Raw genomic sequence first — 72,089 nt, forward strand, 5'->3', positions numbered from 1 at the left:
GTTAGTTGTACTCATACTACACCTTGCACCTCGTGTGCAGATCCAGGTACCTCCGGACACGGCGGTTGCTAGTTTTTAGGAGTTTTATCTGTTGGAGATTATCGAGGTAGCTGCTTGGCGTCCGCAGACCTTGACTTTCTTTCCTTTCAATTTTTTACTATTCTATATTTTCAGACAGTGTTTTTAGTAGTCAGACTTTATTATCATTTAGATGCTCATGTACTCAGTGACACCGGATTTTGGGAATGTATTTTTATGTCAGAAATTGTGAGATTTTCTATGAAATTCAATGTTATGTTTTCAAACATAATGGAAATTGCCGTTTATTTAGGTTGTCGGCTTGCCTAGTATTGAGATAGGTGTCATCACGACATGTCAGATTTTGGGTCGTGACACATACAATTATAATACTATCACGACCCAGAATCTCACCCGTCGTGATGTCGCATATCTCGGTACTAGGCAAGCCGACAACATCAATAACCCACAATTTCTTTTAAATACTGAAAACATAATAATTAAGTTTAAGGGTAAATCCCACAAACATAATGTAACGACCTGACTTGTTGTTTTAAGAATTTATGTTCTGTTCGGTGGCTTAAGGTCTCGAGAAACTTTGAAATGTGTATTATGACTTGCGAGGGTGGTCAAGTTTTGTTTTCGGATGATTTAGGATTTAATTGAAAGAACAATTCTTGTTTTGGAAGCTTAAGTTGAATAAATTGACCGGATAGTTAATTATGTGTAAACGACCCCGAAATGGAGTTTTGATGATTCCAATAGCTCCGTATGGTAATTTTGAACTTAGGAGAGTGTCCGAAAATATTTTTGGAAGGCCGTAGTGAACTTTTGCTTGAAATGGCGAAAGTTGAAATTTTGGGAAGTTTGACCGGGGAGTTGACTTTTTGATATCAGAGTCGGAATCCAGGGCATGGATTGGTTATCTCCATGTCATGTTGTTCTAGATTGTCACGCTAAGACTGTGACGTTGGCGATGCCGAGATTTTCGAGGGTTGAGTGGAGCGGTTTTATAGATTATGTACCTAGTAGGATAATTTCATATTTGAAGGCTCAGCGTATGGTTGAGAAGGGTTGCCTATCTTATTTGGCGTTTGTGAGGGATATTAGTGCAGAGAATCCTACCATTGATTTTGTTCTTGTGGTACGTGATTTTCCGGATGTGTTTCCTACAGACCTGTCAGGCATGCCGCCTGACAGGAATATTGACTTTGGTATTGATTTGGTGTCGGGCACTCAGCCCATAGAAGTTGAAAATTCTTAATTTCCGTAAGCTTGAATTGCGGTATGATTCGTGGTTTTGGCGTTATTTTATGTGATTTGAGGTTTCAACTAAGTTTTTATGATGTTTTAGGACTTGTTGGTGTATTGGGTGGAGGTCCCGAGGGCCTCGGGTGAGTTTCAGAGTGGTTCGGATCATTTTTTAACTGCTGGTTTTTTTTACAGCAATGTGCGAAATGTCTGATGTGCAGAGCTAATTTTGGAAGCTTATATCTTGAAATCTATAAGGAATCTGAAAATTCGCAAAACATGAAAGTTGTAGCCCTTTGATTATAGTTTCCAGAATAATAAACTATTCATCATGCGGACATTTGTACAAAAAGTTATTATCGATTGACTGAAGCTGGTACTGCAGATTTTGGCTATAGCAGTGTGCATCACCAGAAATTTCTGCTGCACAGGGCTAACTTTGGGAGCTTATATCTCGCAATCTATAAGGAGTTGAGCGATGAGCAAAACATGAAAGTTGTAGTCCTTTATATCTAGTTTGCATAAATTTAAACTGTTTAGCATTTGGAGTTGAGTACAAAAAGTTATGGTTGATACACTATAGGTTATCGGGGAAGAGTTTTGGAAGAGTTTGATGTTTTCAGCATAAGCATGTAATCATCATAATGTCCATTTTTAGTTCTAGAGATAGAAATTTGATTTCGAGACTTCCGGGATTTTGATAATGAATTATAGGAGTGATCTGGAAAGTTTGGTCTAATTTCATCAAGTCGAGATTGGGTTTTTAGCGCGAAACATGAGTTAATTGTTTAACGAGCAAAACTGATATCGCATTGAGCAAATGAGCTCTGAATATTGAGTTTCGATTGAACGACTAGGTTTGTATTATTATTTGTGACTCATAAGAACAAGAATTGTCGAATTCCGAGTTCGTATGACGGAGTTAGAGCCTTTTTAGTGAAAATAATAACTGTTGGTGTAAGCAAGTTCTGGTGTAGACTTTTAGTGACGAAAAATGGACTTTTAGTGACGGATGGGCAGAAACTTAAGGACCAAAAATGATCATTCCTTCATTTCGTTTTTGGATTTTTGGAGCACGGTTCTTGGGCGATTTTGAGGAGTTCTTCACGACTTCAACTTGGGTATATATCCAAAAGTGATTATATTTCATAAATTCATGGTTATATTCATCATTTATTTCGGATTTAAATAGAAGAAATCAAGATTTTTGCAAAACGTTTCAAGAACGAAAAGTTTAGATTTGGAGGTCGAGTTGTTATCGGAATTTGATAAAATTAGTATGGGTGGACTCATAATTGAATGGGTTGTCAAATTTTGTGAGTTTCGTCAGATTCCGAGACGTGGGCCCCACGGGCGATTTTTGAGTTAAATTTCGGATTTTGTTGGGAAATTAGTATTTTCATATGGAATTAATTTCTATAATTAGTATTGACTGAATTGAATTAATTTGGATAGATTTGAACTGTTCGGAGGTCAATTCAAGCAAGAAGGCAATTTTAGAATATCGGCCTAACTTCAAAAAGGTAAGTATCTTGCCTAACCTTGAGTGAGGGAATTACCCCTTAGGCATTGAGTCTTATGTGGAAACTGTGTGATTGAAAGTCGTGTACGCAAGGTGATGAGTAAGTACTTGGTTTATATGTGCAAATTATATCGGTTAAAATTCGTAGACACCCTTATGTATTAAATTGAAAAATTGTTGGAACTTAGTCAATCCTTGAATTGTCATGCCACGTTCCTTGTTTGTCGAAATTGTATTTTATATGATAATTTGGTGTTATTGTCACTTGGATTTTTATGTGAATTCTGTGTGCTTGTTGATTTGATATTTGTTTTGGAATTAAATTCATTATAGAATCCTTATCTGCAAAAAAATTTATTAAATAAGTTTAAAATGAGGCATTAATTTATATTTATTAAAATCTGGATTAAAGAAGTCGTTGTCCTATGCTGAGTTACTTTTCCATCTCTGTTGTTGTTTGGAGATTTTATATATGTTGTATGGAGCCTTGGGCTATTTTTGAGAACTTTATTGATTTTACTATATCATTTGAATTGGTTGTGGTCATTGGGCAAATTGTGATATGAATTGATTGTGTTGTGTTGTCGTGATAACATTTCGTGTAAATTATTGTGTGATTTGAGTTATTATTATGAGGATATAAGGGTGGCATTTCACTGTTGATATTATGCGGGTATAAGGGTGGCAGTTCATTATGGTTATGTATGTTGGGATATTGTTTGGGCGGAGTGATAAGAGTGGCTATTATACGGAGCGATAAGGGTGGTTATTGATATTGTCAGGGCAGAGGGATAAGGGAGGCTATTATAGGAGTGATAAGGGTGGCTATAGGAGAGATAAGGGTGGCTATTGTCAGGGATGATATGTGATGATATGGAGTTATTGCATTGGTAATTTATATGTGATGATATGGAGTTATTGCGTTGGTAATTTTTATGTGATGTTGTGATTTTTCTTATGTTTATTTCTATATCTTGTGCAATAGTCTGATCTATGTTAAAAATGGGAGCATGTGGCTATTGCCAGGCGGATTATGAAATGAAATGTGGGCTCGAGGTGCCGTGAGAATGATGATATTGGCACGTGAATTGTCCATGCAATTGTGATATGAAATGTGGGCACGAGGTGCCGTGGTTAAATAATGATGATATTGGCACGTGAGTTGTCCGTGCAATTGTGATATGCAATGTGGGCACAAGGTGTCGTAGTTAAATGATGATGATATTGGCACGTGAGTTGTCCATGCGGTTGTGATAGAGAAACTGGCACAAGGTGCCGTGGAAATATGAAAGTGGGTTGAGACCCGTATTTTATGATTTTGAAATGAAGTGTCACAGGGTGACTTTTATTCGAAAGATATTTATTTGAAGAATTATATTTAAAAGATATTTATTTGAGGGAATTATATTTGAGAGAGATTTATTTGAAAAAATTATATTTGAAAGATATTTATTTGAAGGAATTATATTTGAAAGAGATTTATTAGAAAGAATTATATTTGAAAGATATTTATTTGAAGGAAGTATATTCGAAATATATTTATTGGAAAGTATTATATCTTGAAGATTATTATTTGAGAAGCATATAGGCGAAAGATTTATATTTGAAGGACTAGATTAATTGGTTGTACTTGTATTTATTAATTGTTGAGCAATATTAATGGTGTTCATGTTGCCCTGCTATTATATCACTAGTTGATTAGTGTTTCCATTATTGTTATTTATTTCATATTGATCTTGTATACTATATTGCACAGGTTATTCAACTAGTGAGTGTCTTGACTGTACCTCGTCACTACTCCACTAAGTTTAGTCTTGATACATACTGGGTACCGACTGTGGTATACTCATACTACACTTTTGCATATTTTTGTGCAGAGACAGGTATTGGAGATATCAGACTCAGACAGAGTTAGAGTGTGATCGCAAGGATTCAAGGTAGAGCTTCTTGGTCGTCGCAGTCCCTTGGAGTCTTTCCATTTTATTGTACTGTTAATTATTAATCAAACATTATTGAGTATTCGATCCTTGAGATCACTTCATGTATTCAGTTAGAGTTCGGACTCAGTATTACCAGTCTTGGGAGGTTATTTGTAATTATTTCTGCTGTTAGTTTTGGCACCTGTATTGAATTCAAAAAAATATTGTCTTGAATTGTAATTATAATCGGCTTACTTAGTCTTAGAGACTAAGTGTCATCACGACGCCTGTGATGGGATTTTGGGTCTTGACATATTAGAAATAAACACACTCCCAAAATCCGGTGTCATTGAGTACATGAGCATCTATACATTACAAGTCTGGGAAACCCGGTCAATAATAATCCGAGACAAAATACAATAAACAAAAGAATATGAAAGGAGAAACAAGGTCTGCGAAACATAGCAGCTACCTCTAAATCTCCGGAAAAATCAATCGTGTGAAAGAAACAACACCCACTGTGTTCGGGATCACCTAGATCTGCACATGAAGTGCAGGGTGTAGAATGAGTACAATCAACTCAATAAGTAACAATAATAAATAAGGAACTAAAAGTAGTGACGAGCTTCTCAGCTAAGTCCAAATGCAGTACTTTCCAATATAAAAGGGTAGGCATGCTTTCAAGTTCAATATTTAAAATTTCACAAAAATTTCATATCAAATTTGACTGACACAGAAAATAATATTTTTCCGAAATTTCCAAAATAGCGAAATATGACAGAAGAAATGCAACAAATAATGCAATCAATGCATCATCTCAGAGTAACAGTCACTCAGTCCTCCTATTCACTCCAACCTCGCAGTCACTCTTTTCTCAAAATCACTCATTCCTCACAGTCACTCATAACTCGGCACTCACACTCAGCACTCAGTAGGTACTTGCGCTCATTGAGGGTGTGTACAGACTTCGGATGAGCTCCTTCATCCCAAGCGCTATATCAAGCCAATCATGGCATAAATCAATAATATATGTTACGGCGTGTAGCCCGATCCATAAATATCCTCACAATTAGGCCCTCGGCCTCACTCAATCATCAACCTCGCCAGTCTCTCGGGCTCTCAGAAATCATGATAATCAGCCCAAAATTGATAATATGATGTTTTAATAAATAGCAACAGAGACTGAGATATGATATGAAATGAATAAACATGACTGAGTAAGAAATTACAATTTGAACATATAATTCAACTACAAAAATGACCCAGTGGGTACCAATAATAACAATATATGTCTAAGCATGACTTTTAATACGAGTCTCAGCTCAATTTTCCCTAACACGTAGAGAATGTACAGATATCAACAGATAATTCAGCTATACCGTTCCATGAAATTTGACCAAGTCACAATTCCTACGGTGCATGCCCACACGCCCGTCACCTAGCATGTGCATCACCTCAAACCAATCACATAACACATAATACGGAGTTTCATACCCTCAGGACCAAATTTAAAACTGTTACTTACCTCAAGCCGTGTAATTCTTTATTCTACAATGTCTTTGCCTCATGGATTGGCCTCCAAACACCTCGAATCTAGCCACAAATAATTCAATTCAGTCAATAAAATTTATTGGAATTAATTCCATAAGAAAATACTAATTTTCCAACAAAATCCGAAATTTAGCTCAAAAATCGCCCGTGGGGGCCACATCTCGGAACCCAACAAAAGTTACAAAATACGAAAGCACATTCAACCCCGAGTCTAACCATACCAATTTTACCAAAATCTAACCTCAACTCGACCCTCAAATCTTCAAATTAAAACAAGAGGGTTTTCTAAGTTTTACAACTTAATTCACCCATTAAATGATGGATACAAAGGTATAATCATGGAAATTAATCAAAATTGGATAAGAATCACTTACCCTAAATACCCACGCAAGAATATCTCCAAAAATTGCCTTCTACCGAACTCTCAATTTGATTTTGTGTTATGAACTCAAAACCCCCGTTTTGGAACTTTTAATTCTGCCCAGAAATGTCTTCATCGCGTTCGCGAAGCACAAACAATGTGCTGCCAAGGTTCCTTCTTCGCGTTCGCGACCTCTTCATCGCGTTCGCGATGCCTTCCTACCTCTGCCCTTCGCATTCACGAGGCACGAGTTGCGTTCGCGAAGGCTTAACGCCAGGCAGGCCCCCAGCCCCCTTTCCTCTTCGCGTTCCCGTTCGCGTAGGCTTCCCCAGTCTCTTCTTCGCGTTTGCGTCTCCTTCACGTGTTCGCAATGGGTAAATACCATCAGCCCTAAATCCTTCTTCGCGAACGCAACTCACCCGAGCCCCCCGGGATCTCAACCAAACATACCATCAAGTCCCAAAACATCATACGAACTTAGTTGGACCTTCAAATCACCTCAAACAACGATAAAACCACGAATCATACCCAAATTCAAGCCTAATGAACTTTGAAATTTCAAATTTATACAAACAACGCCGAAACCTATCAAATCATGCCCGATTGACCATAAATTTTGCACACAAGTCATAAATGACTTAATAGAGGTATTCCAATTTTCCGAATTGGATTCCGACCCCGATATCAAAAAGTTAACTCCCGGTCAAACTTCCCAAAAATTCGACTTTCACCATTTCAAGCCTAATTCCACTACGGACCTCCAAATAATTTTTCGTGCACGCTCCCAATTCTAAAATTACCATACGGAGCTATTGGAATCATCAGAATTTAATTCCGAGGTCGTTTACACATAAGTCAATATTCGGTCAACTTTTCCAACTTAAGTTTTCAATTAAGAGACTAAGCGTCTTATTTCACTCCGAAATCCTTCCGGACCCGAACTAACTAACCCGGTAAGTCATAAAACAACTGTAAAGCATAACTTGAGCAGTAAATGGGGGAACAGGGTTATAATACTCAAAATGACAGGCCGGGTCGTTACATTTTTCCCCTCTTAAATAAATGTTCATCCTCGAACGAGTTTAGAATCATACTTGGAGTCTCAAATAGGTGTGGATATTTGCTCCGCATCTCCTGCTCAATCTCCCAAGTAGCTTCTCCGACCGGCTGGTCTCTCCATTGTACCTTCACTGATGCTATGTTCTTTGACCTCAGCTTTCGAACCTGCCGATCTAAAATAGCCACCGACTCCACATCATAAGTCAATTTACCGTCCAGCTGCACTGTACTGAAATTCAAAATATGAGACGGATCCCCGACATACTTTCGGAGCATGGATACATGGAAAACTGGATGAACACCTGATAGACTGGGAGGCAATGCAAGTTCATAAGACACATCTTCAATCTTCTTAAGTATTTCAAAAGGCCCAATATACCGAGGGCTCAACTTGCCCTTCTTCCCGAACCTCAACACACTCTTCATGGGTGAAATCTTGAGCAGATCCTTCTCCCCAACTATGTAAGCAACATCACAGACCTTTCGGTCGGCATAACTCTTCTGTCTAGACTGTGTCGTGCGAAGCTGATCCTAAATCAATTTAACCTTCTCCAAAGTATCCTGAACCAAATCAGTTTAGTCTCATACAATAACAGCTACCAATAGTTTAGTCTCACCCGACTCAAACCAACCCACCGGAGACCGACACCGTATCCCATATAAAGCCTCATACGGAGCCATTTGAATGCTCGATTGGTAGCTGTTATTGTAAGCAAACTCCACAAGTGGCAGAAACTGATCCCAAGAACCCCCAAAATCAATGACACAAGCGCGTAACATATCCTCTAATATCTGAATAGTGCGCTCGGCCTGTCCGTGCGCTCGGCATGTCTGTCCATATGAGGGTGAAATGTTGTAGTCAACTGAACCTGTGTGCCCAATTCTCGCTGCACTGCTCTCTAAAACTGTGATGTAAACTGTATGCCATGATATGAAATGATGGACACTGGCACACCATGTAGGCGAACAATCTCGCGGATATAAATCTCAGCCAACCGCTCCAAAGAATAATTAGTACCAACTGGAATAAAATGCGTAGATTTGGTCAACTGATCCACAATCACCCAAACAGCATCAAACTTCCTCAAAGTTCGTGGGAGCCCAACTACGAAGTCCATGGTAATACGCTCCCATTTCCACTCCGGAATTTCAAGTCTCTAAAGTAATCTGCACGGTCTCTGATGTTCATACTTCACCTGTTGACAATTTAAACACCAAGCTACAAAGCTAACTATATCTTTCTTCATTCGCCTTTACCAATAGTTTGCCTCAAATCCTGATACATCTTCGCGGCACCTGGATGAATGGAGTACCACGAATTGTGAGCTTCCTGGAGAATCAACTCACGCAAACCATCTACATTAGGCACACATAGCCTACACTGCATCCGTAATACATTGTCATCACCAATAGTGACTTTATTAGCATCACCGTGTTGAACCGTGTCCTTAAGGACAAACATATGGGGATCATCATACTGGCGCTCTCTGATGCGATCATATAAAGAAGATCGAGAAATCACACAAGCCAAAACTCGATTCGGCTCAAAAATATCCAATCTAACAAACTGGTTGGCCAAGGCCTGAACATACAAGGCTAAAGGCCTCTCTGCTATCGATAAGTATGCTAAGCTGCCCAAACTCTCCGCCTTACGACTCAAGGTATCGGCCACCACATTGGCCTTTCCGAGATGAAAAAGAATGGTGATAGCATAATCCTTAAGCAATAAGTATTGCGCCGAGACCAATATGCGACGCGTCACAATACACAGTATAAGACCCTGAACCTATAGGCAATACCAATACTGGAGCTGTAGTCAAAGCTATCTTGAGCTTCTGAAAGCTATCTTCACATTCATCCGACCACCTGAACGGAGCACCTTTCTTGGTCAATTTAGTCATAGGCAATGCAATAGACGAGAAAACCTCCACAAAGCAATGATAATAACCATCCAAGCTGAGAAAACTCCGAATCTCAGTAACTGAAGATGGCCTGGGCCAACTCTGAGTTGCCTCTATTTTCTTCGGATCCACCTTAATCCCTTCACTGGACACTATGTGTCCCAAGAATGCCACTGAACTAAGCCAGAACTCACACTTAGAGAATTTGGCATATAGTTTCTCCGATCTCAGTCTCTGTAATACAATACCCAAGTGTTGTGCATGCTCCTCATGGCTACGGGAGTACACCAGGATATCATCAATAAATACCACGACAAATGAGTCAAGATATGGCTGGAATACGATATTCATCAAGTGCATAAATATTGCTGGGGCATTGGTTAGCCCAAATGACATCACAAGAAATTCATAGTGACCATAACGAGTCCTGAATGCAGTCTTTAGAATATCCGAATCCTGAATTTTTAACTGGTGATACCTCGATCTCAAATCAATTTTGGAGAACACACTCGCTCCCTGAAGCTGGTCAAATAAGTCATCAATACGCGGTAATAGATATTTATTCTTAATTGTAACTTTGTTCAACTGCCTCTAATCGATGCACATCCGCAGAGTACCATCTTTCTTTTTCACAAACAGAACCGGTGCACCCCAAGATGACACACTATGCCTAATAAACCCCTTATCAAGGAGTTCCTAAAGTTGCTCTTTCAATTCTTTCAATTCAGCTGGTGTCATACGATATGGAGGAATGGAAATGGGTTGTGTGCCCGACACCAAGTCAATATCGAAATCAATATCCCTGTCGGGTGGCATACCCGGAAGGTCTGCAGGAAATACATCCGGAAAGTCTCGCATTACCAGTACTGAATCAATATTAGGGGTATCTGCATCAACATTTCTCACAAAGGCCAAATATGACAAACACCCCTTCCCCACCATACGTTAGACCTTCAAATAAGAAATTACCCTGCTGGGAACATAATCTAGAGAACCTCTCCATTCGACCTTTGGCAACCCCGGCATTGCCAACGTCATGGTTTTTGCATGACAGTCTAGAATAGCATGACATGGGGACAACCAATCCATACCTAGGATTATATCGAAATCAACCATACTAAGCAATAAGAGATCAACTCTAGTTTTCAGTCCCCAATAGTTACCACACATGATCGATACATACGGTTTACAGTAATAGTATCGCCCACTGCCGTAGATACACGAGCATGTGAAACTAAGGACTCACGGGGCATATCCAGATAATGAGTAAAGTATGACGATACATACGAATATGTAGAACCAGGGTCAAATAATATAGAAGCTTCCCTGTGGCACACTAGGACAATACCTGTGATCACTACATCAGAGGCAATGACATCTGGCCTAGCAGGAAAAGCATAGAATCGGGCATGACCGCCACTTGATCGGCCTCCCCCTCTTGGGCAACCCCTAGATGGCTGACCCCCACCCCGTGATGGCTGGGCGGGTGGTGAAGTAACTGGTGCCGAAATCGTAGTCTGACTCCTCTGCTGCACTGGACCTCCCGGGCGACGAGGACACTGTCTCCACATATGCCCAAATTCCCTGCACTCAAAGCAGCTCCCCGGTACTAGTGGTGGTGCTGACTGAATAAGGCCCCGAGAACCAAAATAATGGCTAAAAGCACCCGGTGCAAATGAACCCTGAACTGAAGAAGCATGGGACAAACTCTGGGCTAGAAGGGAACTGAGAGATGACTGACCCTGATGAAAACTATATGAACCATGGCTGGATGATGCACCACAGTGAAGTGGACGACCCGTCTGAGCGTGTCTGTAAGAACGACCCCTACCACGGTAAAACTGACCCCCTGAAGGAACACCGCTGAAATCACCTGGACCATGAGGCCTCTTGGCCTCCCTCACTCTACGTTCCTAACTACGGACCATCTCTATCTGCCGAGCAATGCCAACTCCCTTATCAAAAGTAGCCCCAGATACTCTCTCCCGAGTCATAAGTAACCGTAGCTGATATGTGAGGCTATCAATGAACCTCTTAATCCTCTCCCTATCAGTAGGGACCAACCAAACTACATGATGAGCCAACTCAGAAAATCTTATCTCGTACTGCATCACAGACATACCATCCTGACGTAACTGCTCAAACTATCTGCGCAGCTCCTCTCTGCGAGACTGCGACACGAACTTCTCCAAAAAGATAACGGAGAACTCCTGCCATGTAAGTGGTATTGCACCAACCGGCCTGCGCCTATCATAAGCCTCCCACCATCTGAAGGTAGCCCTAGAAAACTGAAATGTAGTGAACGAGACCCCACTGGTCTCCAAAATACCAGTTGTCCACATCATCTGCTGGCACTTATCCAGAAATCCCTAAGCATCCTCTGACTCAGCACCGCTAAATGATAGAGGTCGAAGCCTCCCAAATCTCTCAAGTCTCCTCTACTCATCATCTGCCATAACGAGGACTACCGGGGCTTGAGCAACTGCAACTGACTGGGCTGGTATTGCCCCGGTATCTGAAGTCCCTGCACTATTTGATCTGGAGTACGGGCAACAGGGATCCCCCGACTTGAGAAGTGGCAAGTGCAGCCTGAGCCGAAACCACCTGAGCAAGGCCAGTGCAAACTATCAATATCTGGGCCAAAGTCTCCTGAAGGCCTTGAATCTCAATGGGCACAGCTGGTGCCTGAGCTGGTCCTGTCGGCTGAGCTATATCTGGAATCTGCTCCTGAGCTGGAGCAACTGGTGGTACTACAAATGCTGCTTCAACTGTTGTGCGAACGACACCTCGACCTCTACCTCAGTCCCGGCCTCTACCATGCCTCGACCTCTACCACGGCCCCGGCCTCTCATGGCCCTAACTGGTGGCACTGGTGGCTGACCGTCTAATCCGGTAGTGCGTGTTCTCACCATCTGTGAGAGAATAGAATAATAGAAATTTAGTTTCCAAAATCAACAAATTCGCACGACAGAGTACAAGAAATTGAAATTTTCCTAAGGGTTCGGCAGCCTCTTGAAGATAAGTACAGACGTCTTCGTACCGATCCGCAACACTCTACTAAACCTGTTCATGACTCGTGAGACCTATGTAACCTAGGCTCTGATACCAACTTGTCACGGCCTAGAATCTTACCCGTCGTGATGGCGCCTATCTCGGCACTAGGCAAGCCGATAACATCAATAACCCACAATTTATTTTAAATACTGAAAACAAAATAATTAAGTTTAAGGATAAATCCCACAAACATTAGAAATAAACGCACTCCCAAAACTCGGTGTCACTGAGTACATGAGCATCTATACATTACAAGTCTGGAAAACCCGGTCTATAATAATCCGAGACCAAATACAATAAACAAAAGGATATGGAAGGAGAAACAAGGTCTTTGAAACATAGCAGCTACCTCTGAATCTTCGAAAAAATCAACTGTGTGAAAGAATCAACACCCACTGTGTCTGGGATCACCTGGATCTACACACGAAGTGCAGGGTGTAGTATGAGTACAGTCAACTCATTAAGTAACAATAATAAATAAGGAACTGAAAGTAGTGACGAGCTTCTCAGCTAAGTCCAAATACAGTACTTTTCAATATAAAAGGGTAGGCATGCTTTAAAGTTCAACATTTAAAATTTCACAGAAATTTCATATAAAATTTGATTGACACAGAAAATAGCGATATATGACAGCTGAAATACAGCAAATAACGCAATCAATACATCCTCTCAGAGTAACCGTCACTCAGTCCTCCCATTCACTCCAACCTCACAGTCACTCTTTCCTCACAGTTGCTTATTCTTCACAGTCACTCATAACTCGGCACTCGGCACTCGGTAGGTACATGCGCTCACTGGGGGTGTGTACAGACTCCGGAGGGGCTCCTTCAGCCCAAGCGCTATATCAAGCCAATCATGGCATAAATCAATAAAACATGCTGCGGCGTACAGCCCGATCCATAAATATCCTCACAATTAGGCCCTCGGCCTCACTTAGTTATCAACCTCTCCAGTCTTTCGGGCTCTCAGAAATCATGATAATCAGCCCAAAATTGATAATATGATGTTTTAATAAATAGCAACAAAGACTGAGATATGATATGAAATGTATAAACATGACTAAGTGTGAAATTACAATTGAACATATAATTCAACCACAGAAATGACCCCAGTGATTACCAATAATAACAACATATGTCTAAGCATGATTTTTAATGCGAGTCTCAGCTCAATTTTTCCTAACACATAGAGAATGTACGGATATCAACAGATAATTCAGCTACATCGTTCCATGGAATTTGACCAAGTCACAATTCCTACGGTGCACGCCCACACGCCCATCACCTAGCATGTGCGTCACCTCAAAACCAATCACATAATACATAATCCGGGATTTCATACCCTCAGGATCAAATTTAAAACTGTTACTTATCTCAAGCCGTGTAATTATTTATTCTACAATGTGTTTGCCTCGTGGATTGGCCTCCAAACGCCTCGAATCTAGCCACAAATAATTCGATTCAGTCAATAAAATTTATTAGAATTAATTTTATAAGAAAATACTAATTTTCCAACAAAATCCGAAATTTAGCTCAAATATCGCCAATGGGTCCCACATCTCGGAACCCGACAAAAGTTACAAAATCCGAAAGCTCATTCAACCACGAGTCTAATCATACCAATTTTACCAAAATCCAACCTCAACTCGACCCTCAAATCTTCAAATTAAACCAAACGGCTTTTCTAAATTTTTCAACTTAATTCACTCATTAAATGATGGATTCAAAGGTATAATCATAGAAATTAATCAAAACTGGATAAGAATCACTTACTCCAAATACCCATGCAAGAATCTCTCCAAAAATCGCCTTCTATCGAACTCTCAATTTGATTTTGTGTTATGAACTCAAAATCCCCGTTTTGAAACTTTTAATTCTGCCCAGAAATGCCTTCATCGCTTTCGCGACCATAGCTTCGCGTTCGCGAAGCACAAAAAATGTGCTGCAAAGGTTCCTTCTTCGCGTTCGCGACCTCTTCATCACGTTCACGACCTCTTCATCGAGTTCGCTACCTCTTTATCGTGTTCGCGATGCCTTCCTACCTCTGCCCTTCGCGTTCGCGAGGCACGAGCCGCGTTAGCGAAGGCTTAACGCCAGGCAGGCGCCAGCCCCCTTTCCTCTTTGCATTCGCGTCCGCCCACTCGCGTTCGCGTAGGCTTCCCCAGTCTCTTCTTCGCGTTCGCGTTTCCTTCACGCGTTCGTGATGGGTAAATCCCTGCAGCCCAAAATCCTTCTTCGCGAATGCGTGAGACCCTTCGCATTCACGAAGAACAATACCAGACACCAGTTCCAGCAGTTGCAAAACAAGGAAAAATGATCTGAAACTATCCCGGGACCTCAACCAAACATACCATCAAGTCCCAAAACATCATACGAACTTAGTCGAACCCTCAAATCACCTCAAACAATGCTAAAACCACGAATCATACCCCAATTCAAGCCTAATGAACTTTAAAATTTCAAATTTTTACAAACAACGCCGAAACCTATCAAATCACGTCCGATTGACCTAAAATTTTACACACAAGTTATTAATGACATAACAGAGATATTTTAATTTTTAGAATTGGATTCCGACCCCGATATTAAAAAGTCAATCCCCGGTCAAACTTCCCAAAAATTCGACTTTCGCCATTTCAAGCCTAATTTCACTACGGACCTCCAAATAATTTTTTCGGACACGCTCCTAATTCCAAAATCACCATACAAAGCCATTGGAATCATCATAATTCAATTCCGAGGTCGTTTACACATAAGTCAATATCCGGTCAACTTTTCCAACTTAAGTTTTCAATTAAGAGACTACGTGTCGCATTTCACTCCGAAATCTTTTCGGACCCGAACCAACTAACCCGGTACGTCATAAAATAACTGTAAAGCTTAACTTGAGCAGTATATAGGGGAACAAGGTTATAATACTCAAAATGACCGGTCGAGTCGTTACAAATACAAATCTACACAAATAAAATAAAAGTATATAATAGAATGATATACAAAAAGTATTTGGAAGTTTTGTCAAAAATTAAGAAGAAAAAAGATGAGAATGGGAATAGGCCAATGAAATCCTTTATACAGAAGCAAGAACGTCCAATGTTTCTTTTGATTTAGAATTTGTATGGTTTTGGAACTTCAAGAATAGGTCGGATATATTTAAATAATAATTAAAGGGTCAAATAACGAACAATTATGGAATGAATTACAATTATGCTGGACAGTACAAACAAGAAAATTTTATATGAGGTAACATCCTATTTTATTTTTAAAATCTAGATTTTAGGACTTCTAAAGTAGTTCAAATAAGAAAAAATTTAATACATAAAATTTTATTAATTATGAATTCCTAAATATTAGGAAAACAACTCAAATTACAATTTTGTCTAATGTGAAATCTATTTTTAAAGGATATAAAAGGCGAATGACATTTCGCTAAGGGTTTTCGTGCTTTTTATATAGTATATATGGATAGTACGAAACTTATTTCAGCTAGAAACATGAAAACCTATTCCTATATAATTCTGACTACAAATCTTATTTAAACATGAATTAAATAAACTAACAAATATCAAATACTAAACAATTAAGGTTTCGTACTACAACTTTGGATTAACTTTTCAACAATATATGCCAACTATTTCTCTTGTTTTTATCGTCCTCGAGAGTCATGTAAGAACATCTATAGAGAATTACTATTTTCTTATTTTAATAAAAATATTTAATTATCAAGTTCTAAATAACTAGAAACAATTAAGATTAAATAAACCAAACAAACTGAAATATTTTTGGCAAAATAAGAAAGAAAAAAATAAAGAAACATTTATTAGATTAAAAGATCTAGCCAAAGCTCAATCGGTTCTACCGGATTCCAAATTTGGAGCCCGGATCCGATTGATTACTCCCCAATTTCAAATCAGACATAACTATTCTCTTGCTCCGGCGAAATCGAGTTTCTAATTACACCGTAATCCATTTTCCGGCGAACTCCTCACGAAATGCTAGGAAAGAGAGTGTGCAGTGGGTGGCGCCCGTTCCTATTATGTTTGCCGTTGTTTTTTGTTTTAGCTCACATGCTCTCAGGTTAATACTGAGTTAGTTAATTCCCTTTTTCAATATTCTTAATCTAGTTCTTTAAAAAAAAGAATGAATGGTAAAATTGTCTTTTTTTTTCTTTCCAGTTTTAGAACTACGGCAGCACTCAGCTGCAGGAGTTCCACAAAGGAAACAATACAAGAAATCTGATCATCTGGTTTTAGGACCTGCTGCTGGCCAAGGGTTGCCTGATCGACTACAATGCCAAGGTTTACATCTTTTTTTCTTTAATGTTTGTTATTCGAATTAACTATCTTTGTTGTTTCCTCCTATGAGAGGCGGATCCAGAATTGAAGTTAGAAATTTATGGGTTCCTATAACGGCTCAAGTTATTGTACAATAATAAAACTACTGGGTTCACATGAACCATAGGTTACAAGCTAGATCCACACGTGCTCCTAGGATATTTAATATTTTGTAGAACGTTGTGCTTGTGCACCTCTGGTTTCCTGTTGTGCCAGTTAAGTTGCTAAAATAATTTAGGAGAAGTGTACTCGAGGGTGTAGTCTAGTGGTTAATGAAGTGGGAGGAGAACCATGGGGTTTCAGGTTCAAATCACAGTAGAGGCAAAAACACTAAGGCAATTTCTTCTCATCTGCCTAAGTTTTGGTGGGCAGAGTTACTCGGTAGATACTTGTGCTGGTGGGAGGTAGAAGGTACCTGGTGGAATAGTCGAGGTGCACGTGCACGTAGCCAGACACAACCTTCATTAAAAAATAAACAATTAGCAAGAAGCTCTAGTTAGTGGTTTAATTTGCTATACGTGCATATTTTTTTTTAATCATTTCTAGCTCACAACTGCCTCCCTCAAATTGCAGTGTTTTACTATTGGCTTTCTTGAAGTGCATCTCTGGATTTTAGGTGCATAAATGCGCACAAAATCTAGCTTCTTACTAGTTTGTCTACCATCTAATTTATGTGTATATTCATGCATAAGCTTTATTAATCTAAATGATAGGCAACAAAGCTCTCAGCAAGACACATTTTGGAGCATCTTCTAAAGATTTGAAGGCTGGAGGCAATATTTCCATTGTCACTGTCTTTGCTACGTATAATACTGCTGTTGATCAGCAGGCTAGTGGTAAATCACCAGATTTGGTTACACTTGGGAACGCTTCCTACAACAAGGTGGAGAGGTCGATCGCCATCTTGAATGTCTTCATTAATTTCATTCAGGTAAATCCATGTGCAAGACAACATAGATCAATAATGTGTACTTGTTGAGATTCTCAAGTACACTTTGATGTCATAAGCTCCACATTGCTGATATGTAATGGATAATCGGACAAAAAATCAGCAGAAATAATTTTTAGAAAACTTCTCCTAGAAATGTTATTGTTTCCTTCCTACTTTATCCACAAAAAAGGTTGTTGTTTTCTCCCGATCGCACTTTGAAATAATCGGGAAGAATAATGGCAAAGGTTACTTGTAAGGCCTCTTACATCCTTCTTAGTGGTGTTTGGCTAGGTGTAGGGTAAAAACATCCATGATAAAACATTAAAAAAACACTAATGGGACATGAGAAGGTTGTTAAGAAACATGAAAAGTTATTAGAACTGCATTCTTCAATAGCCTTTAGTTCAAACTCATTGGAGTGAGCTTTTATCACTTACTTGGTGGAGGCAAACAAACATATGTGACAGTTTGCTTTGTCTCTTCTTTTTTTTTTAAAAATTTTATATTTTGATCTTCTCATGATAAGCTTGATATTCCTTCTGGAAATATTGCCATTTCACTTTCTTATTTTATTTCCGGAGTGCCTGTCATACTCCTAAATTAGAGTACCTGTGATAAAATCTCATTGCCAGCAAAAATTTACAAACTGTTACCAAAGGTATTATCTAGAAGTTGATTTCAGTTGCAATTTATTTGACTTGGATTTGATTCATGCAGGAGACCATGCCTCGGAGCAACATCGTCATCCTTACTAATCCATCATCTAAACTTCCAGTGGAGAGAGATAGACTGACCATTCTACCCATTCAAGGTGATTATTCACGAGAAATGTTGATGCTACAAAGAATCAGGTCTTACATTGTAAGAGCACAGTTCATTATTATGAAGGGTATTTTTCTTTTTATGTTGATTTTGGCTTCATAACTTCCCCAATTCCCACTATTTTTTCAGCATGCTAGGCGTGCTTCAGATTATTTCTTGTAACTTGGGAAAATCACCTTTCCACACTGAGATAAGCTAATTGGCAACATGTATATTTGCATTTTCCAATGCACGTAGGCCTTTTCTTCCTTGTACAGTTGAATCATCCATGAACATTTGTTGTTATCTGAGAAAATCATCATGTCCTTGTACTGTTGTATCATCCATGAATATTTTGTTGTATTTCTTTAGTGGAGCTCTCATTGCAGAGTTAATGCAGAATTGTAAATTTGATGCTTTCTTGTCGTGCCATAACATTTTTTTGTGTTTGTTTCCAGTTTTGGTCACTACAGTTTAGTGTCTGAGTGTTTCCAGAAAGTGTTGAGTGATTGCCTATGACAATGGGATGTAAAGATATCGTAAATGAATATAGTTAAAAATATTGTCTTTTGTATTTAAATGTTGATGTCCAGATATTATCTTACTTGGTAAATGTATTGCAAAATATACTATCATTTCTCTATTTCTGTCAATTTGTCGAGTCTAATTCCCTTAGGAAATTTTAGATGATTTGACTTTTGTATCATGCATGGTATTCTTTTTTGCTTATAGTTTCCCAATCCAGGTCTTTCTAGAAACACGAGCTATGGAGCATTCAAAATGGAAGGGGCAAGTGAATCATTACATCTTTACTGACTCGGATATAGCAGTGGTTGATGACTTGGGGCAGATATTTAATGATCACCCTGATTTTCATGTGGCTCTAACATTCCGTAACAACAAAGAGCAACCTCTGAATTCGGGATTTATAGCAGTGAGGGGCACTCCTGAGGGAATTCTAAGGTTTGTTGTTTTATATTCTATTCTCCCTGAATTTATGGGGAGGGTGCTAATAGGAGCCCTCTGTATCTTATAATGGTGCTTGGTTTGTGTGCTTGATAATTTTAGATCATGCATAGCAGCGAAGGGCGCTCCTTTGTGAATTCTAAGCTTGTAGGTGTTATAATCTGTAGTTCTGATATTTATTTAGGAGGACTGTCTAGTAGGAATCCGGTAGATTAACAGATGTTTCTTGGTTCATATGTTTGAAATTTTGAAAACCTGGGATTTTAGTATTGTCTGTTTTCTTAGTCAGGACGTACTTAGTTTCTTTTATTAATTTAACGGCAGAACTTGGAATTGCTTTTGTTTACTCCTCTTCCTAAAGCCATTATAACTCCTTAACTGTACAGAGCAAAGTTCTTCTTGGAAGAAGTACTAAAAGTCTACACGACAAAGTTCATGAAAGCTTCCAGAATGCTCGGGGATCAATTAGCTCTTGCCTGGGTTGTAAAATCTCACTCTTCCTTTGATGTTCGAAGGTTTACCAGAAAACAAGCATTTACGGACCAAATTAGTGGCGCTTCAGTGCTATTCTTGCCGTGTTCCATTTACAACTGGACACCACCAGAGGGCGCCGGTCAATTTCATGGGATGCCCTTGGATGTTAAGGTACAGTTTTGGTTTAAGCTTGTTTTGGGTTTAAGGAATATAAATTGGTAAATTTATAGTGAGAGTTTCCGAAATGACTCTTGAATTTCTATTTAAGTAGTTGTAATTTATTGACATATAAATGTGTAGATGGTTATCAACTAAACATACATATAACTGAAACAAAATGTCCAAGTGTATTCTCCATGTTAGAATTTCAGAAGTCTGATTCTCCATTACTTGATATATGTAGTAGATCTCTTGCAGTTTTATTGTTGCTAAAGTATAGTCAGACTCCTTAATCACTTCCACCTGGACCTCTTTAAGGGAAAAGATGCTGTTTACAGCTATTGAAAATCTGAAAAGAATCAAGAGTTGGTAACCTTCCAGTCATGTGATGAACAGCATACTTCATTAAATGAGATTATCAAAGGATGCCTGGTTTCATTCTGAACTTTCAATTTCATTTTTGGCCACAGGTAGTGCATTTTAAGGGATCAAGAAAGAGACTTATGCTGGAGTCTTGGAGTTTCTTAAAGTCATCGTCATTTTTAGATATTCCTGATATGTTATGTCTAATCCTACGAAGTGGCAGGACGAAGTATGATTTCTAGTTAGATTACCTTTGGTTACACCAGTCAGAGGGATCTATCTTGAGTAAGAATGTCCACACATGCATTCAGAAAAATGACCGGGCTGTTTGAGGTCGTTGGTAGTAATGTACAGTCAACATTCACCAATCATGCCGAATGGAAACTGAGCCTAAGTCAATGGTTCGATATTGCTGCTCAGTTTGTGACTTCAGAGATTCAGATGACTGATGGTTTCTAGCTATAATTATTCTTATGTTTTGTGTAACTATATGTAAGTTCTTGAATGTCAATAGTTCCATGTTTCTTTCTTTCTTCTCTAGAAATTACAACAGGATCAGTATTGATATTTAACTTTTGTGGTGTGTTCTATAGGAACTGCACCACTGAATTCTCCTTTTATGTTATGGAAAAGATACCACTACTCATACAAGTTTTTCACTTGCAACCTCACCTTAGCATTGTCTATTGCCAATTTGCCATACTGGCTTTTGGTTCTCGAGAATCTGTTTCCTAATCACAATTTTGCCTCGAGCATAATTTAGTTCTTCATAAAAGAAATGTACTTTATGTCTCAAGCACAGTTGTTTAGTTCTTGAGCATAAATCATTCCTAAACTTTTGAACTCGAAATATCTAATTAAGGGTTAAAAAAAATTCTTTCATTTAGAGGTAAGAATCTACCTTCAATTAAATGTCTTAAGCTATCTTAGGAATGAAGAACCTTTTGGTAGAAAACTTCTATCGTATGGGATTATAGTGCGAATATTAAATAATGATAATTTTTTTTAGTGGATACACTTTTTATTTATTTATAATTTTCACCTTGACTTTTTAAAAGACCTTGGGAGAAGAGTTTTGGAGAAGCTCAAATGTGTTGTTTCATTATTGGGTATTATCTCTCATAGAGTATGGTAAAAAAATTAATACTAAAATTGTGATATAAACAATTTCTAAATTACTGATTCGGAATAAAAGAAATTCAACCAAATACGAGGTAAAATAATAACACATTTTATTACGAGATTATTATCCCTTATCTTGTAACCTAAATGACCAATTAAGAGACTTTCCCGTGTGAATCAAATAAGTTGAATCCCTAGATTTTGAATATTTTGAATACTAGATGCTTAAAGCAAAATAAAAAGACAGAGAAAAGAAAACTACAATCATTTTTTTCCTGCAGCTCTGTTTATAGTACTCCATTTTTTTCAAATTAATATGACAATTGATGTTCCAAAACGTTTGACACAATTTTTTTTTTTTAATTTTTTATCCGATGTTCGGTACCCACATTGGGGACCGACTAAATTCGGATTCGCGCCGGAAAGTCCCACATTGGGGGGGGGGGGGGGGGGCGGTAAAACGCTCCCTAACAAAGACGACTCCATACCCAGGGGCTCAAACCCGAAACCTTTAGTTAAAGATAAAGGAGTACTTACCACTCCACCACAACACTCGTTGGTGACACAACTTCATTGGTATGTAAACTTTAACAACTTTCAATATCATCAATCACTAATACATTAATACTATTTAAATCAAATTAACATTTTAAACCTCATTCTTACAGAAACACATAATATTAAGGTCAAATACATGGACATCCCCTCTAATTTGGCATCAATTTTCATTTTGGCACCCTATCCCAGCCTTGTTCCATTTTGGCACTCCAACCCCATTTTGTGATGACCCAAAGGGACATCTTATGTTTTAGAATTCGAATCTACACTCTTAAACCTTAAAAATCTTATTTTTACCCTTCTCGATTTACGTGCGCAGTCCGGGCATGTTTCCGGAAAGTTTTTATGTTGAAAACTAATGAAAATAAGAATTTTTGCCTTAAAAGTTGATCTTAGTTGACTTCGATCAATATTTTTGATAAACGGGTCCGAATCCGTGCTTTAACGATTCCGGTAGGTCCGTATAGAATTATGGGACCTGGGCGTATGCCCGGAATTGAATTCGGAGGTCCCTAACTTGAGTTATGAATATTTGATGAAAATTAAAAGTCTGAAAATTATTTATTTTTAAGAATTGATTGATACTTGGCATTGTTAGTATCGGATCCGTATTTTAGTTCCGGAGCCCGGTACAGGTTCGTTATGATATTTAAGACCTGTTTGTGAAATTTGGTGAGAAACAGAGTTGATTTGACGTGATTCGGATGTCCAGTTGAGAAAATAGAAATTTTAAAGTGCTCTTGAGTATTTCATTTGATTTGATGCTAAATTCGTAGTTCTAGGTGTTATTTTGGCGATTTGATCGCGCGAGCAAGTCCGTATGATGTTTTTAGACTTGCGTGAATGTTTGGTTTGGAGCTCCGAGGGCTCGGGTGCCATTCGGGCGATGCGCGAGTTGAGTTCAAACCTCAACAAGGCTGCTGGTGCACCAAATCTGGTGTGCCCGCACCTGCGAGCCTTTGGTCGCAGGTGCGACCCAGGCCTGGACTTCATTTTTCCGCAGATGCGGGCTTCCCTCCACAGGAGCGGGACCGCAGAAGCAGAACCCTGTCCGCAGGTGCGGCCCCAGTTGGCCCAGTCCTTTTCCGCAGAAGCGCACGTCCTGTCTGCACGTGCGGATGCGCAGGTGCAACCAAAGCACCGCAGGTGCGAAAGTCGCTGGGCAGTGAGTTCATTTAATTCGGACTCTAGCCATTTTTCTTCTCGTTTCAAAAGGATAGGAGGTCTAGGGTGATTTTTCAAAGACATTTTCTTCCCCAAATCATAGGTAAGTGTTTCTTAACTCGTTTCTTTCAATCTTTTACTTCAATTTACAAGAATTCAACCAAAAATCTAGAGTTTTCATTGTAGAATTAGGGGTTAGAGTGGAAACTAGGGATTTTGGAAATTTGAGGATTTAGACCTCAATTTGAGGTCAGATTTCAAAACTAATTATATATTCGGGCTAGGGGGTGAGTGGGTAAGTGCATTTTAGTCCGAACCTCGGGTTTTGACCAAGCGGGCCAGGGGTCGATTTTTGACTTTTTGGAGGAACAATTTGGAAAATCTGTAATTATTCATTAAACTTGATTCCTTTAGCAATGTTTGATATTATTGAGTCATTTTTGAATAGATACGAGTGTTTTGGAGGTGAATTCCAAAGGAAAAGTTGTGATTGAGAATTAAGTGGCCTTCGGAGCGAGGTAAGTGTCGTGTCTAACTTTGGCTTGAGAGAATAGGTATTATGTGTTTATTTGCTACGTGTTTGGTTGTTAAATACGATGTATAGGTGAGGTGACGAGCATCTATGCGTCGTTGTCAAGTCATAGCATGCGAGTGAAATTCTATTCTTATCTATTTTGTGGCCTTAAATTCTAATATCCATGCTTATCGGGTTAATTGAAATGTTGGGTGACTCATATCTGGTTTCACTGAGATTTGGTAACTTTCGAATATTGATTCAAGGTTGAAATTACATTGTGCTATTGATTATGGGTAAAATACTGGTTTCTTTGTGATACTCTTATCTATCCGTTGTTATTAATTCTGTGATTGGTGAGGAGGAGTATAAAGCACGAAGGGTGATGCCGTGCATGCATTATTTATATTGTGAGGAATAGTATAAAGCACGAAGGGTGATGCCGTGTATATTATGAGAGGTTTAAAGCACGAAGGGTGATACCGTGTATATTATGAGAGGTTTAATGCACGAAGGGTAATGTCGTGCCGTTTTATTTATTTATTTGGTGAGGTTGAGAGTAAATGCATGAAGGGTGATGCCGTGCCATTCTATTTATTTATTTGGTGAGGTTGAGAGTAAAAGCACGAAGGGTGATGCAGTGCAGTTTTTCTTGCTGTTTTAATTGCTCAATTTGTTTAAGGATTTTCGGTTTAATTCTGTCTTTTCATTATTCTCACTCTTTGTGTTGTATTCCCCCACTGTATGTTCCCTTTCCCATTATTTCTGCATTATTTTTTTATTTACTGTTATTTCCACTAGCATGATTATACTGTTTAGGTTATATGTGGGTGTCTTGTCCTAGCCTCGCCACTACTTCGCCGAGGTTAGGCTCGACACTTACTAGTACATGGGGTCGGTTGTACTGATGCTGCACTTTGCATTTTCTATGCAGACTTTGATACCGGCTCAGGTTGATTGAGATTTCGCTATTGGTCCGCTGTCCGGAGACTCAAGGTAGATTCGTCGGCGTTCACAGAGTGGAGAGGGAATCTTGGCCATTCTGCCAGTAGGGTTATCTCTTATGTGAAGGCTCGGCATATAATCGAGAAGGGGTGTCTAGCTTATTTGGCTTATGTCCGCGATTCTAGTGCGGAAGTTCCTTCCATAGATTCGGTGCCGGTTGTTCGTGAGTTTTCAGAGGTATTTCCTACAGACCTGCCGGGGATACCACCCGATAGGGATATTGATTACTGCATTGATTTGGCTCCGGGCACTCAGTCTATTTCCATTCCGCCATATCGCATGGTCTTGCCAGAGTTGAAAGAATTGAAGGAGCAGTTGCAAGATTTGCTTGATAAGGGCTTCATTAGACCTAGTGTCTCGCCCTGGGGTGCACCCGTGTTGTTTGTGAAGAAGAAAGATGGATCGATGAGGATGTGTATAGATTATCGGCAATTGAACAAAGTCACTATCAAGAACAAATATCCATTGCCGAGGATTGATAATTTATTTGATCAGCTTCATGGTGCCAAGGTATTTTCAAAGATTGATTTGAGATCTGGCTACCACCAGTTGAGGATTAGGGCATCCGATGTTCCTAAGACAGCTTTTCGAACTCGGTATGGGCATTATGAGTTTCTAGTGATGTCATTTGGGCTGACAAATGCCCTAACAACATTCATGGATTTGATGAACCGGGTGTTCAAACCCTACTTGGATTCCTTTATGGTTGTGTTTATTGATGATATCTTGATCTACTCCCACAGTCGAGAGGAGCATGAGCATCACCTTCGGATCATTCTTCAGACTCTGAAAGACAGCCAGTTATATGCTAAGTTCTCAAAATGCGAGTTTTGGTTGAGTTCAGTTGCTTTCTTGGGTCACGTTGTATCAGCAGAGGGTATTCAGGTGGATTCTAAGAAGATTGAGGCAGTCCAGAACTGGCCTAGACCCACATGAGCTACAGAGATCCGTAGTTTCCTGGGTTTGGCGGGCTATTACCGTCGATTTGTGGGGGGGGAGGGTTCATCCATAGCAGCCCCGTTGACCAGATTGACCCAAAAGGATGCCCCGTTCAGGTGGTCAGACGAGTGTGAAGTGAGCTTTCAGAAGCTCAAGACATCTTTGACTACAACACCGGTATTGGTGTTACCCACAGGTTCAGGATCTTATACAGTATATTGTGATACATCTCGTATTAGTGTGGGTGCGGTATTAATGCAGGGTGGCAAGGTTATTGCATATGTTTCACGGTAGCTGAAGGTTCACGAGAAGAATTACTATGTTCATGATCTAGAGATGGCAGCCATTGTTCACGCGCTGATGATTTGGAGGCACTATCATTACGGCATGCCATGTGAGGTATTCACTAATCATCGAAGCTTGCAGTATTTGTTCAAGCAGAAAGAACTCAATTTAAGGCAGAGGAGGTGGCTGGAGCTACTGAAAGACTATGATATCACCATATTGTATCAACCCGGGAAGGCCAACGTGGTGGCCGACGCTTTGAGTAGAAAGTCAGTCAGTATGGGTAGCCTTGCATATATTCCAGTTGGTGAGAGACCGCTTGCATTGGATGTTCAGGCCTTGGCCAACCAGTTCGTGAAGTTAGATATTTCTGAGCCCAGCCGTGTTCTAGCTTGTACAATTGCTCGGTCTTCTTTGTTTGAGCGCATCAGAGATCGGCAGGATGACGATCCTCATTTACTTATCCTTAGAGACACAGTGCGGCACGGTGGTGCCACGAAGGTTACTGTTGGAGATGACAGAGTTTTAAGGATGCATGATTGTATTTGTGTGCCTAATGTGGATGGACTTCGTGAGTTGATCCTTGAGGAGGCTCACAGTTCTCGATATTCTATTCACTCGGGCGCTACCAAGATGTACCAGGACTTGAGGCAACATTATTGGTGGAGGCGAATGAAGAAGGACATAGTTGCCTATGTAGCTCGGTGCCTAAATTGCCAGCAGGTGAAGTGTGAGCATCAGAGAGCTGGTGGTTTACTTCAGAGGTCAGAGATTCCTGAGTGGAAGTGGGAGCATATCACTATGGATTTTGTTGTTGGACTCCCACGGACTCAGAGGAAGTTCGATGTAGTTTGGGTCATTGTGGACAGGCTGACTAACTCAGCGCATTTCATTCCTGTGGCAGTTACCTATTCCTCGGAACAGTTAGCAGAGATTTATATTTGTGAGATCGTCCGTCTTCACGGTGTGCCCGTGTCTATCATATCTGATCGAGGTACGCAGTTTACCTCACACTTTTGGAGGGCAGTTCAGCGTGAGTTGGGTACGCGGGTTGAGTTGAGCACAATATTTCATCCTCAGACGGACGGGCAGTCCGAGCATACTATTCAGATCTTGGAGGATATGCTCTACGCTTGTGTTATAGACTTCGGAGGATCGTGGGATCAGTTCTTGCCCCTTGCAGAGTTCGCTTACAATAACAGCTATCAGTCGAGCATTCACATGGCTCCCTATGAGGCATTATATGGTAGGCGGTGTCGGTCGCCAGTTGGGTGGTTCGAGCCGGGAGAGGCTCGGTTGTTGGGCACAGACTTAGTACAGGATGCCTTGGATAAGGTCAAGATTATTCAGGATCGACTTCGCATAGCTCAGTCTATGCAGAAGAGTTATGCCGACCGTAGAGTTCGTGATGTTGCATTCATGGTCGGAGAGAGAGTGTTACTTCGGGTATCACCCATGAAGGTTGTAATGAGGTTCGGAAAGAAGGGCAAGTTGAGCCCTAGGTATATCGGACCTTTTGAGATTCTGGAGAGAGTAGGAGAGATGGCTTACAGGCTTGCGTTGCCACCTAGTTTAACAACTGTTCATCCGGTATTCCATATGTCCATGCTTCGAAAGTATCACGACAATCCGTCCCATGTGTTAGATTTCAGCTCTGTCCAGTTGGACAAGGATTTGACTTACGAGGAGAAGCCGGTGGCAATTCTAGCCCGGCAAGTTCGCCAGTTGAGATCAAAGAGTTACCCTTCAGTTCGAGTGCAATGGAGAGGTCAGCCTATTGAGGCAGCTACTTGGGAGTCCGAGTCCGATATGCGGAGTAGATATCACCACCTTTTCACCAGCCCAGGTACTTTTCTATGTCCGTTCGAGGACGAACGGTTATTTTAGAGGTGGAGAATGTGATGACCCAAAGGGTCATCTTATGTTTTAGAACTCGAATATGCTCTCTTAAACCTTAAAAATCTTATTTTTACCCTCCTCGATTTACGTGCGCAGTCCGGGCATATTTCCGGAAGGCTTTTATGTTGAAAACTAATAAAAATAAGAATTGTTGCCTTAAAAGTTGATTTTAGATAACTTCGGTCAACATTTTTGGTAAATGGGTCCGGATCCGTGCTTTGACTATCTCGGTAGGTCCGTATCGAATTATGGGACCTGGGCATATGCCCGGAATTGAATTCGGAGGTCTCTAACTTGAGTTATGAATTTTTGATGAAAATTAAAAGTCTGAAAATTTTTTATTTTTAAGAATTGATTGATACTTGGCATTGTTAGTATCGGTCCGTATTTTGGTTCCGAAACCCGGTACAGGTTCGTTATGATATTTAAGACATGTCTGTGAAATTTGGTGAGAAACGGAGTTGATTTGACGTGATTTGGACGTCTAGTTGAGAAAATAAAAATTTTAAAGTGTTCTTGAGTATTTCATTTGATTTGGTGCTAAATTCATAGTTCTAGGTATTATTTTGGTGATTTGATCGCGCGAGCAAGTCCGTATGATGTTTTTAGACTTGCGTGAATGTTTGGTTTGGAGCCCCGAGGGCTCGGGTGCCATTCAGGCGATGCGCGAATTGAGTTCAAACCTCAACAAGGTTGCTGGTGCAACAAATTTGGTATGCCCGCACCTGCGAGCCTTTGGTCGCAGGTGCGAGCGATAGCCTTGCAGGTGCGACCCAGGCCTGGACTTATTTTTCCGCAGATGCGGGCTTCTATCCGCAGGAGCGGGACCGCAGAAGCAGAACCCTGTCCGCAGGTGCAGCCCCAGTTGGCCCAGTCCTTTTCCGCAGAAGCGCACGTCCTGTCCGCACGTGCGGATGCGCAGGTGCGACCAAAGTACCGCAGGTGCGAAGGTCGCTGGGCAGTGAGTTCATTTAATTCGGACTCCAGCCATTTTTTTTCTCGTTTCAACAGGATAGGAGGCCTAGGGCGATTTTTCAAAGACAATTTCTTCTCCAAATCATAGGTAAGTGTTCCTTAACTCGTTTCTTTCAATCTTTTACTTCAATTTACAAGAATTCAACCAAAAATCTAGAGTTTTCATTGTAGAATTAGGGCTTAGGGTAGAAACTAGAAATTTTGGGAATTTGAGGATTTAGACCTCAATTTGAGGTCGGATTCCAAAACTAATTATATATTCGGGCTAGGGGGCGAGTGGGTAAGTGCATTTTGGTCCGAACCTCGGGTTTTGACCAAGCGGCCCTGGGGTCGATTTTTGACTTTTTGGAGGAAAAAATTGGGAAATATGTAATTATACATTAAACTTGATTCCTTTAGCAATGTTTGATATTATTGAGTCATTTTTGAATAGATACGAGTGGTTTGGAGGTGAATTCCAAAGAAAAAGCTGTGATTGAGAATTAAGTGGCTTAAGAGCGAGGTAAGTGTCGTGTCTAACTTTGGCTTGAGAGAATAGGTATTATGTGTTCATTTGCTACGTGTTTGGTTGTTAAATACGATGTATAGGTGAGGTGACGAGCATCTATGCGTTGTATTCAAGTCATAACATGCGAGTGAAATTCTATTCTTGTCTATTTTGTAGCCTTAAATTCTACTATCCATGCTTAGTGGGTTATTTAAAATGTTGGATGACTCATATATGGTTTCACTGAGATTTGGTAACTTTCGAATATTGATTCAAGGTTGAGATTACATTGTGCTATTGATTATGGGTAAAATACTGGTTTCTTTATGATACTCTTATCTATCCGTTGTTATTGATTCTGTGATTGGTGAGGAGTGTAAAGCACGAAGGATGATGCCGTGCATGTATTATTTATATTGTTAGGAAGAGTGTAAAGCATGAAGGGTGATACCGTATATATTATGAGAGGTTTAAAGCACGAAGGGTGATGCCGTGTATATTATGAGAGGTTTAATGCACGAAGGGTGATGTCGTGCCGTTTTATTTATTTATTTATTTGGTGAGGTTGAGAGTAAATGCACGAAGGATGATGCCGTGCCGTTCTATTTATTTTTTTAGTGAGGTTAAGATTAAAAGCACGAAGGGTGATGCCGTGCAGTTTTTCTTGCTGTTTTAATTGCTCAATTCGTTTAAGGATTTTCGGTTTAATTCTGTCTTTTCATTATTCTCACTCTTTGTGTTGTATTCCCCCACTGTATGTTCCTTTCCCATTATTTTTTTATTTATTGTTGTTTTCACTAGCATGATTATACTGTTCAGGTTATATGTGGGTGTCTTGTCCTAGCCTCGTCACTTCTCCGCCGAGGTTAGGCTCGACACTTACCAGTACATGGAGTCGGTTGTACTGATGCTGCACTTTGCACTTTCTGTGCAGACTTTGATACCGGCTCAGGTTGATCGAGATTTCGCTATTGGTCCGCTATCCGGAGACTCAAGATAGATTTATCGGCGTTCACAGACCTTGAAGTCCCCGTCTACCTTTTATGTCACTGTTGTTTTCTTTCATTCAGACAATTATATTTCTTTCAGACTATTACTTGTAGTAAATTCTAGAATGCTCGTGAATTGTGACTCCAGATCCGGGTGATAGTAATTAATATATAGTTTTATAATATTCCGTACTTATTATATTTCATCTTAGTTAATTATTGTTATTTACTGAATGGAAATAAGGAATTAGTTTAACGATTTTCTAACGTTAGCTTGCCTAGCAAGTGAAATGTTAGGCACCATCACGGTCCCGTCGGTGGGAAATTTCGGGTCGTGACACATTTAATATGTTTCATTTTAACACAAAAAGCTGACTTGTCACATTGGGTGAATTTTCTCACTCGGTAAGCGCGTGAGGCTCTATTTTAAATGTCCAACCCCCGTTATTTCTTTCATCTATACTCCCAAAATAATTCCTTTGTTGCTTTCGATCTCCATCTCCAGAAAGCTTCAAAGCTTTGCCGTATTTTAGTTCCTTTATGTAGTTAGTTTTTTTTAATTTCTTAAAATCCATATCTTCATCTGGATCTTGAAGTATTCCAAACTTAAAGAATGTTGGTGATATATCTAGTGGGTTCAACATAGTGAGAGTTCAATTTGTACTGCAAAAGGCTAGCGTTAAGTCTTGTGTGCCTTTTTATTTATGTACCTTTTCCTGTACCTATTATGGAGGAAATGACATTGGTTTTAGGTACCAATTATATTCCGTTGTAATCAATGGTTTCATCACATACGACCAGGGATTTTGGGAACAAGATTAGAGTTTCATTACCTACGACTAAGGATTTTGGGAACGAGATTAGGGTAGACAAGTTTATGACTTAGAAAAAATAAGCATGGGGACTCTTAATTTACCCAGAGCCCATCTGGGTTATTAGTGTAGGGTTCCAGATATTTGGTTAGACCCGATAGATATGGATTAAAAAACAGTTGGCTACATTTAATTGGATGGTTATTAGACTTTAGAAGCGTTTATACACACGCTCTTTATATTTTACGCTGGGTCAACTTTTTGTATTAAAATGAAATATATTAAAAGGGATTGAAGTGCCAAAATAAAACAAGTATGAGATAAAGTGCCAAAATGAAAATTGATGCCAAGTTAGAGGGGTTGACTATGTATTTGGCCTAATATTAAAGGAAGAAGTGCAATTTTTATTTCTGAAAGAAAAGAAATTCTTAAAAAGATCTGAAATACCAAGAAAACAGAAAAAAAAAGAAGAAAAGATCTGAAATACGACAATGTGTTCGATCGGTCCAATCCATAGCCGGGTCAGACTAAACTATCTTTTCAATAATATCTGACGGAAACGCGCAAACTCATACCTTGTTTTGTATTAGAAGTTTAGAACACAGAATATAAAACGATACATTTTTGTAGAAGAAATTGAACAGGAAAAAAAAAGGAAAAAATGGCAAGTAGCAGTACTTGTACATGTTATTGTAGACCCATAATTTCTGCAAAATCATATGTTATTAATCGATTTGTAACGCCCAGAGGAATGCAACTGATCCTCCAAGGAAACCCTAGATTAAAGCAGATACCCAGAATTTTTGTTGTAAGAGCATCAGCAGTTGATAGTTCATCTAACTTTGTTGAACGCATGGAAAAAGCCTGGTTGATTTCCAAGGTATTTGTTTTTTTTTTTACCTAATTGTATTATGTGTTTTGTTTATCTGTTCATGTTGTCAATTCAATTAAGTGATAAGTCAACTATGTAAACAAGGGTGTCAATAAGCTGAACGGACCATGTTAGATTATGGTTTCAATCTTACATCACTTTCTTAATGCTGAAATTGATATACTACCTTTAACAACCATAAAAGATTAGGGTTATAATCTAAATAGAGGTAAAAAAAAATATGTTAGGTGATTTCTCAGCATATAGCATTAGTGGATAGAGTTATGCATTGCTTGTGATGTGAGAGGTAGTAGGTACTCGGTGCTTTAGTTAAGGTGTGGCAAGCTTGTATCAACACCATGTTATAAAAAAAATTAATCAATCAACCACTTAATCCTAAACTAGTTGAGATAGGCTATGTGAATCCCCTATTCTGTTACGTTTCTCCGACGTGAGCTTCCCATAGCCAGTTTCAAATGCAGATTAAGGAAGAGGGTTACCAGAAGTTGACGACCGGTAAAAGAATCATAATATCATGAATGCTCTGCTGTCTTTATAGTGCTTTATGCCCTTCTTTATATCATCTTAGTTCCAGTTATTCTTCTAAGTTTTTCTCGAAGTCTGGTTTCTTTTTAGTTATGCTTGGTGGGTTAAAGGTGGGAACCGGAAGGAAAAGGAAAATGGAGTATGAAGTAGATACATGACCCAAACCATTATTCTTTTTATTACCAAAGCAAATAACCATACCAAATGCAGATAGTGAAAGAGATGAATCCGTTGTTAGGAATCATTAAATCCTATAAGTGATTATTCGGGTATATCGTGGAAATTTTTTGAAAGACAAGAATCAAATAATTTTTTGTAGTGGAACAAAATATCTCTCATCTCCCCCTCGAATAGATTCTTTTGCATTGACACGATCAATACTACTATCGAAGTGAAACAAGGGATCTAAAGAAGACGAGAGGCTAGACTATATTAGTAACAAGCAAACCTTGTATGTGTATCTCCAATCCGGCATAGTTTTATACAGATACTGCCAGGAGATAGAGTCAAAATTGAAGTAAGTCCTTATGATTCAACCAAAGGGCGTATAGTTTATCGACTCCACAACAAAGATTTGAAGGATTAGTTTTTCAACTTCACCATTCCTTTCGTGGGAAAATTTATGCTTGTTATTTGCTGGATAATTTGTGCTATATAGACATGTTACCCTAGGGATGTGATCGTTAATGAGGTACTTCTTAAGTTAGTATTCTAGTATCATAAATCCTAGCATGATGCTTCTCATTTTTTAAGAACATACGCGTAGTTTCTCTTTTTACTTTGATGGTGATGATTGATATAGGTTATTTTTAGATTTATCTTGAACAATAAGACCTAACATTATGATATACTTTAAAAGAGAACTGAGGTGTCACGATTCTGAAGTGAGCAAAGGCCAAAGGGTCATGTAAATATATTCTTCAGATACCTTATCTTAAGTCTAGAACTACAGAGCTATATATCAAAGAGGATAAAAATGATGAAGAAGATGTGGAGTGCTAAAAACTATATGAGTTCGGGGGAAGGCACAATAACTTTATAGTTATTGTTACTATTCTTCTTATTTCAGAAGTAAGATTATTCATATTAACAGGAACCAAGGTGGTTCAGAAGTAACTGCACTTGTAAAAACAGTAAGATATAAGAGAAGCAGAAGAACAATACAACCACAATGTAGTGTACAGGGCCCAACCTGCAAAAAGAAAGGCAGGGTGAAGAGGGCCAAACTTTTTGCCGTGGAGTGCTTATTTAGAGATGAGGAAATAGAGATTTTTGGTGTTACCTCTGAAATATATATAGTGCAGTTTGGTTGTAGTTGAGGTCAGTGAGGTGAATAGAAAAAGGATACCCCCTGTATTCTTTTTCACCTCTTCATGGAACATTGTATTCTTGCAGGTTAGTAGTTAAAACGAAGTTCATATTGTATAAGTAGAAAGAGGCGTGATGATGCACTTTCTGGGATATCCTCAGAAGTAGAATCCTCTTTCATGGAACATTGTATTCTTGCAGGTTAGGAGTTAAAACGAAGTTCATATTGTATAAGTAGAAAGAGGCGTGATGATGCACTTTCTGGGATATCCTCAGAAGTAGAATCCTCTTTCGAACAATTGTGAAAAGTATGGCTTCTACTACAGTACTTCCAGAAGCACAACGTCTGCCATAAGGAGAGGAGTGTGATTTCTTCCAAAACGAAAAGAGTTCACCAAGAATATCATGTTCTCAATCTCATAAAGAAAAGGCAATCCTCTTCTAGTATCTATATTGTTAATAATGCAGGAGAAACTTTTATTTGATCGGTAATAATGAAGGGAAACTTAATCACATCAAGAGAACAGCTGGTGCAGTAAAGTGGTGCATGGACCTCATGGAGTTGGGGATTGGAAGCACATCAAAGAACATTGGGATGCTTTCTTTACTATGACCAAGTTAAAGGTGGGAAATGGACGAAGAATTTATTTTTGGCATGATTTGCATGGATAGGTCATACACCTTTAAAAGATCAATTTCCAGACCTTTATGAGTTTGCTGAAGATGCTAACACTACCATTGAGGAGTCTTGAAATGAATTTTGGTGGAACATTAGATTTAGAAGAGATTATAATGATTGCGAGATTTAGAGGGTGGCACAATAGTTTGGCACATTGGTATGCCCTGAGGAGTTAACTGAACCTAATACATTTGTTTGTCCTGCTAGGAGAAAAGCTATTTTCTCTGTTAATAGCTGCTACAGAAGCTTGGTAGCCTCTTCAATTAACAGAGAAGTGTGGCCAAATGGCCATGGAGAAAGATTTGGAAAGCAAAGACTCCATATAAGGTAGCCTATTTATGCTGGGAGGCTGCCCATGATGCTATTTTGACTCATCAAAATCTGAATTTATGTAGTAGGTGTCAGATGTGAGAGGGATGTGGAAACAACACGACACCTTTTTATGTATTGTCCAGTGGCTGTATAAGCCTGGAGCTTATTTCTCAACATTCTGGGATTGTTGGGTGATCCTTGCTTCCAGAAGGCATGCTTCAAAGGCATGAGATAGCATACCTCATTTTTTTTAACCTATGGACCATGTGAAGAAGCCCTTTTGGTGTCTCTCTCTTTGTCTTTCCGTTTTTAAGTACCTTTTCATTCTCAACTTTGTTGAACACACAAATCCAGCTAGGGCCTACCCCTGCTTGCTACAAGTGTCGGCAACCTTAACTTTGATATGTCAAGTTAGGTCCATGGTAGACAGATTTATGCATCATTGGAGGTTAGGTGGTGTAGGAAAAGTTTCTAGTTAAAAAACGCTCGCGTGTATAAGTTGAGTGCCTTTGGTCAAAGATAAATGTTCTAAAGGTTGAGTTACTTGTGTGAATAAGAGCATCGATCAATGTCATTGTGGTGATATTTTAGAAATGCTATGATATGGTATATCCTTGAAGGATATATGGAGTCGCTTTCTGGATATGAAAAAGGTAGCCATCGTGGGGCTTTGAACATCTTATTTTTTAGATGAAAAAAGATAGTTTATTGAAGTGGAGATAACCCTCACAGACAAGATGTATACAAAAATAAGAAAGTGCTGCAAAAACATAACTTCTACTTAGAGTATCCAACCATCAACGTTGAATGTAATATTGTATGTTCTCCAAAATGTAGGAAGAATAATACCTTTTCGAAAATCATGTGATCCAATGTGCTTAACCAAGTACTTAAGCCTGAGATTCACTGGTCTCTAGTCTACTCATTAACCCAAATCGTTCTCTTTTGCCTTATTTACATATCTGAGTGCTATGTTAAGGCTTCATGTATTTGTAACGGGACTTCTCTTCTATTGATATCTATTTTTTTTCTCTTCCTGGATGTATTCAGCAACCCAGGCCAATTGTATGCTCTACTTGTGACTCAAATGGCCATGTGGAATGCAAGTGGTGCAGTGGTACTGGTTTCTTTATACTTGGTGACAATATGCTCTGTCAAGTGCCATCTCGAAACACAAGCTGTGTCATCTGCACTGGAAAGGTAATTGCCCTGAGCCTATGTTATTCTAATAAGTTACAGGTATTCCAAGTTCCTATAGGATTGCTCGTGTTGCGATAGATAAAGTTTTCTATGTGTTAGATTAGATACAATCCAAGAGCTAATTCTCTACTTTTGTTAGGGTTTTGTATGCTGCACTGACTGTAAAGGAACAGGCCATCGTGCAAAGTGGTTGGGAGAGCCTCCTATTCCCAATCCTCCTATTACCAAGGAGTAATCTTTCAACTGATTGCTTGAATTGTTAATCAATGTTCAGAATGCTACTGAATGTAGCTTATTACTTGTATTCAATATTGAAATATTGTTTTACTCAGTAGAATGTTTTTTTCATCAGTTTCAGGATACCGAATGGTGTATGCAAAACTTTTTCCTTTTTTTTTTTTTTTGGGGGGGGGGGGGTTGCTTTGAGTGTAGAGTTGTAGAAATTGACTTTGGGCCTGGTGGAAGCTTTCTGAAAGCAATAAAGAAAGGAGAAAAGTATAGCATTATGCTGCGTGTTTGCCGTATGAATATGTTTAGGGATAATTAGTTAGAAGTTCCTTTTTTCTTAGTAGTGTCAAATTGTGTGTCACATAATTTTTGTATTTTCCTTTTTGTTTAAGAGAACTAAATTAAACTTTAAACAAGGTTATCTCAGGCAACTTTTTGACTTTCATGTATAGTCGGTTGTTTCTAAAGAGAAGATTTTATTCTTTAGATTGACTATTCAGAGTGTCTTGGCTAGTTGAATTGACCATAACTGAGACTTCGTTGGGAGTAGTTTGTAAACTAATTATCCTTTTTAGTGATTGAACGTCGTTTTTGAGGTGTTTGACGATATAATATTCATGTTAATTGTGTTCGTCCATATGCTCTCCTCTAGGCTGTATTCAAAGTACACAGGAATTAGTAGAACATCATTCATCAGTCCGTTCTTGAATTCTCATTTCAAAACGTGTAACAATATTAATTAGAGTTTTATTTATAATAATCTGCTTCAAAATTGGATGTCTAGTGTAACTTGGGTTATCTACTTTGCAGCTAAACATGCATTCAAGATAAATACCATTTTCTGATGAACAAATGCACTTGGCTTATTGTTATGGTTATAACCGAGAAAACTTCGGTCGATACTACAATAATCTATATATATAATATATATACTAGATGAGTATTGCCCGTGCATAGCACGGGCCCAACATTTTGAATTTTGATGTCAGTGTATAATCTTGCATCCACATAGTGACCCTAAAAAACTATAAATGATTTAGAATAGACATTAGTTCACAAAGACGGAAGCACAATTCTAACCTTGGAAAATAGTGACAAACATAGAATAATGTATATTGTCTTCCTAGACTTATTGAAACTGAGCAAATATTTCCTTTTCTTCTACTCCCTTTATATACAAAATCAAACTCAAGCTACTTAATCAACCAAATGTATTTGCTCTCCATTCCCTACCCACCATCCTATGCTACGTAATCAACCAAATGTATTTGCACTATGAACAAAAGAGATAACATAGTCCAACTTGCAAATATTTGTGCATTACTGGAAACATCTACTATTGGGTACTCTTCAAATAACTTCTTTTCCTGTTCCGAAAAGAGAAATAAGAAGTCAAACATTTTTTAGATAGAAAACATTAACTGATAAACGTCCCATAGCAAGAATTGAAATATATCATGAGATAAAGACATATGCGTGCGCATATGCATGCGCGCGTGTGTGTGTGTGTGTGTGAGAGAGAGCATATACACAAACCAATCTGCAAACAAACTACTCAGAGTAAGAATCGAGTTATGGCCCTTTAGAGTAGGCACAAAGTAAGTTGCCAAGACACTATTACTACAATCTAAATTCTAAAGATTGTATCGGAAATCTAATTTTTTATTAAAACAGTATAGGATCTTCCTATCCTTGAGATTAAACCACTTAAGAATTAACGAAAAATAAATGCGAAGCCTTATGTTTTCTTTGATAAGCTAATGCTGACAACTATATGAAATGCAAATAATGTCCAGAAAAGTTGGTCCATACATTTACTTGCCCTCAATTAAAGAAACAAAAAATATTAAAATCATATGACTACCAAATAACACAAAAAGTCCATTCGTTATAAAGAACATACACGAATATGAAGTAAATATATCGATATATTTTTTGTCATTACTGCATAAATAAATATGGAATGATATTAATATTTCTCCTATGTTATTCCAACATTATCTTAGTGAGAGCTTTGTCAATATAAAATTTTTTGATTGCTCATCAAGAACAGGGAAATATAAAAAAGTGATCCACTTTGCTTTTCTCAAAATTTTCAGACTTTAATTCGAAAGTTTCTTCTTTGCTTCACGACATTGATAAAATGATTTATTTATTGTATTTATCACATAAAGTATCAAATTGAAGTTCCATAAGCCAAATATTCAAAGGAAACTGAGTATATGGTCTAATTCAAGTACAAACTCTTTAGCACAATTACAATATAACACATTTTTTATATCTATATATATTCAGTGAGCTGATAGTGCTCAAGAACCAATACATACCTCGGTCATGGGGTTCTTTTAAATCTCCCTTTGATGAATAATCAGCTTCTACCAGAGTCAACAAACGAAAATAATTTAGAGTTCACGAAATATTGGAGAAGATATAAACAAACATAAAATTTTATTCAAGATATAGTTAGCTCAAGATGGTACTTACTCTATAACTTTCCTGTCATGACCCAAAATCTCACTCGTCGTGATGGCGCCTATCTCAATACTAGGCAAGCCGAAAATCTCAATAAACCACAATTTCTCTCAAGATTGAAAATATAATATTTAAATACAATACAACACTCCCCAAAACCTGGTGTCACTGAGTACACGAGCATCTAATATGAATACAAGTCTGAAAAATATAATCTATAATAGTCTAAGACCAAATACAGTGAACAAAGAGATAGAGAAGGAGAGACAAGGTTTGCGGAACACGGCGGCTACCTCAAAATCTCCTGAAAATCAACCGCGCGAAAGGATCAACACCCGCTATGTCCGGGAGCACCTACATCTGCACACGAAGTGCAGGGTGTAGTATGAGAGTACAACCAACTTAGTAAGTAACAATAATAAATAAGGAACTGAAAGATAGTGACGAGCTATGCAATTATAGTTCATTTTCACTAATCTCAACAAGAAAGTAGACAAGTTTTCAAATTCGGCAGTTTAAGTCAAATCAATTTATAAATGCCAAGTTCGAGTAAAATCCTGATATAATATCCCTCAGAAGTTTCAAACAATGGCATATAACAACTATGTGCAACAGCAATGGAAGCAAATACCGCCCCTCAGGGCAACAGCCACTCAATCTTTCTCAATAGCTCATCAAATAAGGAATTGAAGATAGTAAGGAGCTACACAATTATGGTTCATTTCCAGTAATTCCAGCAAAAGAATAGACATGCTATCAAATCTGGCAGTTTAATGTCAATTCAATTTTTTTTATACAGTTCCTGTTCATGTAATCCATATATCACCAATATTTCAGAGATTTCACAACAATGAAAGATAGCAACTAAGTGCAACAACAAATGGAAATCAAGTACAACCTCTTAGGACAACAATCACTCACTGGGCTCCCAGCCCTCATCACTCACTCTCAATGGGTACCCGCGCTCACTGGGGGTGTACCGACTCATGAGGGACTCCTACAGCCCAAGCGCTATAAGCACGGATAACTCACGTGCCATAATATAAATGTCTGGACCCGCACGACCAACTCATGTACTGCACGGCCAACTCACGTGCAATAATAATATAAGGATCCGCACGGCCAACTCACGTGTTGCACGACCAACTCACGTGCAATAATAAGCCAATAAGGCCTGCTGCAGGCGGGCAACCCCGATCCATAAAATATCCTCACAATCAGGCCCTCGGCCTCCCTCAGTCATAAATCTCTCCAGTCTCTCGGACTCTCAATAATCATGAAATCAGCTCAAATAACAATGATATAATGTATCAATAATAATAACAGAAACTGAGATAAAATGTGCAAGTAAAAACTGAGACTGAGTAAATATAGCATTTAGCAGGCAATTCAACATGTACACGACCTCTGTGGGTCCCAACAGTACCATCACATAGCCTAAGCATGATTTCTAACATGATTTACAGTCAAATTTTATCAACACATAGAGGGCATACAACTAACAACAAATTATTCAACTTTACAGTTTTTCGGGACGAACCAAGTCACAATCCCCTCGGTGCACGCCCACATGCTCGTCACCTAGTATGTGCGTCACCTCCAAAATAATCACATGATACCAAAATCCAGGGTTTAATACCCTCAGGACCAGATTTAAAACTGTTACTTACCTCAACCCGTGTATTTATTTATTCCGCTATGCCCTTACCACGAGAATTGGTCTCCAAAAGCCTCGTATCTAGCCACAATTAATTCTAATCAGTCAATATAAATTATTGTAATTAATTTCATAAGGAAAATACTAATTTTTCCAATAAAATCCGAAATTAACTCAAAAATCGCCCGTAGGGCCCACGTCTCGGAACCCGACAAAAATTACAGAATATGAACGCCCATCCAACCACGAGTCCAACCATATAAATTTCACCAAAATCTGACATCAACTCAACCCTCAAATCTTCAATTAAAGTCTATAAAGATTTCTACCATATTCAACCTAATCCTTACCCATTTGAACTTAACAATCCTTCCACAATCTTATTGGTATGTATACATAATACTTTTACACCCAAGAATCATACTATAAATCACACATTTTTATTCCAAACCCGAAATTGAAGGATTGAGGAAAGAAATTCTTACCCTTTTGAAGCCCTAGCAAGATCTTTGTGAAATCTTCAAACCTTGAACAAGAATTGATGGATAAATGACTAAGTCTTCACTTTCTCTCTCTAAAATGCTCTCACCTCTCTCTAAAATATCAGATTTTGGCTCAAAGTTGAGCTTCAAGGGCTATAAATCGAAGTTGGATAGGGTCAAAAATTAGAATGAAAGGAAGCTCCGACGCAGTTATGCGGTCGCATATGCGATCGCATAACAGGTATGCGGTCTGCATACCGCCCGCATAATTTGGCCTCCAAAGCTGGGCGTTACTGACCCGATCTGCGGTCATTATGCGGTCCGCATACTTGTTCTGCGGTCGCATAATGCACCGCAAAACAGGTCTGCGGTCGCATAGTGCACCGCAGATTTTTCTCAAATCTTGCTCCTCTACTGATCCACTTTGCGACCATTATGCGGTCTGCAGAGTGATTCTGCGACCGCATAGTGGTCGCAGAAATGACCCTTTTCCGACAAAATTTTTCTTTACACATCGGTGCATTTTTCAACCAAAACCTTAATTTCCTTAGCAAAATTTCTCCGAGGTCGTTACACATAAGTCAACATCCGGTCAACCTTTTCAACTTAAATTCTAAACCTTGGAACTAAGTGCTCCAAATCATTTCAAAACCTTACCGGACCCAAACCAATTACCCCGACAAGCCAAATAACAACTGTAATTTATAATTTGACTAGTAAATGGGAAAACGAGATTATAATACTCAAAACGACCGGCCGAGTCGTTACATTCCCAATCAAAATTTAATCAACGAACTTCTAATGCTTGATCAGCCAAGTACCATTGACGATTTTGTGTTATTCTGTCTGCAAGAGCACCTTATATTTGAAATGACACTCAGCCTAGGTAATATATATTTTTCTTTCTCAAAATTTTGGTTTGTTCCTGTCACCGCTTTTGCATAAACTGTACTTTTTTATAAGTGCATTTGTATATGTAATTTGCAAAGACTTATAATCAAGGAAACAAACAAAGTTATACCATGTCACAGTTACCAAATATACTCTACAATAATCATGCAAAACTATCCTTGATTCCTTGTTTTATTTGCCCTTAATCTTAGTAGGTGAACTCATAGAACAGAAAATATCTCATGGTAATAATACAGTGTGCTAAAGAGTTATTGTACTTCAACTCACAAATAAAACTCAATATCTAACAATAGTATAATTTTATGAAATATTTAATTCCGAAAGATAATACTACTACATGCTATTGTATAAAAAATCACCCTATCTATTAGCCAAATGAAAATTAAAGAAACTCTTGTAGTAAAAAATAATAAGCAACATCAAAGCTAGAACTTTCAGATATGAATATAAAACCTCCTCGATCACCAGTTATTTCATGCATTAGAATACTATCTTTTCTGAAAAGGAGAAAAGTTTTTGCATGCTAGATTTAGTCACCATATGTTCCATAATATTAAAAAGAATATAGCTGATCTTTAAACTTGTAAGTATAGTATGAAAGCGATGAAATATTTTAAAAGCACAAAAGTAAGTACACCAGTTGATTCAAGTAACTGAATAAAGAGAGAGCTAGGCCTTACCATCAATAATCATAATGATAATCATAAACATGGAAAAAATAACTTATACCCAAAAAGAAGTGGAGAACAATATGTTGAGGCCTTGAGGGATAGAAAGAAGTGTACCAAGAAACATAGTTCACAACCTTTGCCACTTGAAGCGATGGAGGAGGACCTTTGAGTACGCTTCCATGACCTTGAAAATAATCCTTTTTTGGGTTCTCTATAATAGTTTTAATTTACAAAAGTTAAAAGTAATCATCATGGAAGAATATTTTTTATACATACTATATGTATGTAAAAGCATAGTGCATGTAGGAACGCAATAATATTTTTCATTGATAAATACACAAACCTGATTACCCATGTGCATTCGTGTGCTGAACTAACAAGAGAACAAACCAACTATCAAAAAGTAACCAAATGAATCAGTAAGCAAAGTATCCAAGATGGCAAGATCAATCTATCACTTGTACTTTTGGTCAAAATATCTAAACAAAATATAAACTTAAAGAATATTCCAATGAAATTGCATAAGTGGAAAACAATAAAAAAGAATGGGTGAAGATAGCATATGCTGATTTAATACCTAGCTACTTGAACACATCAACAGATAATAAGACCATTTAAGCTTAAAGATGGGATAATCAGAATTCTCAATAAGACAAACAACTATAATTTATTGTTGAATACACATTATATTAGCAAATGCCAATAAACAGGAAATAAAAAGTAAAATAAATAAATTAAGCTACATCCTTGGCTCAGGTCTCCTCTTATATATGCCCTTACATCTCTACCCCTCTTGTATATTTCTCAAAGTTGTTGCATACTGTTGCAAGTTCATACAATCTCTATCAATCATTAGTACTCTACTACTTACTCCTCCATTCCTTTACTTTCAAATCCCACTAACAATAATGAGTCATCATATAAAGCAATCCCATTACATGCCCTTTAAAATACCTTCCATATTCCTTAAATTCCTACCCAGATAAACAAATTTAAATTCAAACAAACAGATGTTGCTCGAACACAACTTCTAAGAAGAGTTCCCAAATCATCTTAAGCCTTATTAACCCTTCCTAAGACATGAAATAATGAATAACATCTGTCAATAAAAATTCACATGCACAAATTATTTTCAATAGTTATTCGACTCAATTCATCCAATTTATGTCAATCTCAACCCATACACCAATTTTAGTGCTTTATTAAAATTGGGTTATCATGAGTTCCAATTTTTCTTTCCCTCGTCTATGGAGAGCGAGGGGTGTGCAAAGAGACAGTTATGAAGAACCTGGAAACATACTTGCGATTCACAATTCATGAAAATATAAAATATACAAAAAGAAAGAAAAAAATGTAAAGAAACGGAATAAGAAGAGATAGAGGCAAATCAACGAGAAGAAGGCAACACCAATGAAATTGGATGGAGAATAACCCTTAAAATGGTGATTGCTCATCATTTGGTTGGAAAACACGAAATTCAAGGAAATTTATCCATAAAATTGGAAATAGTTAAACAGATCAAAAAGAAACAAAGAAAGAAAGAGATGAGAGCAAAGATTGAAAGAATGATACCTGAAATTTAATAGATAAATAAGAAGATGAAAAGAGTTATTGTTGAAAGTTTGAAGAAGGAGAACTGAAGTACTCCTCCGATGTGTTGGAACAAAAGAGATGGAAATCGGAAGATGTTTCTAGACCCACGTCGTGTATGGAGGATGAGGAAAAAAAAGGTCGGAAGAGATGGAGTTAGATACAAGCACTTTTTCTTTTGAGCAAAATGACAATTTTGCCCCGTGGTCGACCATCTCTCCTTTTCTTTTCTATATAATAGAAAAAAGTTAAAAAAATAGGAGATGAGTTGGCACCTCTCTTTGGCCAAGGATCTTATTTATCTATTTTCTCCTTTTTTTGAGTTTATTCCCAATAACTCTAAATATTTTGGTTTACTTCTCCTTCCTTAATTCCTAAGATTAATGTCTATTAAGGTGTAATAGTGTGTAATTACACTAAATATTACTCCTATTCCATTACTAGGCATTCCAATAGTCACTTTCTCAATCCCCTCCTTAATTACTCTAATTACTCTAATTACTCTCTTCTCCCACTCCAATGTGTTATTTACTTTGTATATATATAAGCCAAACAAGACAAGGGGAGTTGGCCATTCGTTTGATATTCTATTTGATCTTTTGGCTTTCCAATTCTAACATTTTTTACTTCTTCTTAACATATTTTATTTTCTTGATTTAAAACTCTTTATCTTCCTCAATTTTTGTCACCTTATCGTTTGGCTTCTCATGTCACCTTATTAATAGTATTGTGAATTTTTTTTGTCTAGGTGAAGGTGTTTTTTGAAGAAAATATTATATTTTGAATGATAAGAGTACGTAGACGAGGCTTATCCACATTCTGGTAAAAAATCTTCATTTGAAAGGTAAACTATATAATATTGATATTTTTAACATAATTTTTACTCCTTTGTGCAATATATACATAGCTATTCCAATTTCTAATTTGACATATATTAGCTTGTAATTTTTCTATGGAAACAGAAGTAAATCAAGCCTAGAATAGTTGTCCAGTTGAAAAAAAAAATATTTTGTAGAGAATGATTTATTGGAACACCTTTATGACCTTTGAATTTTAGTTTGCTGGAAACTGGTTTTTATTATTAATTCATTATTATTTATTTTTTTAAGGTTAAGGATGGTCCAGAAAGATATTATACTATAAACTGAGTTGTGTTTTTGCTAAAAATCTTTGTTGCCATTGATATAAAAAATCGTGTTAATGAGCCCTTCGTGAGAATTCGGGGTTTACTCTGAAAATTATAGTAACTTTTTGCTTACTATGGAGTTCTTATCTTCATTTGCCTTCTGTTGGAGACTTGAGTCACTGTAGCACACATTTGTGTGTTGTGAATTTCTTTTTTTAGTAGTATGTGAATATGTACTTCACTTGACATTTTTTTTTGTTGTGAAATTGGAAGATGCAAGTGTATATAACCAATAATAAGTTGATATTTTTGCTTTCTTTATGTTTTTACTTTCTTTAGTTTTCATTGTTTGTTTCTTCAATTTGAATAAGAAAACAATACATACCTATATTTAAAAGTGAAAAGTTTCTTAAAAATTCTTTTTATTTTTATTTTATTTTAGAAAAGAGGTTTGATGATGAAATATGCAGTAAAATATTCTACTTTCAGTAAATATATTACCTTTTTTATTTAATCAATATAAAAGAATTAAAAATTATATGCATATACAAGAAAATTGTTATTTATTCTATCTCTGCTAAGTTTATAAAAATATTATTTCAAAATTTATTGCTATCTTTATAATTGCGCGAAGCGCGATCAAATTCACTAGTATCTTTATAACTCTCAAGAATACATGTTCATTTAATATTCAAACTTCTAAATTTTAACACGTTGTTTTTTCTGTCTAACTAACTTTTCAAATATGATTTTAATATTTTCTTACATTACTAATATTTTTAATTCCATGTAACTTTATAAAACGAAGATTGCCATTATACTCCATATTAAACGAACACCATCATCAAATAATAATAGACGAGAAAACATGAAAATAATTGGTGAGTTGTGCAAAAGAATGTTTTTCTTCCACTCATAAAATTTCAAGTTTTATTTTTCTTCTAAATAAACTGTATGTGCAAACACCACTTCAACTTCCAAAAATTAAACCTCAATGCTGACAAATGATGCAGATTCTCTAGTGTAGAATTGCGAAAACATTATATGTATGTTGTTTTGAAGGGCATTTACATAATTAATTAATAATATATCCGAAAGGGAAAATTAGTTGGATCATAATTTTTTAATTAATAAAAAAACATATTAAAAGAATTGTCACAAAAAAATCAAAATAAGGAAGGTAAGGATAATATCCAAAACCACGAGGAAGATAAGTGTGATGGAGCGAAACATGAGGAAATGTCTCTCAAATTTAATGGTCCATTAACTACATCACCATTTTTTTAAATATACTCTTTTGAGAATTGATTACATTTTTTATATTCCTTAGAAATGCTTCAAACTTTGTATTAAATGACCCATTTCCTACATCTCGCCATGGTATGCGAACAGTTGGAATGGCAAGTTCCAACAAAGCTTTATAAAGAAAAGTAAAAAGGCATTTAATAAGGATATTTCCTATGTGATTTCAAAACAATTTTGATGTGTGCTATACTAATATGAATATATATAGTGTGCTTGTCACTTTTGTGCACTTTTCGCTTTTAAAATATTAATTGTGTCTGTCTTTGGTTCAATATATTGAGTTTGTGGCCATAGAATTGAAAAACTGAAAGTTATGGAATATCTTTGGTTGGGCATTCTTGATCATCAACCAAGTCAGCAAACCATTGAATCAGTTACCTGTTTGGTTTCTAGTTAAAAAATGACTTACATAGGATTAATGACTTAGTCTTATTAACTGAAGACTTCCACTTTAGTTAAGTAATGGGCATACTTTTATCTTTAAGTATGATATCTATGTGTGATAAGATTTTTGAGAATAATCATCTTGTTTGACATAGAATTGAGATTAATCTTGATTCTTTTAAACACTGTTTAACCTAAAAATACTAGCTTTTATGGTCAAAGCAATTAAAGAAATATTGCGAGTCACTAACAACCGATTTACTTCACTTTTTCAGATATAAATGTTAAGAAAAAGGAATAAATGTTAAAAGGGAACAAATTGAGAGATAAAAGGAAATGAAAATCTTACTGATGATTGTACCCTTTCTTCCTTATGAGCACAATAATAATTTGCCAAAAATAGAAGGCAAAGATGGGACAATGTGATTGAGAGAATAATTAAATAGTTTTCTATAGGGATACAAGATGTGGAATGTGGGTTTAAATAGTAATCCCATTCATAGTTGTTCACCTTGTCTAGCTCATGCTCGTTACTGTTGTTTATTAATTGTCCGTTACATAATTAATTTATAACAGATGAAGTAATAATAGCAAATCGGGGATTGATTGATTCTTTCCTTATTCATATCTATTAATAACCCTTTCCATTAGACCCGAGACTATTCTCTTATATTTAGTTCTGAGACTAAAAGACATAGTATGAATTTGTTCAACCCGAGGGTGTTTCACATATCATCACTTTTTTTTGACACATGTCGTCATTTAATTAGCCTATGTGGCAACTCTATCTTCTACTAATCAAACACTATACTGTTTTGATAATTATAACACTTGATGCCAAGATTAATCGAATATGCACATAAAACATAAAGAAACCCTTACTCTGAAGTGGTAATTTTACTATAATGATCATAATCTCCAAAAGGAAAAAGAAAATAGGGTAGCGATGGTAGAGCTACATTATTAGCAACAAGTTCGGACGAACTAATAAGCTCTAACTTTTTATTCAACTTATCTATGATCATAATCACATGGAGTTCCTAATGAGTAATATTAATTAACAATGAAAGAATTAGGTGTTGTTGCTCCCAAACGCACACGCAAGTATATGTGGTCAACAAGTAATATTGTAAGTCTAGATATCGTACGCACTGAGACTTGTAATTAACTATTTACTAAATTAAACTAAGACAATTAATATATTCAAGCGATTATCTAAAGTATGAATATTTAACTACAACTAATCTAGAGTAGCAAACTAAGAGATTAAAGGAAACAAGTCTGCAATCTTAGAGATGAATTCAATAGGAGAAAATATTCTAGAGTTATGGGTTAGCTAACAATCCCGTTGAGTTTTCAACTTAAATCGTCTAATTAATTTATCTGGTTTATTGATTGACAGGGTTAATATTGCTCGTAGCCTTCTCCCGAAGTACTATTCGCCTATTCAAGCTAACTTAACACCTATATTCCTATGGAATTAGGATTAGCAAGAACGCATTAATAATTCATGTATAGTAACCAAGCAAGGCGATTAAGTATATCCCTGTCCTAACCGCAAATCCATTCCCGATGCTCGAGTTCAAGATCTTGCTCTACTCAATCTTATATGCAATCTAGAATTTCTTCTCACAAGTTCAATCCTAGATTCGTAGATAGTATTCAATTGGTAATCAAGCAATCAAATAATTAAGCGCAAGATTGAATAAATAAACCAATATGATAAAATAATAAAAACAACTCAAGCTTCAAACTACAACGTTCATGTAGTACCCAAAACTCTAGAACTAATAAACTATAAAGTTAAAGAAAGAGAAGAGAAAGAAAAATTGAGAATCCTTGCTCCTGAGTGTTCCGTGCTTGTCTTTTCCTCTCAAAGTGTCGTCTCCCCCTCCAAAATAGGTTTAGACTTACTTTTATACGAATTGGGTAGGTTTTGGGCTGAAATAACCTTATCACAAGCGAAATAAGAAAAATCCTGCAACGCAGGGTCCAGGCCAGCATGGGGCGTTGGCCGTGGCAGTGGAGGCAGTAAGTTTCCGCATTTTCTTTCAATTCTTCCTCCAAGGTACGTTTTTGCCTTCTTTATTATTTGTATTTTTCTTCTTTTTTGTCTTCAACTTGGGGGACAAACACCAAACGGTGTCCCCCTTTTCCCACCTTTTTATTCGTTTATTTTCCTTCTTTTTTTCTTCCGTATTTTATTTAATTTTGAATAAATTTCTTCATCTTCATATCGCTTTATTCCTACACAGTTAAAATATAATATTAAGCACAAAGTAATATAATTAAAATTCAAAAGACGATTAAAGTACGAGAATGTGAGACAACAATGGTTAAATATATGTATTTTTCGCCGAACATCACAACCCACACTTAGACTCTTGCTCGTCATCGAGTAAGCATTAAAATCACTCTCAAGAAATCAAGTCTATAAACACCACCACTTCGGTTGATACTAAATAATTAAGCTCACAAGAATAATTAGTCCATACACTCAAATCAAAGAATGAATATAATTTAAGGATTTAGCATAAAAAAAATAACTCTCGCACTCACAAACATATTCACATGTATGCACAAAGAACCATAGGATTTCCCATTATGTACACCTCTACTAATTAAGTATGCTCGATTAGAATCAAATAGGACTTTAACAGGTTGTAATGTTGGCTAGGGACGGGTAGGTAAACTATATAATAGTGACTTACACATCCCTAAGCATTTTGCACTTTTAGACTTCGTCACCTATTATTTTTATCTCTTAATTTTATTTTCCAGCCATCTTTTCATCACTTGTTTTCACAAGTATTTCCCTTATACCAAGAACGTTTCATTTTTTTTTAAAAGAAAATTTTTATTTCATTTTTTTCCATGTCACATTCTTTTCAAGAGGACTTTTTCATCACTTTTCAACTATCGTTGGTCACCATTTTTTACTTAATCATCCCTTTCTTCAAATTTATCAATTAATATCACAACCTAAGCAACAATGCTCAAGGAAGAAGGGTGCAAAAACTAGGGATTCAATAAAAGAACTAAGGCAAAATACGGCTTCCAAACAAAAGGCTGTAGGCTCAAAGGGCTAACTAGTGGTACAATATTTGAAAAGGCTAAAATTCACAAGACAAATCTAAGAAAGACTATTATCATCTTCTAATAGAGCAACACTTTTATTTCGCTTCAACAACATGCAGGGCAAGTTCTAGACTAAGATGGAAAACATGGAATATATATAAGAATTCCTCACCCCATATGGCACAAGTATCAATCAAGATGGATCAATTCTACTCTACGATATACAGGATCATAGCGAATGGCAAAATAAGAATAAGCTATATACGGAGTCACAACTCTGAGCCTAGGTGTCAGAGAGTATGCTATTTTATTCATTACTCAAGCACTCAGAGGAAAGTACTACTCAAGCTTAGGCCTAAATATTAGTATCTAACAAGTCACAAAAGGTTTTCATCTCTCTCTTTTTTCTACTCCGAAAAAAAAATCTAATCCTAAAAATAAAAAATAAAAAATTACCCGGTTCAAGTTATATGTCACGACCCAAAATTCTAACCTGTCGTGATGGCGCTTAATGTGGTACTAGGCAAGCCGATATTACGAAATATCTCCTACACGTTTAACAGAAAATGAATTAAATAGTTTAGATAATAAAATTTCTGATAAATAGGATAAAAACCAAAAACTCAACGTGGAAGTTCCCAACTATCTGGGTGTCACAGAGTACATGAGCATCTATACATCACAAGTTGGGAAAATACTATCTATGATAGTCTAAACTAAATACAATAAATAGAAAGATAGAGAAGGAGAGGCAAGGTCTGTGAAACGCCAGCAACTACCTTGGAATCTCCAGAAGATCAGCTGTGCACTGAAATCAACACCCACCCTGTCCGAAAATACCTGAATCTACACACGAAGTTCAGGGTGTAGCGTGAGTACAACCAACTTAGTAAGTAACAAGACTAAATAAAGAATTGAAAGTAGTGACAAGCTTCACAGTTAAAGTTCAATTTCAATGATTTCAACATAGGGAAGTAGGTATGCTTTCAAGTTCGACAATTAAGGCCAAAACAACTAATTCATGTCAAGTTCAAATGAAACAAAAGATAATATCTCTCAGAAATTTCAAGACAGTGATATATGATAGTTGAAGTATAACAGAAATGAAAGTCAAATTCATCCTCTCAGAGCAATAATCGCTCAGTCCTCCCATTCACTCCAACCTCACAATAACTTATTCCTCATACTCACTCATTCCTCTAAATCGCCCAGCACTCGGCACTCAACACTCGACACTCACACTCAGGTTGTATCAAACTACACTTATAGATAATAATTTTAAAGCAATTCTCCTAACTCATTACACCAAAAAATTTTAAAATAGTTTAAGCACACAAATGTGACATCCTCGCCTCAAGATTCGACTCACAAATACCATGCTTTATTCACAATTCACTTACTTACTCCGACATGGATGTCAACAATATTACCTTTCCTTTATGAATCATGTGCCCTCACCCAATCAAAGAGCTTAGTTCCACACACAATGAATTTTAAGAACATAGGAACTCAAGATAGACAAAATTCACTCGCTCTCAGAAATAACATTCATATGCCACAAATGATGCACCATAGGCTTGCCCGTAGTGTAATACTCTACTAATCGATTTCATTCTGTCTAAGATCAAGTAGGACTTTCATTGGTTGTAATGTAGGCTGCGGGTTGGGTATGATACATTTGGATATGAGTGACTACACCTCCCTTAAGCACTTTAATACATATACTTTAACACACATACCATACTTGTGCCAAACCAAACATTCCACCTTCACTTCAATTATATTACCCCATATTTCTTTACGCATAATTACATTAAGAGTCGCCACTTATCAAAGAATATTCTTTTTCCTAGCAATACAACTATTTTTTTTCTTTTTCTTTCTTTTTCATTTCAAGCGGCTCTTACTTTTTCAAAACAGTTTACCTTTCTCCTTATTTCATTAGTTCCACTAAAAAATCAAACCAACCACCTCACACTTTAACTTTTACAAAGTTCATAATAATTCAAGTGCTCATTAGGGGTGAAAAGGTTCAAATAGATGATTAATTCAAATAATTGGGTAAGGCTTGTAGTCTGGTTGCCAAAGAAACAAGATTACATGCTCAAAGGGGTTAACTACATTACATAACTTTTAGGTGGGTAAACTATATATATCTGGCTTAACAAAGAAATGCCTATATCACTTCTCAGACTGAACAAGACTACTATTTCGCTTTGCACACACACAAGGCAAGTTCTAGACATCAAATGCAATGCACAAAATACATACAAAACTCACACATGCATGACACATAACTCACTCAGGATTGGTTTCATCGCGACACTCCAGTTAAAGCAGTTAAGCAAAATTAGAAATCTACGAATTAAGGTACTTATGCGAGAGTCAAAAACTGAGCCTAAGCGTCACAACCATAGTACTAACTATTCTCAAGGCATAACAAAGCTAAGAGATATTGCTACAATTAAATGCATAGCTTCGTGGTTCCTACTCCTAAAAATTAGAACTAACTACGCCCGGTTCAACTAAAAGCCCCTGGAAAAGAACCACAACCCAAAGAAAAACCAAGGGGGAGTTACTACAATACCTGCACAAATTTTTTTTTTGGGTATTTTCTTTTGACTTACTTCCCTCAAGAAAACTGTCTGGGAGATCCATCGTCGGGATGAGTCCAATTGTTTTTTTAATGGTACTAAAACAATTAACGCTAAATAACTAAATGACTAAAATTAAACATGTACAAGTTCCCACCCCACACTTAGATCATGCATTGTCCTCAGTGCATGCACAAAATGACAAAACAAGAAAAATGAGTAGGGTGTAAAGAAACTCCCTGATCAAGAAACGTCTTCATCCTCTGACGCTCTCCATTCCTCATCCTGTTCGTCCTCCTCCTCCTTATCATAATCTCCCTCACCATCTAACTGCTCTGGCTCAACTTCAGACTACTCCGGTATGTTGATATTTTCATCATTGGGGAGTCTGTATCCATCATGAGCATTGAGCGGGTACCGGTGCTCCAATTCAGTCCTCTCCTCAGATATGGCCTGTCGACCTCCTATCCTTAGCTGTAAATCCATCATCCCATAGAGATAGGCCATAAAACTATCATCCCGAGCGTTGCGCTCGGTACTTGTCAAAGATGTCATGGCGGTCTCTTCTTTCAGTTGGAGGCTAATGATGTCCGTTTGTCGTAGGGGCTGATCAATGGTGTGGTCAAACTCTGGCTCCTCCTCAACCTCCTCGTGTCTTAAGTACTGAGTTAGAAAATTGACAAATGCCATCCGATCAATCTTTTTACTCGTTCTGACTACAGACATCTGGTAGCGGATCAGATGACCCACATTTACCCTTTGACCCGTCATGAGAGAGTAGAGTACACATGTCCTCTCTCGGCTAATGAGTGTGTCATGATTGCACGGTAGGAGTCGTGCATTTATCAGTTTAAGCCACACTTGAGCCTCCGCCCTCATCTTCTTCTTAGGAAACATCTTGTGCCGATTAGTTATCTTATCCTAGACCCATGCTGCCGTAGAATCGGAACCACAAAGCATGTGTCTCAAATCTCTGTATGAAGGCCGGTGAATGAAGTGGTCCAATGGCTCTACAGGAACATCAAGAGCACCTAAAAAGTTACATATGGCCATGGGTGAAAAATCTATTAATCGCCTACGAATCGACACCAACTATTCAGTACTCTAAAGATCAAACCCTGCATAGAATTCTTGGACTAAGTTGAGATTAATGTCCACTGTGTTCTTGAATATATAGATCAACCCCATATCCTGAATGCCCCTCCAAATTGCCTGATACTTTGCTTTCAAGCTGCGTTCATTGATAGCTGCTTCCGGTGTACATGTTTAGGCCTACAACGCCTGTACCAATCCTTAGTATGTGGTGGTATTCTGTTGATGACAAACTCTCGTTGGCCTTGAGGTTGTTGACGCATAGCTGCTATAGCTTCTACAGCTTGTACTCCACTTAGATTGGAGGTAGCTTCCCCCCCTTTTCTTTTCTTTGGGGGAGGTGCTGAGGTCGCCTTTACTTTAGCCGGCGCAGTGGAAGTAGCCTTGGCTTTGCCTGTGTCTTTTCTGGGAGGCATCGTTGTTCCAACACAAATAAGAAATAGTCAGATAAAACTGCATTACACACTACACACATAATTTTTCCCGACTTTCCGAGGTTACTCAGACTTCACCTCTTCTTTTCGGGCTACCCACGAGCTACCCCACAATTAAGATTTTATCGTGGTGTATGACTTCATAACACTAGTCTATTAATCCCGGAGACTCGGGCTCCAATTGGGACAAGGAATGCCATTGAGGCATTATATCAAACATTTAACATGCATTAGTGCCATGGAATTTCTTATGGACATGAGGGATTGCTTCATCCTCCCAAATCGGCTTGGGGGTTCCGTACTACCACATGTTGTCATAATCGCAACACCATTCCTATGGGGTTTCATGGGGTTGGGGCACACAAACTCAATACCACAATTAAAAATAACCACCAATTTTTATGTGTAATTGTATACTTGTACCTCTCTCGAAATTACAAGGGAAAGAGATTAAATCATACCTTTGAAGATTTTGAGAGGAGGAAGCTGCCTGAGAATTTCTGATTAGTGTGAAAGAATAGCAAGATTAAACTTGACTTCAATGGGGATGGGGGAGACCACTATGGCAATGTGCTGTTGAGTGTTTGTGGGTGAGGGCAATTCATGCAGTGTGTTTGGTTGAGAGTAACGATGATGAGAAGATGTGTGTGCTTGTGAATTTCTTTCTTAAAGCTTGATGTGTTTTTGGTTTAAGTGAGGTTAGGGTTGTTTGTATTGTGTTCAGTGTTTAGGGCGTGTAATGTGAAGATGTTCGACTAAAATAACTTAAACTGGGCCGAAATAACTTACCTAGCATCGCCTGGCCCAGTACCTAGCGTTAGCCTAGCGTCGCCAGCCTAAGACCAAGAAGACCCTAGCGTTAGCCAGGTGTCGCTAGCCTAAGGCCAAGCAGACTCTGGCGTTAGCCAGTCGTCGCCAGCCCCAACGCCTGGTGTGTCAGGTGATGCTGAAACCCTGTTCGACTTGCCCAACTCGCCTGCAAACTTGTTAGTACCTAAAAACAAAACAACAACAACAAAAAAATGGAAAATTTCTAACTACACTAAAAATCAACTACGAATTGGGTTGCCTCCCAACAAGCGCCTGATTTAACGTAGTGGCACGGCGCAGATAATTGCACTTAAGGCTCGCTTAATCTTGGTGGCTCGAGCAAATGAGTCACAAACACTACCTTCGCATTTTCCAAGCCCAAATAATGTTTTACCTGTGCACATTGACTCTAAACGTGCGAGAGTGATTTGATGCAACAATATCTATGGCTCCGGTGGGGTGAATCTCCACCACACTAAATGGTCCCGACCATCATGACTTTAACTTACCCGGGAATAACCTCAACCTCGAGTTGTATAACAATACCTTATATCCGGGTTTAAAACTCCGCTCAAGAATATTTTTATCGTGCATTATTTTCATTCTCTCCTTGTATAATCTTGTGCTCTCAAAAGCGTGGTAACGAAATTCATCAAGCTCGTGCAGCTCTGTGACTCTACTTGTGCTCGCAACTTCTATATGAAGATTCAATTGTCACAGTGCCCATAAAGCTCTATGTTCCAACTCCACTGGCAGGTGACAATCCTTCCCAAATACCAATTTATATGGCGTCATACCAATCGGAGTTTTGAAAGCGGTACGATAGGCATAGAGTGCATCATCTAACTTTCTTGCCCAATCCGTTCTTGTAGCATTCACAGTCTTTGTCAAAACACTTTTTATCTCTCTGTTCGATACTTCTACTTGCCCACTCATTTGTGGATGATATGGGGTGGCAACTTTGTCACATACACCATACTTTTCTAAAAGCTTTGCGAAGGTTCGATTGCAGAAGTGAGTGCCTCCGTCACTGATTATCGCCCTTGGAGTGCTAAATCAGGTGAATATGTTCTTTCTCAAAACACCAATTACCCCCTTAGCATCATTTTTTTGGAGCGCTGCAGCCTCCACCCATTTCGACACGTAGTCCACAGCTACGAGTATGTATTTGTTGCTATATGAGCTGACGAAAGGCCCCATGAAATCGATTCCCCACACGTCAAACACTTCTACCTCTTGAATTGGGTTCATAGGCATCTCATGTCGGCGGGAAATATTCCCAGTTCGTTGGCATTCGTCACAACCTTTCACCCATAAGTGTGCATCTTTGAACACTGTCGGCCAGTAGAAGCCCGATTCCAGCACTTTCGCGGCGGTCCTTACTCCCCCGAAGTGGCCACCATATGGTGATGCATAACAAGCCTGCAAAATAGAAGATTGGTCTATCTCGGGGATACATATCCGGATCATGTTATCAACACAAATCCTGAACAGGTAAGGCTCATCCTAATAATACATGTGACAGTCACGAAAGAACTTTTTCTTTTGAACAGAGGAAAGATCATAGGGGACAATACCGCTTGCCAGGTAGTTTGCAATGTCTGCATACCATGTCGCCTCCTCCAATGTCACTGCTAGCAATTCTTCATATGGGAATGTCTCAGTTATATCTTCTACCTCAAATTTCTTTTCAGCTCCCTCCAACCTTGAAAGGTGGTCTGCCACTTGGTTCTCTGCCCCTTTTCTATCGCGGATCTCCAAATCAAATTCTTGTAGCAAAAGAAACCCAATGGATCAAGCGTGGCTTTGACTCCTTCTTTGCTATCAGGTACCTAAGTGCTGCATGGTCAGTATAAACAATCAATTTTGAACCAATCCAATAAGACCTGAATTTGTCGAATGCAAACACCACAACCAACATCTCTTTCTCAGTCACAGTATAATTGAGTTGTGCACGGCTTAGCGTTCTGCTTGTATAGTAAATTGGGTGCACCAGTTTGTCCTTCCGCTGCCCCAGGACTGCTCCTATAAAATAATCACTCGCATCACACATGAGCTCAAATGGTTGCTCCCATTGGGTGCGACGATGATTGGTGCAGTCACCAGTCTCCTTTTCAGCTCCTTAAATGCTAACCTACAGTCATCAGAGAACACAAAAGAATGATCCTTTTCAAGGAGTTTACATAAGGAGTTAGCAATTTTAGAGAAATCCTTTATAAATCGCCTGTAGAACCCGGCGTGCCCGAGGAAACTTCTTACTGCCTTACTAAAGTGGGCGGTGGAAACTTCTCAATCACCTCAACCTTAGCACGGTCAACCTCAATATCCTTGCTGGATACTCGATGCCGCAGCACTATGCCTTCTTGTACCATAAAATGGCACTTATCACAGTTCAACACTAAATTTGTCTCCACACACCTTTTCAACACTCTTCTTAAATTGTGCAGATAGTCTTCGAATGAATCCCCTACCACAGAGAAATCATCCATAAAGGCTTCCATAATATCTTCAACCATGTCAGTGAAAATGGCTAACATACACCTCTGAAAGGTGTCAGTGCATTGCATAGGCCAAACGACATTCTCCGAAAGGTAAAGATGCCATACGGGCAAGTGAATGATGTCTTTTCTCTATCCTCAAGGGCTATGGAAATTTGATTTTACCCCGAATACCCATCCAAAAAGCAGAAGTGAGACCTCCCTGCGAGTCTATCCAACATTTGGTCAATGAATGGTAAAGGAAAATGGTCTTTCTGGGTGGTTGTGTTCAGTTTTCTATAATCCGTACAAATTCTCCAACCTGTAACTGTACGAGTTGAGATCAACTCATTATTCTCATTGGGCACTACATTTATTCCACCCTTCTTTGGCACACACTGAACTGGGCTAACCCAGTTACTGTCTGAGATTGGGAAGATGATTCCCGCATCTAACTACTTGATCACTTCTTTCTTCACCACTTCTTTCATGTTGGGGTTTAGCCTTCTTTGATGTTCTTTGGAAGGTTTGTGCCCATCTTCCAATAGAATCTTATGCATACAAAATGTCGGGATGGTCCCCCTAATATCTGCAATGGTCCAGCCAGTTGTAGTCTTGCATTCCATTAACACCTGCAAAAGTTGTTCTGCCTGCACCTCTAATAAACTAGATGATATAATAACAGGTAAAGTGGATTTAGGTCCCAAGAAAGCATACCTGAGGTGAGAAGGTAACAATTTTAGTTTCAACTGTGGTGGCTCTTCAATTGACGGCTTAACTGGAGGTGTTTTTCTTTCTTCTAAGTGTAAGGGCTCGAACTCGAGCTCTCTTTTCCAGTACCCTTACCCTTCAAGGGCCAAAACCCACTCTGCCAAGTTTTCACCATTCATTTCTTCTAAGTTCACGAGGCATGCTGCTAGAGGGTCTTTTGCATTCAGAGTCTCATCTTCCTCCTCCAAGATCACATCCACAACTTCTATCAGAGAGTAGTTAGCAAACTCACTGGGTCGCCGCATAGATTTTTGCACATTAAATGTTATCTCTTCATCGTTTAATCTCATCTTTAGCTCTCCAGTTTCACAGTCAATTAGGGCTCTCCTAGTGGCCAAGAATGGCCTTCCCAAAATTATGGAAATCTCCTCGTCAACCCGGCAGTCTAAAATGACAAAATCTGATGGAAAAACAAACTTCCCCACATGTACTAATACATCATCAAGGATACCAGAGGGCCTCTTCACTATCCGGTCGGCTAGCTGTAACAGCATAGACGTGGGTCTAGCTCTTCCAATGCCTAACCTTTTGTAGATAGTCAAGGGCATCAAGTTTATGCTTACCCCCAAATCACAGAGCACCTTAGGAAACACATAGTTGCCTATTGTGCATGGGATTGTGAAACTCCCTAGATCAAATAAATTCTCAGCTATGGGTCTTGTCACAACAGCTCTACATGTCTGAGTTAGTGTAACTATGGCCAAGTCTTGAAAGTCGAACTTACGAGACATTAAGTCCTTCAGCATTTTTGCATAACCAAGCATTTCCTTTAAGGAATCAATCAATGGGATGTTTACCTGAATTTGCTTTAACATCTCCAAGAATTTCTTATATTGCTTATCTTTTTGAAATTTGGCCAATCTTTGGGGGAAAGGTGCTGGAGGCCACTTCTTTAATGTGGTTTGATTTTGAACATGCTCTGTCATTATTTCTGTTGCCTTCTCTTGCTTTGACTCAGTTTCCTTCGCGACTTCTTTTTCTTTGCTTGTTTCGGCTGGCGCATGTTGTACCATAACCTCTGTCAACCCTGTTGAGTCATCTATCTCGATGGGGACAAGCACAAGTGTTTCAGTAGGTCGGCTTTCGCGAGCCATCTCTTGCTCCATATCTAGGTCTCTACCATTTTGTAGACTCATTTCCATAAGCTGTTTCAGGCCATGTTCTTTTGGATTGACTTGTGTATCTGCAGGTAACATCCCTTGGGGACGATTGTTTAGGGTCATAGAAATCTGTCCTAATTAAATCTCAATACCCTTTATCGCTGATTCATGCGAGTCTACCCTCTGTTGCATTTTTCCTGTAGACCCAATCAATTGTTATAGCATTCTATTGTTGCTGTCCAACATTCCCTCAAGTTTAGTAAACCCATGTTGTTGATAAGTCAGCTGCTGATTTTGCTGGATGTAGCCATGTTGCCTTGGGTAAGGCGCAACTTAACCCATTGGTCACATAGCTCCAGGATTGTTGTTGTTATTGTACTGCTGCTGTGTTGGTCTATATTATTGATTATGTTGACCCCAATTTAGACCACCTTGCCTCTGTCCCCCATAGTTGGCTACATAATTCATATCTTCATGATATTGCTGGTTGTCACTTTCCGCACTCCACGAGCAAACATATGGTTGGTTAATGCATGGTGTACATAAGCCCCCATTAGTTGTGTCAACTATGTGAACCTGCTGCTTCTGTCCTGATTCATCAATCTTTTTGGTGAGGATACTTATTTGTGTCATTAGAGTGGCCACATTCTCAGCTATAGAGTTGTTTGGGTCCAACGCCACTGAGGGAACTACCAGAGTGATCGTGGAGGCTATAGTCATCCATCCTGAGTTTTGTGCCATCTTATCAAGTAGGATCTTGCATTCTGTGAATGTTTTACTCAGAAATGCTCATCCTGCTGAAGCATCCACATTGGCCTTTAAGTTGTCAGCCAGTCCTATGTAGAATCTCTGCCACAACATCTGATCTAGAATACCATGATGTGGACACTTAACCAGCATGCCCTTGAACCTCTCCCACATTTCTTGTAGTGATTCTGTTGGTCTCTGCCTGTAGCTCAATATATCATCAATCTGTTTGGCAGTTTTATTTGGTGGGTAGAATTTGTTCAAAAATTGCTTGACTAATTCCTCCCAAGTAGTGATGGAATTTATGGGGAGTGAATTAAGCCAAGTTTGAGCTTCTCCTGTCAGCGAAAATAGGAACAACAAAAGCTTTATTGCATCCGGTGTTACGTTAGGTTGCCTTTGCGTTAAACATATTGACAGGAAATTCTTCAGGTGCTGCTGAGGATCTTCAATGTGTGACTCTGAGAACAATCCCTTATTCTGCAACAAATGTAGCATGTTATTTGTGATTTGTAATGATTCTGCTTGTATATGAGGGACTGCAATTGTGGTTTCCAGATTGTCGGTGGTGGGTTGTGCCCAATCATATAATGCTGTTTCTGGTACAAGAGGCACCATACCCCGAATGTTTGGTTCATTCTCATTGTTTCTGTTGTTTATTGGATTTTCTATTCCGTCAGCCATGTTTGGTTCAATTTGTTCTCTCGAGTTTCGTTGTTGTTTGCTTCTCTTGTTTGCACGATTTAGTGCCTTGAAAACTTTCTCAGGATCTGATTTCGCTTCAAGAAATTCACCAGTTCTTGAGTAATTCCTAGGCATGCACCTGTAACACCCAAGACTACAACCGTTAAAATTTCAATGTATTTGGTTTAGAATGGAGAAAATTGACTACACTAAGAATTCTAGCACTTCTTTTAGCTATAATTAATACCGTTAATTCCCCGGCAACGACACCAAAATTTGATCATGCCCAACTATGCCTTATAAAAAGGACTAAGCGGTCGTTGCAAATATATTCCGGCTAATAATTTTGGAGTCGAATCCCACAAGGAATTAACCTATCAAACACAGCTACTAGACTCGCACAAATTCACACAATCAATCCTCAGAAATATTTAAGTAGCAGATTGGGTTTTATTAACTAATTATTACGTAATGAAAATGTAATAATTAACAACTAACTATGAACAGGTTATAAACAAGAATTGAAATGATCTAAGGTTGTGATTTTCTCTATTGTTGGAATCTTTTCCGCTATGTTTTCTACAAATTTGCCTAAGTTTTCTCTATCGACGATGAGCACTCTAACTGTCGTAACTCTCTCCAGAATAATTACCATAATTTACTAGGCATATTCTCCCGAATTACGCTAGCTGGCATTAAGTATAGCTCACTCAGATCGCATCAAGGTTTCGTTATCCCTAATCCAACCTTTAAACCTCCGTATTGATCCCTCATACACGTTTAGGAGTGATTTTGTTCAACAACTACCTAAATATGCACTCTCTCCTGAGTAATACATACTAAATAGGCACAGCTAATTGAGGGGCCTTCAATCAACCTCATGAATAATATAGTTGAACAAATAGAGAAAATACTACGGCAAATTTATATTAACGTAACAAGAAAATCATCCTTCAATAGGTTCCATCAAAACCCTAGATTAGGAATTTAGCTACTCATACTCATAGTAACAATATCCCAAATATTTTGCATAATTAAAATACAGAGTAAAGATGAAAAGATGTAGAAATAGATGATTCTAACTCCCAAGAGGTGATTCCACCAGCTCTCCTTGCCTCTAGCTGCCCAATAACGTGACTGCTAAACAAAACGTCCTTCCAAGTCGTGTTTTAGGTCCATTTATATGTGTAGAAGAAACCCTAAACGTGTGGTCCGAGTCCTAATCAAACCCGGAATGAATTAAGTCTTCAAAACTCGGATTGGACCTGTCGTTAGGCCTGGCGTCGCCAGCGTAATGCCTGGAATTTGGCTGGCCTCGTTAGGCTAAAGCCTGGTTCAGCCTGGCCTTAGGCTGGCCTCGCCAGGCTAAAGCCTGGTCCAACCTGGCCTTTGGCTGGCCTCGCCAAGTCTCTCCTTTTCACTGTTCTCGAGCACACTTTCAACGTTTAAGTATCCCTTTTTCTCAACTTTCATCTCCAATTCACCTACACATAAAATAGACTCTATTATGCGTAAATAAAGTGTAATTTATTATTAAAGCATGTAAAATGCAAGGCACATAATGTAAGAAACTATGAAATTATAGCCACACATCAAAACCCTTACTCTGAAGTGGTAATTTTACATAATGATCATAATCTCCAAAAGGAAAAAGAAAAATAGGTTAAAGATGGTAGAGCTACATTATTAGCTACAAGTTCGGACGAACTAATAAGCTCTAACTTTTTATTCAACTTATCTACGATCATAATCACTTGGAGTTCCTAATGAGTAATATTAATTAACAATGAAAGAATTAGGTGTTGTTGCTCCCAAACGCACATGCAAGTATACGTGGTCGACAAGTAATATTGTAAGTCCATATATAGTATGCACAAAGACTTGTATTTAACTATTTACTAAATTAAACTAAGACAATTAATATATTCAAGCGATTTTCTAAAGTATGAATATTTAACTACAACTAATCTAGAGTAGCAAACTAAGAGATTAAAGGAAACAAATCTGCAATATTAGAGATGAATTCAATGGGAGAAAATATTCTAGAGTTATGGGTTAGCTAACAATCCCGTTGAGTTTTTCACTTAAATCGTCTAATTAATTTATCAGGTTTATTGATTGACAGGGTTAATATTGCTCGTAGCCTTCTCCCGAAGTACTACTCGCCTATTCAAGCTAACTTAACACCTATATTCCTATGGAATTAGGATTAGCAAGAACGCATTAATAATTCATGTATAGTAACCAAGCAAGGCGATTAAGTATATCCCTATCCTAACCGCAAATCCGTTCCCGATGCTCGAGTTCAAGATCTTGCTCTACTCAATCTTATATGCAATCTAGAATTTCCTCTCACAAGTTCAATCCTAAATTCGTAGATAGTATTCAATTGGTAATCAAACAATCAAATAATTAAGCGCAAGATTGAATAAATAAACCAAAATGATAAAATAATAAAAACAACTCAAGCTTCAAACTACAACGTTTATGTAGTACCCAAAACTCTAGAACTAATAAACTATAAAGTTAAAGAAAGAGAAGAGAAAGAAAAACTAAGAATCCTTGCTCTCGAGTGTTTCGTGCTTGTCTTTTCCTCTCAAAGTGTCGTCTCCCCCTCCAAAATAGGTTTAGACTTGCTTTTATACGAATTGGGTAGGTCTTGGGCTGAAATAACCTTATCACAGGCGAAATAAGAAAAATTCTGCAACGCAGGGTCCAGGCCAGCATAGGGCGTTGACCGTGGCGGTGGAGGCACTACGTTTCCGCATTTTCTTTCAATTCTTCTTCCCAGGTACGTTTTTGCCTTCTTTACTATTTGTATTTTTCTTCTTTTTTGTCTTCAACTTGGGGGACAAACACCAAACGGTGTCCCCCTTTTTTCACTTTTTTTATTCGTTTATTTTCCTTCTTTTTTTCTTCCGTATTTTATTTAATTTTGAATAAATTTCTTCATCTTCATATCGCTTTATTCCTATACAGTTAAAATATAATATTAAGCACAAAATAATATAATTAAAATTCAAAAGACGATTAAAGTACGAGAATGTGAGACAACAATGGTTAAATATATGCATTTTTCGCCGAACATCACAACCCACACTTAGACTCTTGCTCGTCATCAAGTAAGCATTAAAATCACTCTCAAGAAATCAAGTCTATAAACACCACCACTTCAGTTGATACTAAACAATTAAGCTCACAAGAATAATTAGTCCATACACTCAAATCAAAGAATGAATATAATTTAAGGACTTAATATAAAAAAATAACTCTCGCACTCACAAACGTATTCACATGTATGCACAAAGAACTATAGGATTGCCCATTATGTACATCTCTACTAATTAAGTATGCTCGATTAGAATTAAATAGGACTTTAACAGGTTGTAATGTTGGCTAGGGACGGGTAGGTAAACTATATAATAGTGACTTACACATCCCTAAGCATTTTGTACTTTTAGACTTCGTCACCCATTATTTTCATCTCTTAATTTTATTTTCCATCCATCTTTTCATCACTTGTTTTCACAAGTATTTCCCTTATACCAAGAACGTTTCATTTTTTTTAAAAGCAAATTTTTATTTCATTCTCGATGTACACCGAAAATATTTTGAAGTGCTTTTATATGGATAAAGCACATTCATTGAGTACCCCAATGGTTGTGAGATCGCTTGATATAAATAAAGATCAATTTCGCCCTCATGAAAATGATGAAGAGCTTCTAGGTGCTGCAATGCCATATCTTAGTACAATTAGAGCATTAATGTATCTTGCTAATAATTCTCGACCAGATATAGCTACCCTGTAAGCTTGTTAGCAAGATTTAGTTCTTTCCCAATACAAAGATATTGGAATGGTATTAAGAATCTATTAAGATATCTCCGAGGGACCCTTGATATGGGATTATTTTATTCAAATGGATCCAGGTCACAACTAATTAGTTATGCAGAAGCAAGATATTTGTCTGATCCACATAAGGGTCGATCTCAAACAGGCTATTTATTCACATGTGGAGGTACTGCCATATCATGACGTTTAACAAAACAAACGATGGTCGCTACTTCTTCAAATCATGCAGAGATAATAGCTATTCATGAAGCGAGTTGAGAATGTATTTGGTTGAGATCAATAACTCAACACATCCAGGAGATATGTAGTCTTTCATGGGGAAATGATATTCCAATAACATTGTATGAAGATAATGTTGCATGTATAGCTCAACTAAAAGAGGGATATATTAAAGGAGACAGAACAAAACACATTTCACCAAAATTCTTTTTCACGCATGATCTTCAAAAGAATGGTGAATTATATGTTCAACAAGTTCGATAAAGTGATAATTTGGCAGATTTGTTCACTAAGCATACCGACATCAACATTTGAGAAATTGAGATATAGGATTGGAATGCGTCGTCTCCGAGATATCAAATAGAATTTTCATCAGGGGAAGAAATATGCGTTGTACTCTTTTTTCCTTAACCAAGGTTTTGTCCCAATTGAATTTTTATGGTAAGAGTTTTAATGAGGCAACTCTCAATACGTATTATAAGATATGTGTACTCTTTTTCTTTCACTAGACTTTTTTCCACTGAATTTTTCTTAGTAAGGTTTTAACAAGGCACCACTATCTTTCAATGGACATCCAATGGGGAATGTTATAAATCCACTTGCACCGAAGGACCAACTTGAGATTTGGAAATCTTGCCATATCTAGATTTGTCTTCATGTCTAGATTTCTGTTAATCTTGAGACTCATAACTAGATTTAGGAAGTTATGTAACAATGCAATAGTATCTATAAATAGGTTCATTATGAACCTAAAGAAGACACTTTGAAACGAAGAAAGAAATGTTCCTTTATGATATTATCATTCTCTTCTATTATTAATCTTAATTACATAGTTCTTGCTATATTGCTTTTATTTTATAATGACAATAAGAATTTTAAAAAATTTATTCTACAACCTCGAAATCAAAGAATACAAAATTAAAGCCACCTTTAGACCAAAAACAAATAATAAAGATCGTGGCCTCAACTAGTCGGCTAAATGGAGCAACATAAAAAGTGGGATTCATACAGAGAACCTCAACTTGTTGGTATTGCTCAACTTGTTGGTATTGAGGCATAGTTGTTATATTGTACGGCCCCAACTAGCTAGCTTATATTTAGCAAACAACCCACTTAAGTTTCCAAGTTTTTTCAACTTGCATATGAAAATGCAGCCAAGTCATGAATTCATGAGACTAATCATCACCGCGTGTATGTTATGGTGCCCTTTAGTTGAACTGGAAAAGTAAACATGTTATTGATAATAAGGAATTCCAGAAAGCAAAATGATTATGCAATGTCACTACTGTCTCCTTCTGCCTTTTACTCTTTTTCTTGGTCCGGAGTTTCTTGCTTCCACTGTTCTTTTTTTGATGCCTTCTTCCTTTTAAAAGTGGTTCCTTCCTCTTCTTCCGTCTGTAATGTTTCATCAAATGCTCACGTCTCACAGAAAATTTTGAATCGAAAACAACACTGCTAAGATGCTGCTTCAAGAAAACCTGCATCCACATTCCAGCAAAAGTACTTGAGAATCCTCTCTACTACTGATTTAAGATAAAGGAAAAGATACACATTCGTCACTTATTAATATGCATCAATCCCAAATAAGTCAAGGTTGGCTATAGTTCTATATGGTAGAATCTAACTGGAAAAGATTTGAAGTTGAAGTCTATACCTCTATAGGGTAGAGTCTTGACCTTTTAACAGATACATAACGGACCGCAGACAAAAGTTTGTCGTTAATTGACATCACATCCCAAATGAGTAAGTAGCTGCCCAATCCTAGTCAAAATTAATGTTATTAAAGTAAATCAATTATGAGGAACAAAACCTGAAGAAAAACAATAGCACTTCTATTAAGAGCCATGTGCTTTAGACCTCTACCCTAATCTGCGTATACCCTACTCTCCCCCAAGACCCCACAACGTGAGAGATAAGGCTTCAAAAGCTTCAGATTTTTCTATAATGCAGATTAATCTTCATACAGCAAATTCGGAGCCAAAATGACCTCAGGACACTATTTATGTTCCCAGGCAGTAATTTCCATCAATAAAAGAAACATATATCCAAATCAAAAGTACTGTATATAACTATACAAGGAGCTTGGACAAAGTACATCACGATATAAAGAAAAAATGACTATGCCTCAAACCCAAACAAGTTGGTATCGGCTATATGAATCTTCACTACTTTCTTTAAGCTTTAACTCATATCATCATCTCTAACAAGCCTATTCCCAACTAGTAGATATCACATATATGGATCTTTTTTTTTAATTGTGTCCTATCTTTAGCTAAGTCTGCATTGATTCCAAGAATTTATAGGTCTTTCAAGACAATTTCTTTTCATGTGATTTTAGGTCTACTTCGTCCCCTTTTAACACCTTCACTCACCGGTCACCATAGTTTTACGGAACCTGTAGGTCGACACAAGACATGACCAAACCATCTCAAGCGACTTTCTCCTATTTTATTCATAATGCGTGATACTTTCACCTTCTGGCAAATGGAATCATTTTTAATCTTATCTAATCTTGTATGGGTGTACATCCATCTTAGCATTCGCATCTTTTCGACAATCACCTTGTGGATATGCTGGACCTTAGCAGTCAAGCATTCACTACCATATAACTTTGCTAGGAATCCTTTTATCACATCAAACTCCGGTAGCACTTCTCCATTTCAACCGTCCCATTTTAATCCTATGTATAACATCTTCATCAATCTTCCATTCTCTTGAAAGCTAGCTGCAATTTCAAATAATCACCACATGAGGCTATAACTGGGAGCCCTGAATGCCTAACTATAGATCTTTTACTCCCAGAACATATCCCCAAGAAGGATCCCAAAAATTTCCCTAAAACGAAATAGATGCACTCAAGAGTGAGACCCACAATTAAGTGAAATAAATGAGTCTAGACATCTGAATCATAACGTGAGGGGCAAATGTTATTTCTGGTTTGATGAGTTAATTTATCATAAAGACAAGAATAATGTCCAAGAGAAGTAAACCAAAGGAACTTCAGATGCACAAGAAAGTAAAATCATCTTTGCACAAGAAAGTTGCAGATGTAAACCAAGTTGGGGTGAATACATCGAGGCTGTTTTGGGCAGGCTGGAATAAGAACGCAACACGTCAAAATTCTTGTGAAGTATACCTAAGAGCAGTCAATATTTTGTTGCACCCAAAAATGCTAAAAGAGAATGATGGTGAAACTCACAGATTTCGCAATCCAGACTTCAGCACAGTGGTTTAGACCCCAGACATTAACCTCAACACCTTTCCTGATATATCAAAGAAGAAGTCATTGGCTATAGTGCTACTTCCACCATCAATGTATCTCACAGAAAAATATATTCACAATTACTCGCCCACACTTAAGAGCACAAGATACTGCTTGAACCACAAACATTCGACGTGGTTTGAGTACCTTTACCACAAGAATCTTCAAGTGACTTCGGCATTTTAACATGCTTCATCGTTGCTTGTCCTCTTTCTGTGCATGTGAGCATGGTACATGACCTATATATGCATAAAAAAATATACATAAGTAACAAGAAAGAACTTCATAAATGAGCCTAATTTTCTCATGTGTGAGATTTCTCATAAATGCATGCCCCACGTCCGAGGCTATCTTAATCTTCCAAGCCACATGCAGGCAAACAAATAGCAAGAACACCACTTGCAATGCTAGTCACAACCAGTAGTTAGTAACTGATTTCAAACACTATATTGTTCTGATCACCACCCTTGATGATGTTGACTCTGGATATTACGGAATATCAAATGGTTAATCTAGTAACCACAAACTATTCCAATCTCTATTTTTACGACACAATTCAGAGGCTTATTAACTACATTTATGTAGGCATATTCTAAACTAAATCATAAGAGGTTGCTCAAATCATGGACAGCAAATGGAATAAGAAGGGATCAACTCTTATCCATTTCTAGTTCACGTTTGGGCTGCATCACGGGGAAGACCAAAAAAAAAAATCCACATTTAGTTCTTATTTTGCTAACTAGCCAGGGGTCTTGCTAACACACACTAACATCAGAAACAACAATCAAATCTGTCTAGTTTAATGAATGAATGACCTGTTGCACGATACTCTTAACACTCTTCCTCGTATGTAAACAGATAAAGTCAAGGACAAAGGATGTTTCCTCAGTAAAATATGTGGACATCATAACCACACCTCCTCCAATCCACGAGCCAAATAACTCCAGGGATATGCCAATTCACGAATAAATAGCACATTTAATCAGGATATAGTCTACTGACTACTGAGTGCTGGAAAAATACATGTTTATATGCTTGGATCGCTAAGGAGAAGACCAAGCTATTGAGCAATTTTTTCTTTAACCAAAGGCTAAGAATATATTTACTTCTATTAGTTGATTACTCATGAGGTAACTAGGGGGTAGTTAGACATTCCCTGTTGGTACTCTCTAAACCAGGTAAAGACAATACCTTCAATGTAAACCAACAATGGAATTATCTTCAGGTTCTATATGATTTTGACTTTCATCTGAGATGGATGCACGAACATCTCCATTGACAGGACTAAGACCCTCAATCTGTGAAGTGTTAATGTAGTAAAGGGTGCACAACGAAGGCTCAACATTCAAGAAAAATTACATCAAGATTTTATTTTATTTTTTGGAAAAAAAAAAGCTCTTTAGTACTAATATTTCTAAAGCTAAAAAGGGTATATCTTTATTCGAACATTGTATGTGAAACCACAATTTTTAACATAATACCAGTAATAATATGAAATATTATTGCTAAAAAAGTAAAGGGTTTAAGTTTTATATATTGACATTGTAAAAACTCTCTACACAACCAGGTTATTTGTTCGGTAATTGCAGGTTCTTAATAAACATTAGTTGGTAATCTAGTAATAATGGTAACCAACATGCTATCACAGTTTAAAATCTATTGATAGTGTAAAAACATTCTTCACCTAGTCAATGTATATACAGGTAAATAAATTCTTGATAAGTATAACCTGCTATTATAAGTTATCTATTGATGGTGTAAAAAATTTTTTACACCATCAAAGGATAAAACTTAAATCCATAAAGTAATAATACTAGTAAAAAGAAACAAATCTTCCTGAAACATAATAGTAGCTCAAATTTTTACCTTTAATTGGTCCGAGTGAATCCTCATCTACCACGTTTCTCCATATCAATTAATTACTTGCTAACATTATATTATGACTAACTATACTAGTAAAAAAAGAAAACTTCGTTGAAACATAATGGATAAAAGCTCAAATTTTCTTGATACATAATATGTTAAAGACCAAATTTTTACCTTTAATTAGTTCAAGAATGTCAAAGTTCTAAAAGGAGAGCAAATTTTGGTAATAGAGACCCAAATTTTGGTATTTTTACGTTTAAAGCTTTGAGGCAAGACGTACCTTATGCAAATTAACCATTTGAATCAATCTATCAAAAGGATTTTTATGTTTCACCCCCTTATATTCCAACTGATTGGGTTAATCATTGTGGTTAGATCACACTTTCTCTTTATTTCACCCTGTTAGTTTAATGACCTCTAGCTGAGTTCTATATTTTTTTCTAGTTCTTGCCTTTCTTTTTGTATGCTATTATCTATTTTCATGCAAACAACATCTTTAGAATTATATGTTTGTGTAGCAAAGGCCTCAATTAGCCTTTTTGTTATTTCATCTTTCTGTTTTTCCTTTTTTATTTGGACACTATCTTGACTTCTTTTCTCCTTGCTTTCTTTTTTGTTGGTCACAATTTGGCCTAGTTTCAGTTGAATGATTATGTGTATATAACTTAAAACTTTGAAAATATTGGTAATGCCCAAGAAGGATAAATAAAGTAAATAACTTTTTCTATTCTAAATATTGTACGACTATTTTTCACATTTGTCGGAGTGATTATTATTGACTAGGACTACTCCTTCGGACAGACTTGATTGAAATGATACTAAGAAATGTTCCAAGTTTGACAAAACAAGCAGATGACTTCGGTTGGAATCCTCTTCATTTCGCGAGTTATAAAGGGTGAAATCTATCAGTAAGGGCATTATTAATGGCAGGTAAATAAATATCTTAAGGAACAATTAAAGAAGAAAATATATCACTATTGCATGTAGCAACCATTCAAGATTGGTAAAAGGTTATAAAAGATATTTTAGAGCAATGTCTAGATTCCTTTGAGACAATAACTAGCCAAGGCCAAAATGCTCTTCATATCGCATTCACGATAAAGCATCGAGAAATTATAAGAGACCAAGGACGATATCGTCGCTTTAAAATCTCGAGAATACGTTGATGGGATCCTGTCGCGAAAACCTAAAGGGAAAAGCGTGTTGTGTCACCGTTGAAAATAGATCGCGAGATTTTCAGATGGGCAAAATATATTTTTTATATGATATCAAATTTCTTTTTATTCGTCTCCTTTTAAAAACATTAATCTTGCTATGAGTTAATTTTACAATATGAAATTGCATAGATTTTTTAAATTACAATGAAGATATACACTAACTCATAAAATAACTGAAGCTTTTAAACTACATTTTCAGAAAGAAGCTGATAAAAACTGGTCCAAAAAAGTCACAGAAGTATGGAAAGAAAGAGCAAATACACATTTCATAGTGATTACGCTCATACTAACTATTTCTTTCGCGACTGGCTTCACCATTCCTAGTGGTTACGATTACAATGATGGTCCAAATCAAGGGATGACAATCATATGGAAGAAAGCAACATTCAAAACATTCATAATAACAAGATAAAGATATCATTGCCATGATATCTTCAACAGCTGGGGTTTTTCTGCATTTCCTTGCAACTTACCAGGGGGAGAACAAATGGTCGAATCATTATATAGTTGCATGTATTCTTGCCTTGATTGACATGGTAGCACTGATGCTAGCATTCATGACTGGCTTGTACGTTGTGCCACCTTCTGCAGGCCTAACTATGTTTATATGTGCCATATGTTCTTTGTCTCTTGCCATTTTTATGGTTATTTTTGGTAAGAGCTATTATGATTTACATCAAGATTATAAGAAGAAATACTTGTAATTAGCTGCATAGTAGGTGAAAGTTGATTTGGA

The 72,089-nt window shown here is 37.6% G+C and overlaps 2 protein-coding genes and 1 long non-coding RNA gene across 11 annotated transcripts; 2 read left to right on the forward strand and 1 right to left on the reverse strand.

Annotated features, from left to right (window-relative positions):
- The first annotated feature begins 16,489 nt into the window (after window positions 1-16,489).
- LOC107762032 (uncharacterized) lies at window positions 16,490-21,328 on the forward strand. The gene is made up of 7 exons (XM_016580339.2): window positions 16,490-16,709; window positions 16,808-16,930; window positions 17,680-17,897; window positions 18,615-18,758; window positions 19,444-19,661; window positions 20,051-20,309; window positions 20,768-21,328. Exons 1-7 carry the CDS (start codon window positions 16,625-16,627, stop codon window positions 20,900-20,902), a joined length of 1,182 nt encoding a protein of 393 aa, XP_016435825.1. The 5' UTR covers window positions 16,490-16,624; the 3' UTR covers window positions 20,903-21,328.
- A 10,541-nt stretch (window positions 21,329-31,869) lies between these two features.
- LOC107821297 (uncharacterized) lies at window positions 31,870-36,659 on the forward strand. Its single transcript, XM_016647733.2, has 3 exons — window positions 31,870-32,289; window positions 36,176-36,325; window positions 36,465-36,659. The coding sequence occupies exons 1-3, from the start codon at window positions 32,071-32,073 to the stop codon at window positions 36,558-36,560; spliced, it is 465 nt and encodes a 154-aa protein (XP_016503219.1). The 5' UTR covers window positions 31,870-32,070; the 3' UTR covers window positions 36,561-36,659.
- A 909-nt stretch (window positions 36,660-37,568) lies between these two features.
- On the reverse strand, window positions 37,569-45,022 carry LOC107821298 (uncharacterized). Of its 9 annotated transcripts, none has more exons than XR_012699173.1 (8): window positions 44,320-44,926; window positions 43,091-43,140; window positions 42,862-42,958; window positions 40,696-40,763; window positions 40,566-40,606; window positions 39,038-39,385; window positions 38,881-38,928; window positions 37,569-37,920 (listed from the first exon to the last, which is right to left on the reverse strand). It is a non-coding gene; the product is annotated as an uncharacterized LOC107821298 (long non-coding RNA). The 9 variants fall into 9 exon arrangements; XR_012699170.1 differs by having other exon boundaries at window positions 39,038-39,193; window positions 39,319-39,385; window positions 40,566-40,763; XR_012699171.1 differs by having other exon boundaries at window positions 39,038-40,606; window positions 42,882-42,958; window positions 44,320-45,022.
- Window positions 45,023-72,089: the final 27,067 nt, after the last annotated feature.

This window comes from Nicotiana tabacum, chromosome 15 (assembly GCF_000715075.1).
Source record: "Nicotiana tabacum cultivar K326 chromosome 15, ASM71507v2, whole genome shotgun sequence".
Lineage (NCBI taxonomy): Eukaryota > Viridiplantae > Streptophyta > Magnoliopsida > Solanales > Solanaceae > Nicotiana > Nicotiana tabacum.

Bases quoted from the DNA above. Each gene is read 5' to 3' on its own strand.
- LOC107821297 (XM_016647733.2), top strand. From the start codon at position 32,071: ATGGCAAGTAGCAGTACTTGTACATGTTATTGTAGACCCATAATTTCT. The intron at 32,290-36,175 runs GTATTTGTTTTT...GGATGTATTCAG, and splicing joins AAGCCTGGTTGATTTCCAAG to CAACCCAGGCCAATTGTATG. The intron at 36,326-36,464 runs GTAATTGCCCTG...TACTTTTGTTAG, and splicing joins GTGTCATCTGCACTGGAAAG to GGTTTTGTATGCTGCACTGA.
- LOC107762032 (XM_016580339.2), top strand. From the start codon at position 16,625: ATGCTAGGAAAGAGAGTGTGCAGTGGGTGGCGCCCGTTCCTATTATGT. The intron at 18,759-19,443 runs GTAAGAGCACAG...TTCCCAATCCAG, and splicing joins AAAGAATCAGGTCTTACATT to GTCTTTCTAGAAACACGAGC. The intron at 20,310-20,767 runs GTACAGTTTTGG...TTTTGGCCACAG, and splicing joins GGATGCCCTTGGATGTTAAG to GTAGTGCATTTTAAGGGATC.